Genomic DNA, 72089 nt, shown 5'->3' on the forward strand with positions numbered 1-72089 from the left:
TTTAGAGCTTTTGGTAGAAAATTAGAGCTTCTTTAATTGTGTGCTCAAATAGAGTGTTCCCAAATGTACAACTCTCTGACGTAATTTTAGAGAAATATATTTAAGAGTCCAAATTAAATTTCTATTTTGTGTGCAAAGTTATATTCAGCAAGAACATTTTTTCGATTCTTTAAGCTAAAACATGATGCATATCTTAAAATTGTATTATTTGTGCCCATTCTATCCCACAAAAATAGACTTTTACATACTTTTTCTATAGATATGTGTCTTTTCTCTTGTTTATTAATGGCTAACCTTAAGGTTACTGAAGACACAATGTAGCCTTTCTCCTCACAAAGAAGATTGAGAGCTAGTTGCTCTACTAATGTAGATTGAGGCACTTTGTAGTCTGAAAAGGTTTTCAAAAGTGAATCAGTGGTAGATATAATGCACTACATAATGAAAAATCTTTATCAAACATCACAACTTATCCATATCTTGTATAGAAAATTGACATATTATCATCCAAGTGATTCTACCTTTCTCATTACCATCCAAGCCTCTTTCTCTCCTAGATAAGGTTGGAGTATCCAATTTACCTATCATCATTTAAGTGGTTCTACCTTCCTCATTACAATCCAAGCCCCTTTCTCTTATAGATCAGGTTGGAGTAGCTACTGTTGAAGCGAAGGAGAGGCAACTAATGGAGTGCCAACAATGAACCATGTTAAGAGAACTATAGCCAATACCATGCACTCTGGCATGGTTGTAATGTTTTTACTTCATATTATAATTTTTGCATATCACAAATAATCTTGGGATGAATCATAAAAATGAAATAGACATTGAACATCTAGGAATAATACATACAAACATCCCACAAAATGATAAATGCCTTGACAAAAATCAAAACAAAGGTTCACTGCATCTCAATGTAATCTTGGGAATATCTTGTTGGGATAGGAAAGATTAAGTTCAAGATCTTGTAATTCAAAACATCTTTGTTTACTATATGTGAATGCTACATCCTAGCTTGCTTTAGATGTATATAAATATCATAGTAGATAATAATATCATTTACAAACATGATATGGTGAGTTAGTATTACTACACAATGCACAAAGACAAACTTTACTACCTTGAAATGTTCAACTTCAATAAGAACTCACAAGGAAAAACCAAGATTATTGAAACCCAAAAAGATAAACCATGCAAGAATAATGTCGTCAAAATACATTTAGCTTCCATCCATAAGGCTTGAGTCACTACATGCTTTGAGCACCATAACAAAAGTGACTATATTTGGGGAGATCGTTTGCTATATTTGGACCTCACAAAAATTGATCATAGATCTTTATTTGCTGACCCTTGCCAGTATATCCTTTTAAAATCTAGTCCCATACACTTCATCTAGAAAAAAACCCTTTCTTTTCACGTGCAAAAGAAACCCACAAGAATCGAAGATGCTAGCGAGGGCCTACTGTAGGCTGAGAGCAATTCTCTCCCTCTCCCTCTCTCAACTTAGAACTATAGCCAACAGAGCTACGGGTGCTACACCAGATTCCTCTCTCTCTCTCAGAAATGTTGCCAACAGGGGTACATGTGCTACACCAGATCCTCTCTCTCTCTCTCTCTCTCTCTCTCTCTCTCTCTCTCTCTCTCTCTCTCTCTCTCTCTCTCTCTCTCTCTCTCTCTCTCTCTCTCTCTCTCTTTTTCAGAAAACTTTTTCTATACTAACTACTCGATATCTATACATCTTTTTATTCCATCCCTTACAATGCATCAATATACTTCTGCATTTGACTTACACCGCAATATTCATCTTGCAAGTTAGTAAAGTTTGATTTCATGAAAGCTAAAACACCTACTTCTTTTGTTACATTTCATTTGTTGCGCTTTGACCGCAAAATAACCTGCAAAAGACACAATTGCAAGGGGAAACATCTATGGTTTGATCCTGCAAAAGAACACGTTAGCCATGTCAAATGGAGTTGCTTCATGTTCAGGGTTCCACTATTGTATCTTTGCTCTGCATTCAGTAATCCCTTCCTTGGTGGACTTGAAGGGCTATACCCTCTGCTTGAACCTCTTGAATGTGATCTTTGAACATCGGAATCTCCATATTCATAAGCATACCTTGAATGCCCATTACTTCCATATCATTCTCGTGTGTCGTAATCTCTCCAGGGATTATAATTTGATCTGAGGGTTGCAACTCCTACTTCCTACATGCCTTTCGTAGCTTCCAAACATCTTTCTTTTGAGCTCGATCCCTGCCAATTTTCATAACATGCATAAAGTTACAATATCCACCCCAATTACAATTTCCTCTAGCTGCCGACAAGTAGCCTCTCCAAAATTTATAAGTGGTGAACAATCTACAATAATATTTGGGCGGCCTACATAAAATCGTCTAGTCAATCCTTGCAAAGCAACAGCTTCTTGCTCTTCTTCTTGGAATTGTGCAAACACATTTCCAACCATGTGATCGACAAGATTATTGCAAATGTGTCAACTCTCCAGCTCGTCAAACTTCCCAAGATCTTCAAAGATGTCAAGGTAGAGCCTAGAGAAAAGAAGAGTGGGACTAATAGTGGGCTTGTTGTGTAGAGGCGAGCAGCGATCTCCATGCATGCATGCCCCGGTCCGATCTTGAAGTAGAAAGCATAATTCACTCTAGCCTTCAGTTGTGCCGAAAATGGATGCCAAGTTCTCCGTCGGTTGCAGGTGAAAGCTAGGATGAAATCACCACATAAAAGATGCCCACCAGGTAATGAATTTCCTCCATCATGCGTTCAACCTTGTCTTGTAGTGACTGTGGCCATGAAGCAAACGATCCACTATCTTCCTCTGCCTCACTCATGGCTTCCAATGGAGCCCTCAATGCTCCAATCATTACCACCCCTCCTTGCAAGAAATAAACATGCTCTCCTGCAATGCAGCGGATGATGACCATCCTCACCGCAACACCTAAGGACGAGCCTATTGCATCCAATATTGCCACCATCCCTCTCAAATTACCAACTGCTGCAGCAAAGAAGGATGCCATTTCTACTGCAATTACTACAAGTGCAACCATATTTGTTTTTGCGAACCTCGTTTCCATCAAAACTCATGGGATGCACATTGCTGCCGCCCTTGGTGTAATCCCTGCAGACGAAGTTTTTGACACACCACCTGCAGATGAAGTCAACCCTACTACAATTGAAGAAGCAGTTGCAGCCGGGAATCTTGCTGTCGAGAGCGACCCTGATGCAATGGCACTTGTAGAAGAACCTCGTGGAGACAAACCTACTGTAGCCAAGATTGCCACCTCCCCTGCAAAAGAGGATGAAGCACCATCTGACCCTCTCCACGCTGCCTCTTATGCATGGAATGCTCCTGCAATGCCCAACCTTGCTATGCACACCACGTTGCCTTGCAATTGATATGGACACAATGCAGACAACCAGTCAACTTCCTTTGCTTTACTCACAACTGCCAGCCCAGTCATCGTTGGAGTCCTTCGGAGTGGAATGGTGATGGAAGGTATGGATGTGACGAGCCAGAGGAGTCCTCCTCTCATTCAAGAGCATGCTACTCATCCGCACGCGCGCAGACGATCAATGAGCTCAAGTTTTTTAAAACATTTTATAAAGTATCTTGTCACAAGTTGGCCTTGATTCACACGTGGTGAGAGCTTTGAGCCGTTTGGAAATTTAAGAAGGCCACTTGAGAGGGAGCAAAAAGAAAGCCACGTTGGCGGATGAGCACGCAGTCCGTCCGCGTGCTCATCTGCCAACGTGGCTTTTTTTCATCAAGTAAATGCACTCCAATTTTGGAAAAATAAACTATTTTTCTAGCAATTTGTACTATTTTCCTGCAAAATTCAAACACATAGTTGGTCCATTGTCCTAGTCCTTTCTTTTAATGATTACCTTAGCTACAATAGGAAAGTCAAAACGGCACAAAATATTGGATGTAAGAGAGACAACTTGATGATTAGAGTTGGGAATACCGAGAATCTTGCAAATAATAATGCAATTGAAAAAAAAAAAGTGAAAGTAATTGCTCCAAAAACACTCAAACACACCAATGTGTGTGAGAGAGACACACAAACACACTTTGTGACACAAAAACACAAACACGAACATCAGTTTTGCTAGGTTCCAATGTGTGTGTGTGTGTGTGTGTGTGTGTGTGTGTGTGTGTGTGTGTGTGTGTGTGTGTGTGTGTGTGTGTGTGTGTGTGTGTGTGTGTGTGTGTGTGTGTGTGTGTGTGTGAGAGAGAGAGAGAGAGAGACCAGGCGAACCAAACAAGATTACTTGCACGTGATAAACACAAATTGGAGAAATTTTTCATGCAAGATGATTAAGAAAATTTCCTTTGAGACCAATAGAAAGGTAGGTTTATAGCCCTTTCATTACTAAGAGGATCAAATGATTTCACATATACAAGAATAAAGATTAGCTTGTTTGATAACATTAATCTCTAACAAGTTGAGGTAATGTAATGTACTATTGGTCGCAATGTAGTAGGAGTGCTGCAAAATGGTTCGCTTGCCTTGTTACATTTTACAATTGGCTCACATCCACTTGTGTCTTTGCTTGAGGAAAATGTAGTAGGAGTGCTGCAAAATGGTTCGCTTGCCTTGCTACATTTTACAATTGGCTCACATCTACTTGTGTCTTTGCTTGAGGAAAATGGTACAGAAGGGGAGATTCAAGGACAATTCTGAGTTTGATTGATGACAATCCTCTATTGTTCATAAAATCAAACTCTCAAATGCTAAGAAGAACTCTTAAGAATGTCCAAATGTTTGAAACTACATCAGCCCCTAAGTGCGGCATCGAAAAATCAAGATTGATTTCAACTAGTGGGAAACAACTCGATTAACCTTGCCAAAAGATTATCTCAAAAGTCAAAGTGTTTAAAAACCTCAATGCACCACTAGGGGTGGACATCTCACACAAACAAGGATTTCACTAAGTTCTAAACAAAACTAACAATAACATGAGAAGATGAGAGAATACATGCCTTCCCTTCTACAACAAAGTGGCTATAATTAACTCCTTCATGATTTCTTACATATCCTTTGTTTCAATTGTTGTTTTGAACATGGCTATATGTAATTGAAAAGAAATTTTAAAACCCTTCAAAAGGTTCATATGGAAGAATATTACAAGAGACACATCTCAATGGTAGTGGGGGGAATGAGATTGGGTGATAAGATCAAGGGACCTAGGTCGCATTGGGATCTTGAACCCAACACTACATGCAAAAGCCATGTGTGCAAAGCTAGTAGTTTCCTTAACAAATCGAGCTCAATGCTAATCGAGATTTTTCATTCAGGTAGAGCTTATTGGGAAATGCACCTTCATTTGGCCTTGTGGGCATATCAAGTTTCATTCAAAACATCCTTGAACACGACTCCTTTTAACAAGGTCTATGCATTAGACGCAATACTACTAATAGAAATCTTATTACCCACTCTGAGAGTTGCACACGAGTTAGAATGGAAAGGGCATGAGTTGTCAGAGTGACTCGAGGACTTAGAATGACTAGACAAATAGATATTGGCGGTCATTGCCCGCATGTATGCACAGAAATCAAAATAAAAAGAGGTTTCAAACAAGGGGACTTGGCTCTAGTTCATTACTTGAAACAACATATACTCAAATGCAAGAAAAAGGGACACGATCCTTTTGTCATTGAGGATGTTTCACTGAGTGGTGATGTCAAACTAGCTACATTGGATGGAGAAATTATGGAAAATTGGATTAGTGGATGTCGACTTTGCAAATACCATCTACCCTTGACAAATGACCTTTTGCAAAGAATGCATGCAGCAAAGGAATGAAAGTTTAAAACACAGCACGTGATTGAAGAAGTCCAAGAGGAAGCGTGCATTCGAGTTCTGAAGCAAAGAGCAGCATGTCAAATGACCCCTCGGGTTCTACCCCTCAATACCCTTTAGATTTAACCCCTAGCAAATGATGAGGTAGGAATAAATAATGAGTGGCAAGATGGATTGGACATGCACATAACAGTGATCATGAAGGATGGGTTCAAAGTCAAAGCACTAGCTGATATAGGTGCATGGCTCAATGCGATCAACTACACAATGTACAAAAAAGCAACAACCCAACCGTTGGAACATTGTCGAGCACAAGTCAAAGGCTGCCATAAAGAGCTAACACCAACATTGGGTATGATCGATCTTAAAATTTTTGTCCACAAATTTGTATGCCCACATACTTTTATCTGTATCCCAAACGAGCATATGAATGAGGATATTGTGCTAAAAGTTCCTTGGATACACACCTACAAAGTTTTTCAAGACTAGGATGACAAGGTTCTAGAATTAACCCTCAAGGGTGGCAAACTAAAAGTACCATTTACTTATAGTCGAGAAGAGTGGAAAGCCACTCTCATGCCACTAAATAACCAGGAAAACTTCAGACGAGTGCCCACAATGTTCTGCAAGACATAGGGGTATTTGGGCCACTTTTGCCAAAATCAAGGATTGATATTGGTCAAAATTCATATACAAAAATGTGTAATTTGTTGAAAAAAAAATTATATGCAAAAATATATTCAAATGTAAAGCATTGAGATGGATTTCATCCAGCATACCCATTATCCAATGGATTTCAATTGGGTTGTTGACTTGATTACTATACCTACATGTTTGTGGGGTTGATGAGATACAGTGTGCTTGCCAGAGGGGACTTAATAAATCACATTGAAGGGAGATCTTTGAGGACTAAAACTACCAAGTGTGGTATGCATGTTTTTTCTTGTTGATGTGATATGCAGGTACAAATGTTGGCAAATTTATTGTAGATAGAGGCGAATTAATTGCCAAATGAAGCGAGAGAATTTTCAAAATATCCCTTACTACTACATACAATTCGAAAGAAAATGGTAAGAGTGAAAGGGGACATCCTTCCATCATCAAATCCTTGGCTATGTCATGCAAAGGTTGAGATGGAGTTAAGCCTCAATTGTTGCATATTCTGGGAGTTTTCCTTAATTTAAAACATGTGTCAATTCACGTGTTGGTTGGATTTCTGGTCAGAGCTGCCATGTGGCATAAGAAATGCAATTTATCATGGGGTATATAACCTAAAAGGTTGCCTTGCCATTGAAATAACAAGGGAATATGCCCTTTTGGAGACCTTCCTCTCGTAAGCCATGGTGGCACCTATCGTTTTTCTCATGCAAGCTATATGGGGGTGCTATTTTCACATCACATTGTGGTGCTAATTTGGCAGAGCCACCATGCGGCCACGCAATCGTGGTTGGCTAACAATGCCCTGCTTGGGAAATATTCACACATAGTCAAAATGGCACGACCCTTTATAGTAGAGAGAAGCCCACACCCCCCCCCCCCCCTCGAACTGGCAAGCTTGCTAGTGCTTTGGGGGGTTTTTATACAAGGAAGAAGAGGCGGCCCATGCAGTAGCGGTCAAGGGGTGGCTCATGTGGTAACAAGTGGTGTAAAATCCTAAATAGTACATAAAAAGCAACACTTTTTACTAATTTGGGGGTTGCACAAGAAATGAGAGGTAAGAGGAGTTATTGCAAAAATTTTACAAACAGTTTTTAGTAAGACGAGGAAGGAGGCCTTCAACGAGTAGAACATTGAGGGAACGGCATGTGAGGGGAGGATTTGCATGATCTTCTCTCGCTCTCACTCTATGGCTTGGGGTTTTCTACATCAAAGAAGGTATTTGCTCTTGTTTGAGGCATTCTTCTTCATCACTTTTTTGGGATTTTGCCAGCCAGGGGTGTTGCATCATTTTGGATATGTGCTTGTCAAGTAGATTGTTTCCGAAGGAGTTGAGCCTACCAATTGGATTGGGGTTCACGATTTCTAGTATGGGGATTCAATTTGAGGTGTACACCGAAAATGGCATGTGCAATTGAATTGTAACTTTCAGTTATCAATGGTCATCAATGGGAAGCTTCTAGTATTTTTCCAAGTTTAATTTTTGTGTCAATTTTCCATTTATTAATGCTACTATCCTAATACCATATTGTAAATCTCTATTATTTCTTTCAAGTCAGTCTCTAATCATCATCATGCTCTGATATTAGGACTTGATCATCACTATTGGCACCTTAAAATCTTGATTTCTAGTCCTAAGTTATTCTCCATCCACAACTAGAGGCCCGGTGCCTACCTGGTCTTCTTTGGAGAGCCACGTACCTTGACAACATCTCAGTAAATATAAATTAAGAAAATTTAATTTTTCTTAACCTCTGATTTAGATAAATTGAGATCGTTTGATAATATGAAAAAGTGATAGAAAGCTATGTTGATAATTCCAAAAGGGTATTATCTCAAAGCCCATTTATATGAGTTGTCCAATCATGTTTCTATCATATGTCGATATGCTCCCAAATGACCTTTCAAAAATTCACTTCATTGTGTTAAGAGCATGTGGATTAATCAACCTAGTTAGTTCTCTCTCTCTCTCTCTCTCTCTCTCTCTCTCTCTCTCTCTCTCACACACACACACACACACACACACACACACACACATACGGGCGTGCTCGTGCGTACACCGTCTGAATGCTACTCTAACTAAGCTCACCCTAATCTATTTGAAAGAAAATCCATTTTTTAGAAATCAAATCTATAAAACAATCTAGGAGATTTTTGATATGTTCAAAAGCATACAAATCACAATTTTTGCGTACATTAATTTTGACTCAAATGAAGACTAAGAGACTAGTAGATCACAAATTGCAAGCCACTTAAAAGTACCACATGGCACTTAAGTCATCCAATAGACTACAGTAAAGACGATTAGAATTTCATCTAAATTAACAAAACATGTTATATCTAGAAAGTGACATTAGAGTACAAAATTGATGTGATGCATACCATATTCATTCAGCCTACGTAGGAACTAGACTCCATCATTGTCTATGGTCATACCAAAGCTCAATGGATATTAGATGTGTGGAAAATGTAACATGCACAATGTTTTACTCAAGAGCTATTTTGTTTTGACATATGCAAAACTTTGCTATGCGCATTTCGGTCAATCAGATTTAATAGTTTCCTCTACTTGTAGAAACACAAATCGATTGCTTTGTCACATTTTTAAGGCACCATCGAGACATGTATATGAAGGGTTAATTTTGAAAAAATGTAGTTTCTTATGTTTCCAAAGAATAATTCTATGCAAGTTACTCTTCTCATAAATTGAGCTTATAAACAATCACGTTTGTGGTTTGATACATGGTCCATCTTTGAGAACCATTGGTGCCATATGACTTTCATTGATGATTATGGAAGACGGTTATATTTGCTTTAAACAAAGCTTGAAATGTTTATGTGCTTTAAGAAATTTTTGGTTATAGATGGAATTTTATTTGGTTGCATTGCAAACAACCTCCATTCCATTTAAAAAACATATTGAATGAAAAAGATGTGAAATGTGAGTGGTTACATTTTAGAAGCATGTAATATCAGCAATAGTCGGATTGACTGAAGGGTAGATTTTATGGAAGATTCTATGAAGCCATTTATGTCATGTGTCAACCAGATACATGATGGGCAATCACATATAGAGCATTATTTAGCCATTTATGTCGTGTATCAAAGAGATAAAGATTTTCTCTTGGGATATGTACGATACATTGTTACCTCTTTCTACTATTGGTGGGCAATCACATATAGAGCATTATCAAGGAGTCAATCAGCCTATGCAAGTTCAAATGATGTCACACATCATCACATTTCTGATGCAGAGCTATGTGAAGTGCTTGATGGGTTGAAAATGATCATCCTTGAAGCATGCCATAATGGTAAGTGCAGACTTTGCCTATGAAATTTTTCTTGTATGGAAAAACAAGCTCATTGTGCTTGGTTTGAGAAGTACATGATTATTTGGCCACACATGGTTTTCAAAATTGCCCAACTAAGACAACTTTGGATGTCAATCATGAAGATTGTGTAGCCTTGATAATCGTTCTTTATATGTAGTTAGCATGTTACTCGCTAGATTGATTGAGAAGTTTCTTGCTTCTTTTGAGATATCGAACTTGAAAACGTTTGTAGTTAACATGTTACACGCTAGATTGATTGAGAAGCATATTGCTTATTTTGAGATATCAAACTTGAAAACGCTTGCATCATTATTTGGGCATAAAATTAAGTAGAGGGATAAAGGTATCACTTTGTGTCAGCCAAAGTATATTGACACACATTGTTGCGTAGCTTCACCCTTTGAGATTGCAAGCCTATTTCCAATCCCATGGAGACAGGCTTGAATCTTAGTCTTCATGATGCTAGACTGCATTGATTTCACTATCTATTTGCATGATGTTAGTTAATCTTTTTTGTATGGATTATCAGGCTAGAAATTACCTATACAGTTCATTAGTTGAGAAAATTTATGCATAGAACAACTGAATCTTTTGCCACTTTATACACCTTGGATCATATTATCCCTGAGGGAGATCAATTATTTCCTATTAACGTGCTTTTTCAAACTCATAAAGCCAATTGTTATTAGGCTCATGTTTTCACAAGTGGTTTTTTCTTCATGCTTAGCAGCTCATGCATTGATAGGTGGCACGGGGGAATCACCTTTCCTCAGAGGTTAATCATGTCAATACTACTCCTGCACATGTGCATTTAATCAAAAGGTTTCTACAAACTGCTCTATCCATTCAAATCCCAAATCTTAGGGTGTATGGACCTCTAGTATGTTGACAAGTTTATGCAACCCTCCAAGTTGGGTGCCACTTATAGGTCATAAGTTGGACTTAGCCCCAAAAACCACTCCCTTAAGAAAAACTTGGGACTTTCTTCATCTTTTTATTGTTCTCTTGACATCATCCATCATATAGGACTTTTTTTGGGATCCACTCTAAACCATGAGTTTTTGGTCTACTTCTCAATCGTGGATTTTAGGTTTACTCAACAACCTAGGGTTATGGGTTTTCTCGTAACCTTGTGCTACTTAGAGAGCCTTCACTCAAAACTAGGGTAAACCAGTCACCAATTTCATGAGGTTTTGGTTTATGCTCAAACCTTGGGTTTATAAGCCTTACCCATCAACCCCTTTGGCTCTAATACCAATTAACAATGGCATGGGCATAGCACCTTTTTGGGAGGTCACCCGTTCCCTTATTGTTCATGTTCACCCAAGGTTTTATGCTCAAACCTTGGGTTTATAAGCCTTACCCATCAACCCCTTTGGCTCTAATACCAGTTAACAATGGCATGGGCATAACACCTTTTTGGGAGGTCACCCATTCCATTATTGTTCATGTTCATGCATGCTTAACTGCAAGGTTGGCACAAAAGTCTCTAGCCATCCAAACCCTGAAAAGTTTAAGGTGTTAGCCAATTTTTGGCCTTCAAGCTAGCCAATTTTTGTGAGCCTCAAAGTTGGGCACCACTTATTGATCACATGTTGGGCTTATCTCAGCATGTATTGCGTGGTTGAACAAGAAAAGACTTGTAGTCGTGAAGTTGAGTACATAATAACTTTTACAAGCAGTGATGTGTATGAACCTACTTAAAACTCTTATGGGATTTTTTCCTTAGTAGGACTTTCTTTTCTCCCGACTTGTATATACACCCATAGTCCTAGGGCATCACTTATCTTTGTCTTTGCACAGTAACTAATAGTACTTTCCACACAAAGTGTGGCCTTGAGCTTCCTCTTTTTCTGCAAGCTTTGAGCATGCATATTCATAAACCTAAATCAACAAATTTATTCTATTTTGGGTCAAGCAACCAAGATTGTGGCAATTACATCACATAAGCAAACCATTTAGGCATTATGTTACATTGGTTGACACAATCTACAAATGCTTTGCGTATTTTTTGATGATGTTAGTCAATTTGCGATGCATGGTTGCCAATGAAGCTTGGTCAAGAAAGAAAGTGGCATGCACTACCAAAGCCCTTAATGTAGGTTGACATAATTTGGGGCAAACCAAGAAGCTAGAGTTATTGTGAGCATTTGCACACCAATCTTGAAATAATTCTTGTCAAAAGAGAGGATGACACCAAGGGTCTTACGACATCATTTTGGGGCAAACCTTTGGCAAGAAGCCAAAGTTATTTTGAGCATTTGCACACTAACCTTGAAATACTCTTGTCGATAGAAAGGATGACATCATGGGTCTTATGTATGAGATGACAACCGCATAAATGAGATAGAGAAAGTAGGAGTGAGTCAAATAAGACAAAGAAAACTTGGTGTGGGAAGATGAAACATGATGCATTCACCTTTACATGTCATAGCTCATGAATTATATCCTATTGTAAGAGCTAAAATCCTAGTGCTGGTGTAGACAATGAAAGCGTGAAGGTTAAATGGCTATGTTATAATTATTCACAAAGTATGATGTGGAAATGCAACTTGTTCTATATGTGAAAATAATACAGATAAGTCTTTTAATAGGTACATTTTGTCATCCAAACACAAGAGGAGAGATGAATGCATAGAAGGGTCAAGTGGTCTAGCATATGAACTTTGGAAAAATCAGTCATAAAGGTGCTCTCTTAAGGAGTTATGTCTCACCACTTGAGAAAAACTAGAGCACATTTTCTTTTATACAAACTTCTTTGTAAGAAAACAGAGCATCCTGTGTGCATCCATCTCATTAATAAAAAGGACTAGAACATTGATCAAGAAACAATAGCAATAGATTAATTGCATCGAAGAGACAAGAGATAAGGAAGAGGGTGTTGTGGTGGATGTGAGAAAAACAAGGGATGTTGTCAATGGGTGACATTCATGATGATTAAAATGTTGATCTTGATGTCGAGATCAAGGAGGAGCAAGGGGGGGAATGATCCTCATTCCAAAGCATAATAACACGAATAGTAGTATTTGGGCTCTTGTCTATACTCAAAGTCACTAGAATTTGCTAACTGTATTCAGGTTTCATGATCAATGTGAGTACTTTTCTCAACTTCATTTTATTTGGTAATTTTTGTGCATTATGCTCAAAGTTCCATTATTCAAGTCTTTATCTAGTAGTCTCTCTCATGAAATTTGTTACTTGATGGTATTTTCTCTTGCTTAGATGACAAATGCATGTTCTTAGTAGAGTGTACTCTTGCAACGATCATTGATTCACGGCTCATCTTAATGCTAACAATTATGATGCTATGAAAATACTTCATGCTTGCAAATGCTCTGTTTTAATACTCAAATGGATTATCTTGGATTAAAGTGCTACAAAAGGCTCGTAAATGCTTAAATGTTGGGGGTTCAAATCAAGCCCAACTTCGTATGTATTTGACATTTGAATGGCATTAAGAAACTCGTGGCCTTCAAAGATATGATATTCCAGCATAAGTTATACTTGAAAGAGTCCAATAAGCCCCCCTTGAGATTCAAATGCATTTGATAGATTACCCCATAATCTGCCTCAAAATTGACAAAGAAGAACCTCGTTTGTTCTGGCTCTGCTTTGACCACAAAACTGTACAAATTGAACTGGATTACACAACCACCATAGATCAATGTTGTGTGATCATGCTACAACCGTGTGAGATGTCTCTTTGACATTTCACGCACTAAGAAACAGCTCGCTACAAAATTACCCCATCCAACAACAGCGCCACCGTCTGGGTGGCTTTTTTACATCTTTCCAGTTTTGAATTCCTTTTCCACCCAAAAGAAACTCATCACCTACATCTTCCTCTGATGTCAATTTGACATTGTCTGGTCACACAAATACAAACCACAAATCAATAAGTTTTTGCTCGAAGATCTATAGATTAGTTTCCCACTTTTCATAAGCAAGGAAGCTTGTGTTTTAAAACATCGAGACATAAAACTCCCATGGTCAAGCAGCTAAGAGGGCTCCTCCATAGGCCCTCTAGAGATGCTTTGACCCTCTCACAAGTACCACTTCATTTAATGTAGCGCATTTCCCAAAGCACCGTAGGGTAGGGGATCCTTCAACCGTCCCCTAAATGCACAAAGGCCCTCTTTATCCACAAATGACTGGACATTGCAGGTCACTTTCCTAGAGCTTGAAGGGCTCTTCAAAAAAATAGGGCCTGCGGGGGAGCAGGTGTAATACCATCAAACACCAACGGCCTACTTAGCATCGATTCAAACTTTTGAAAAGTCTAGAAATAGGTATAATAACACTAAAAGTTGGAGAAATCTTACTTTCCTTCTTCTGCTCATTAACCTTCTTCCACTCATCCATTTGTCTCACCAAAGCTCTCTCAAATAGAACACATGCAACTCTGTCGAACAGAGCTTTTACATTTAGTCCTGGACACACCAATGCTGCATCCATTAACCTACAGACATCATATAGACAAACAAGTCTGTTTATTAATATATAAAAAACGTACCAGATTTTGCACTCACTTCAAAATACTCGGCTTTTAACTCTGCCGCAACATTTTGAGCTTGGGTGTCCGAAACCGTGTGATACATATCTTCCTGCAGACCCCAACAGTCGATTTATGATCATATAAAACATGTGAGCTCCATAATGAAAAAATAACCTGACCAAGCTACAAACCTTGCAGCCAACCAGAAAAATACAGAATTCGTTTATGTGTGTTTTCTCGTTCTCTTTTCTTACTTTTGCCACCCACTGCACACATTCTAATAAAAACGTGATTAAGCCTACATGGCTAAACAATGGTATCTTCATGCCCAAGGAGCAAATTTTCATCTGCTCAGAGCAAGAGTAAAAGAAGCTACCTGCTTGACATGTGCAAGGGTCATTGGCATGCCGAGGTCAAATGCACCAATGCAGGCAAGTGCACCTCTGTAAACATTAGTACAAGCCGATTGATGACGCTCTTGTCCAGCTGTATCCCAGCTGCCAGGATACATCAAGCATCTCAGGCTGCGATTCGTAGCTATATTTTAACAAAACTGTTTTTGCAAAAGCTAGATCAAACTTCTACTGAAAATGCAAGAAAAGAGCTCACATGCTTAATGTGAAACTCAATCCTGCATATGTGTATAATTGCTTGACAAAATCCAAGCCAATTGTTGGCAGCTGCAAAAAGACATTCCATCAGAATCAGAAAAATAAATTTAAAACTCAAAACACGACACAGAATGATTTGTGCAATAATTATGCACATTGGCTTATCAACATTTGCAACAGCTCAATCAACCGAAAGGGATTTCAAGCTGAACTGCCTGTTAATTTACCGCTGAATTATCTGTGAAGGAGTTCTTAGTGAAACGTTGAAGAAGGCAGCTTTTCCCAACTTGTGTATCTCCAACTATTACAACCTTCTCTTCCAGTTGAAGATATCTTCTGCTCATCCCACAGTTAAAAGAAAACAAACAAGAAGATTAATGTACGGCCTTGGTTTGCCACAAACTACATACATGCTACAATGTCCATGGACCCGAGCAAAGTTGCATTGAAACTGTAGTCAATACGTATTCAATATGACTAAATATACTGATCTCATTGTTTTCCTCAGGAATAAAACAGTAAACAGCCTGCGTATGTATTCATTCAAGCTTGCTTCAAAGTTCAAACAATGGATTATGAAGTTTAGGCACCAAACATTAGCATTGCTTTGTACTGGAATTGAGGACCAGAAAGAACAAAAGAAACGTCTTTTTACATCTATTAGAGGCCGAAGTCGAGGCTATGAGACAAATCAATTATACATGTGTGCGTCCTCCATCTACCGAGGAAGAACAAAAGTTCAAAGTAACAAAATGTGGTCCTGTGGTAAAGGGCGGAGGGATGCAAGATCCATGGTATATGAGGGGCGGTGGAGCCCTATCTCTAGACCCTGGGGGGTATGGGTGCTCAAAGAAGTACAGGCATGAAGTGCATCAAGTGACTAGCTCCATCCTCTGTCAAATTGGGGGTGTAATATCTGGTACATGGGTGGATGTGGTGTAAGGGCTGCGCATATGTTCAGGTCCGCCAACATCTGACCAAATCTCTCCCGGTTGCCTGGTGATGGCAAGTTTGGATCTCTTATCTGCAAGTTTGGATCCCTTGGATCTGTGTGTGATGGAGTCTCGGAGCTGAAAGGTTCGTGGGTTTTATCCTAAAATCACCATGGAGCATGTCCCTAGTCTATTGGGCATCCTAAGTGGCATATGACATGTGTGGCATTGCCAAAAGAGGCCTTGTTCATAGGCTATCCCATGTGGGGCATTTCTAGAGCACAAAATCACATATAGGATTCATGTAGGCATGAATAAAACCCCCTACTTATGCAAATTTGAGTTTGGCTCTTCGAGTAGGTTATTCCAAGTTGTCATGCATGAGGTCAGCAGATGCAAGCTCCCTTGTGCTATGTGCTATTTAAGCACCTCTTTTGTAGTCATTTTGAACCAAGTAATCAAGTGCATTTTGTGTCTATGCTCTAGCCAATTTTCCATTGTGTGATTAGCATGCAATTAGTATGAATGCTTCTCTATCCCATCCACCCTAAACCTAACAGGAGCTCTGTATCCTAGAGCTCAAGGGCATCTCAGCATGCGTAGGGTGACCCCTCTGTATCTGTGTGACAGGTGGCAATAGGGTTGTGGTCCTCTGAAAGAAGACTGTAAGCTGACTGTCTTCCACCCTCTGGTGCACTACAAGTGCCAACATTGTCTCTCTATGTCTATGTATCTCCGCTAGAAAACAGCCAAATTGGCGTTGATCTTTAGACCGACCGACAATAATACAAGCACAAACCCAAAAAGCTTCGAACATCATGGACATACTTTAAAGCGAGCCAATTCCAAATGGCCTCTATCTTGGTCGGGTCCATCTTAACACCCTCAATTGATGCGATGTGTCCCAAGGATTGAATCTTTGGCAGGCAGAATTGACTCTTCTTCCCGTTGATCACCAATTTGTGTTTCTACAATGCCTCAAAAACTTGTAGGAGATGTATTGGGTGGTTTGCTTCATTCTTGGAGGGGAAAGCATTGATATGGATTTTATCTTTTGATTTACCCACTACATTAGGTTGCAATGAAATTTGGATTTGCATGAAGATGATGTGATTGTTCACAAGGATGATGTGTTAGTTGATACTTTCTCTAGTGAAGCTAACCTCATTGCAGATTCGATCAATCACGAAGAACCAATCTTGGCTTTCGAGTCGAGGTCCACAGAACCCCCACGGGAACATTAGATCAAACATGAAGAACAGATCTTGGCTCTCGAGCCTAGGTCCAGAGAACCCCCACAGGAAGTACTATGTGTTCAAATGATTAGTCAGCATGCATTGTTCGAGTGTTTCACTCGTGATCGTTTCCTGTATTTTAGTCAGCGTTTTTATGTGATTCCTTTTCCTAGGCATGACATATTGTACATTGAGCACGTTTCACTCATGAATGAGCACGATTGTATGCGGATTTCTCATGAAAAGCTGAAAAGTATGCATTCAAAGAGGTCACATTCCATGTCTCTTCCTTTGCATGACACAGTTTTCGAAAGAGCACAAGAAAGATTGAGCATCAAGCATGGGCATGTCCATTGTGATTTGCCATAGTTGATTGCTTTAGATTAGAAAGAAAAGATTCGATCTCATTGTTTGCATGTGTTTGATGAACGGTTTGGCACTCCGTCTGTATGTTCATCTACATTGCATGCACAGTTTTTTCGAAGGAATAGTATTCTTCCAGTCACTTTACATGGAATGGGTATGTGGCAGCAGAAACCCTAATTTCTGCCAAAAAACCCTAATTTTCAGCAAACCCTAATCCCTGGAAACCCTAACCCTAGGGCAGCAGGAGAAAAATTCCGGGAAATGCGCTGGCCTGCTGACGTGGCAGTACGGCAGTCCCGAAAATTGCGCTGACTGCTTTTTGCGGCAGAATTTTCAGCAGATGCTTTTTTCTCTACGCTAATGGTCAAGGGGAGAGAGAAAAGACTATTTGCTTTTATTTTTGTTGGCTCTCTTGAGAGAGAGAGAGAGAGAGAGAGAGAGAGAGAGAGAGAGAGAGAGAGAGAATCTGCTTTTGCTTTCAAGCTTATGGGGCTCTGCTTTTGGGCATCCCTTGTAACCTTTAGATTGGTGGTGAGGGCCTCACTTCTCAGAGCATCTGGACGCAAAGTCTGAGAGTGAATCCCGAACCACTCTCTTGTACTTTGAACTGATTAATACAAAAAGAAATACCGAAAGGGGTGCCAGTCTTTGGGGCCAATATCTCTAGGCACAGAACTCCGCCGGGCCAATGCAAATCTATTGTGATCTATGAACTGTTTTGAAGTGGTTATTTTGGTGCTGTCGCGATTGATTCTTGACTTGGAGTGTCCAAGTTTGTTACAATGGTATCAGAACACGGCCGATTTCTCTTCTACGGGAAATCCGATCCCCAATTTTTTTTCCACGGCACCTATGGCTTTAGACAAGAATCAGTCGACTCCTTCTGCATCCAGAGATGCGAGAAGAGACCACAACGAAAATGCACGAGAAGTGTATGGCCCGCCTCGGCCTACTCAGGCGGAACATCGAGAGATGGAGCGTCGACCGTTGATCAACGATGCAACAAAGATGATGCTCAATTTTGCCAAGGACCCGAAGATGGCAAAATATATGAGCCAGACCTCTTTGGAGGAAGTGCTTACGGAGTGACAGAGAACCACAACACCACTCCCGAAACCCGTTCTCAAGAAACCTCCTGTTCCCAAGAAAAATACGGAGAAGGAATAGGAAGACGTGGTTGATGCACAGATTCCTCAGCTTTTTGACGCGCAGAACAAAGACAAAAAGCACAGCAAAAAGCAGAAGAAAGGCACCGACTTCCCGGGATATTTGGGTCGTCAGTCGACATTCGACAAGGCAAAGAAATAGAAGAAGCGTGTCCGATTTGAAGGAGTACCCAGTTCTTCTTCTTCTTCTTCTTCTTCTTCTGACAGTTCTTCTAGCTCTTCAAACTCGAGCGAAGAAGACAGAAAAAGCAAAAAGCGAAGCAAGAAACAACGCTTCAGAAAGGGCAAGAAAAAGGCAAAGAAGTCTAAATCTCGCCCAGTGAGTGACAGTTCTACAGAGGACTCGTCTACAGAAAGTTCAGACTCCGATAACGGCAACTTTTATTCGAACAAGAAGAATTTTTACAAAGCCAACCTGTATGCCTTTCTCGAAGATAAAAGCAAGAAAGTCCAAGAGTTTAAGGAAGGTGGCCACGCGCTCAAGTTTGATACTTTTTCGGGATACTCAGATGAAGGCTTTGTCTTTTATACAACAGTTTGACATCGCTTTCGCGGGAGGACACTATTCAGAGCACTCCAAGATTCAGAGACTTGCCTCTTACTTAAGGGGAATGCTCGCACTTGCTGGTCCACGCTTCTATTAAGCAAGATTGTGCCAGTTACATGGCTGAAACTCAAGAGGCTTTTTATTTCTTCTTCGTTGACGCAAGAGTTTGAACGAGATATACGAGCTGCTTGGAACCATCTTCGGATGACCAAGAGCAATACAATGAATACTTACTGTGAAATATTCTCGAGCTCTTTTCTACCCGCCTCTTCATCAAGAAGATCTCGTTCAGAGAACAGATTGAGCGGTTCACCTTGGGTCTACCTACAGAGATCCGAGATCACTGCTTGGAACAGAAGTCAGCTTCTATTCAAGAGTTGATGAGTCATGCGAAGCGGGGCTTTGCCTTTCACTCTGGCAGTCTGACCTACCCCACAGATGAGGTCATGACACAACGAGCCGAACAAACTTCTGGGAATGAAAGTAGAAAGAGAAAGAGCAACCCAGAGAAAAAGGATGCACGACCCAAGCTTACTCCTCAGGAGAGAGCTCGCTTCATTAGGAGGGGAAGTGCTTTGGATGCGGGGAACTTGGATATATCTCCGCGAAGTGCCCTAAGAAGGCACAGAAAAAACGAAATGACAAGGACGACGAAAGGCCTGAGAGTTCAAGAGCAGCTGAGGAACGTGTAAGAAAAGGCAAGATGAAAACAGGACTGGTTCCAGATTGTGTGGATACCGATCCCGACACCATGGGCGAAAGTACAAAACTTTGCCGAGCTTGGGGCAAAGTGAAAGATCAAGAGGCCCTGATCTTCTTTGATGGAGGAGCCAAGGCCAACTTCATTTCACCAGAATTGGCGGCGCGGCTCGAGATCACTCTCGATCGAATGGGACCACTTACAGAGGCAGTTCTAGCGGCACCAAGCAGAGACGTGGCCATTACACCTGTCATTGGCAAACTTTGGTTGCATTGTCAGGGGTATTTGGGGCATGAGGACTTCTTCATAATGCCTTTGGAGGGTTGTGATGTTCTCTTAGGGATTCCCTTGTACCACAAGAACAACGCCGTGGTCGATTATCGGGCGAGGAAAGCGACATTGACTACAGAGAAGGGCAGAACCATTGTACTAGATATTAAGTTGAAGGGCGAGTGTCCCTATTGTATCGGCTTCGGCCATTTCTAAATTAATGAAATCCAGTCTGTTTGTTTACTCGATCTTTATGAAAGAGTTGAGTGATGATGATAGGACAAATATGTCTAAACTTGATAAAGAACGCCAAGATTTTCTACACTCATGCCGATTGCTTCTCAGAGGGCCTGCCAGGCAAGTTACCACCTGCTCGTCTTGAAGATCATACCATTGATATGATACCTGGAAGTACACCACCGAACCGGCCACCTTACCGTGTGAGCCGAGCACAGAATGAAGAGATTATGAACCAAGTGAAAGACCTCTTGGAAAAGGGTCTTGTCCAGCCTAGTACTTCACCGTATTGCTCTCCAATGTTGTTGGTTTTAAAGAAAGACGGATCTTGGAGAATGTGCACGATTATAGAGCTCTCAACAAAATCACCATCAAGAACAGATTTCCGATTCCTAGGATCGATGATATACTCGACAGGTTACAGGGATCCTCGTGCTTTAGAAGGATTGACTTGAAGAGTGGATATCATCAGATTAGGATAGCGCCGGGAGACGTCTACAAGACAGCTTTTCGGACAACTTTTGGGTTATTTGAGTTTTTGGTGATGCCTTTTGGCTTAACCAATGCTCCTGCGACATTTAACCGGATGATGGACAGGATTTTTTGAGAGTACAAGCCATTTGTTGACACTTTCTTTGACGATATCATTGTTTTCTCCAAGAATGAGGCAGAACACAGAAATCATCTGCTTCAGGTCTTTCAGGCATTACGAGATCACAAGTTAGTGATTAATGCAAAGAAAAGTGAATTTTTCCTACCAGAGATATACTTTTTGGGACACATTGTTTCAGCAGGAGTGCAAATGGATCCGGCCAAGATAGAGACTATTCGTGATTGGCCCGATTTGAAGAATGTCCATGAAGTTAGAAGCTTCTTGGGACTGTGTTCGTACTACAGGCGGTTCATACGAAAGTTTGCAGAGGTTGCTTTCCCTTTGCATATCTTGACACAGAAAGGAGTCCCTTTCTCGTGGGGACCCACAGAGGTGACTGCCTTTCAGACATTGAAAGAGAAATTGACTACACGATCTGTTTTGACTTTGCCGGACTTGCAAAAGTCATTTGAAGTGTATTGTGATGCTTGTGGTCGTAGTTTGGGTGCGGTCTTGATGCAAGAAGGCCATGTCATAGCTTACGAGAGCCGATTGTTCTCTCGGCCGGAGATGATAGCACAGATATATGAGAAAGAGCTTTTGGCGATTATCCATGCTCTTACTCAGTGGCGGCATTACCTACTCGGAGCGGATTTTACTGTCTTTACAGACCATCAGAGTTTGCGCTACTTCTTGTCACAGAAGCAGCTTTCGGAAAAGCAGATGCGGTGGGCGAACATCTTGTCACAGTTTCACTTCCAGATTGTCCACATGCAGGGACAGAAGAATGTGGTGGCAGATACTTTGTCTCGAAAGCCGTTGGTTCTGGCTATTTCCGCGATACATCACAGAAGCTTCGAGGATATGGTCGATCAATATGCCACGAATACATATTTTGCAGATATTTTCACACGGATACGGGATGGGGAGACAGTAGCTGGATACTCCCTTCGGGAAGGCTACTTGATGAAAAAGACTATGTTGTGCGTTACACAGTCGTTGAGGGAAAAGGTTATGACTGAATGCCACTGTCCACCTTTTACCGGTCACCGCGGCATTGCTACCACCATGAAAGGGGTAGAGAGATACTTCTTTTGGCCAAGACTCAAAAAGGATGTGGAAGAGTTTGTGCGCAGTTGCTTGGTATGCCAGAAGGTCAAGTTTGACAGGCATAAGACACAGGGATTGTTACAGCCTTTACCCATACCCACCCGCCCCTGGGAAAGTATTGCAATGGATTTCATTTTTGATCTCCCGAGAACACATAGTGGTCACGATGCTATCTAGACTGTTATTGACAGATTTAGCAAACAGACTCATTTCATTCCAGTGAAGAAAACAGTCAAACAGTCAAGCCTGAGACGATTGTCTCCGACAGAGACCCCAGATTTACGAGTTTGTTTTGGAAGGCAATTTGGGAGAACATTGGCACGCGGTTGCAGTTCTCGTCATCGTTCCACCCCCAGACTGACGGGCAATCCAAGATTGCAAATTCAATGTTTCTAGATTTATTGAAGTCTTATATCTCATATCAAAAGACTCAATGGGAAAGATACTTACCTTTGGTGGAATTTGCCTACAATAACACGATACACTCTTCGACGAGGAAGGCGCCATTTGAGATTGTTGAAGGTGCTGCGAAGGTTCCACCCTTCCTGAGCACGAAAGATAAGATCTTTGAAGCGGATGAATATACGCGAGATCTGGATACGGCTTTTGCCAAGGTTCGCGAGACTTTGCAGAAGTCTCAAGAACGATAGAAAAAGGCAGCGGATCGCCATCGTCACGACTTGAAATTGGAGGAGGATGATTGGGTGCTCTTACGTTTTAAGAAGCCACACCTAAGAAAGAAAAAGGGAAAGGAGAGGCTTTTTCCAAAGCTTAGTATGCAATACTACGGCCCTTTCCAGATCACCGAAAAGATAAATGAGGTCTCCTTCCGATTGAAACTGCCAAATACTTGGAGAATTCACAATGCATTTCATGTGAGTCTCTTGAAACCTTTTAAAGGTGATGTGCCTGATGATGGGGAGCCTGATGAGCGACCCGAAGTGGAAGAAAACGAGGAGATCCTTGTTCTTGAACAGATTTTGACACATAAAGATACGAAGACTAAATGTAAAGTCTGAAGGCGGTTCTTGGTTAAGTTCAAGAACTATCCTGCACTAGATGCGAAGTGGATGGAGGAGGAAGACCTAGCAGATACTCCTCAGATTGTGAAACTTTACCTCGATGCTTTTGGTTTAGCATAGTCTACTCCAAATGGAACCCAGAATTCAGCTTGGCCGGAGGTCTGGTGTACTGGGATGCACAAGAGGGGAGCTACTCCGCTCCTTTGTCAACAAATGCCTTGATTTAGATACTAAGTGCAGGAACTGATAAACGAAATGATTGCGGCATTTTGGTCTGATTGATCTCGAATAGACATGGTTGCAATAGGGGCTAGTCAATCGGACATCGATGAGGTCCCGATTGGACCTACATGCGATTGCTAGCTACATTGCCGATAAATCATGGTCTAAGATCCGAATGAATGTTGAATGTCATGTGATGTCCTGTGATGTCTGGTGATGTCCTGTGATGTCGGGTGATGTGACTGTCGATTTGGTACATGTGCTAGATGTGTGTTCCTAGTACGTAGGTACTAACAGTCAGTGTCTGCTAAGATGGTTTATGGCTTTTGTCGGTTTTGCAAGCGTAATCGCGGTCGATTAATGCTTTCAAGAGGGGGGTATGTCACAAAGTGATGACGTGGCTACCTGCAGCAAAAACCCTAATTTATGCCAGAAAACCCTAATTTCTGCAAACCCTAAAATCTGCCAAAAACCCTAATTTTCAGCAAACCCTAATCCCTGAAAACCCTAACCCTAGGGCAGCAGGAGAAAAATTCCGGAAAATGCGTTGGCCTGCTGTGACGTGGCAGTACGGCAGTCTCGAAAATTGCGTTGGCTTCTTTTTGCGGCAGAATTTTCAGCAAATGCTTTTTCTCTACGCTAATGGTCAAGGGGGGAGAGAAAAGACTATTTGCTTTTATTTTTGTTGGCTCTCTTGAGATAGAGAGAGAGAGAGAGAGAGAGAGAGAGAGAGAGAGAGAGAGAGAGAGAGAGAATCTGCTTTTGCTTTCAAGCTTTTGGGGCTCTGCTTTTGGGCATCCCTTGTAACCTTTAAATTGGTGGTGAGGGCCTCACTTCTCAGAGCATCTGGACGCAAAGTCTAAGAGTGAATCCCGAACCACTCTCTTGTACTTTGAATTGATTAATACAAAAAGAAATACCGAAAGGGGTGCCAGTCTTTGGGGCCAATATCTCTAGGTATGGAACTCCGTCGGGCAAGTGCAAATCTATTGTGATCTGTGAACTGTTTTGAAGTGGTTATTTTGGTGCTGTCGCGATTGATTCTTGACTTGGAGTGTCCAAGTCTGTTACAATCTGGTACAAGATGTTGATGCAAATCTAATGGCTATGTCGATGCCGACGGGGTGGACGACGAAGACAAGACTACGACTGAAAACTGCATGCTTCGAATCTGCAACTGCTTGCTCCAAGTCGACTTTCTTGTGCTCTTTCTACAACTGTGTCGTGCCAAGGAAGAGACATGGAATGTGACTTCCTTGAATGCATACTTTTCAGCTTTTCATGAATAATCCGCATACATCTGTGCTCATTCATGAGTGAAACGTGCTCAACGTACAATATGTCATGCCTAGGAAAAGGGATCACATAAAGACACTGACTAAAATACAGGAAACGATCACGAATGAAACACTCGAAGAATGCGTGCTGACTAGTCATGCGAACACATAGTACTTCTTGTGAGGGTTCTTTGGACCTAGGCTCGAGAGCCAAGATCGGTTCGTCGTGTTTGATCGAATCTGCCTATGGGGGTGCTGTGGACCTCGACTCGAAAGCCAAGATCGGTTCTTCGTGATTGATCGAATCTGCAATGAGATTAGCTTCACTAGAAAAAGCATCAACTAACTCATCATTCTTGTGAACAATCACATCTTTATGCAAATCATTATGCTTGTGAGAAATCACATTGTGATCATCATGCAAATCATCATGCTTGTCATTGTCATCCAAATTACCATGCTCATCATTATCATTCAAATCATCCTGCTTATCACCATACAAATCTTGAGTGTCATGCTTGAGGCAGCCATTGAGGCTTTCACAGCTCTCAAAGTTGCGGCGACAGAAGCACCGTGTCTTATCCTGGCCTCTTGGGATGATCCCTTTGAGGTATGGACGGATGCGAGCAATGTCGCCATAGACGATGTGCTTCAGCAGCATGGTCATCCTGTAGCTTTCCTTAGCCGGAAGCTCAACAGTGCGGAAAAGAATTACTCAGTTTATGATAAAGAACTCTTGTCTGTCGTTCACTCTCTTAAGCATTGGAAGCATTTTCTTTATGATAGAGAGTTTACAGTTCGCACAGATCATCAAGCCCTCAAGTGGCTCCAGTCTATGCCTAGTGCACACTGGGGTGATCGCCAAGCACGGTGGTCACAATTTTTTGAGCAATTTGGAGGTTTGATTGAGTATGTGCCTGGGAAAGCTAACCCTGTTGCAGATCCATTGAGTCGCAAAGGACAGATTTTGGCTCTTGAGTCAAGATCCACATTTTCTATTCAGGGTGAGTCTTTCGACAGCATGAAGAATCAGTATGTAGATTCCGAGTTTGGTAAGCATTGGTTGCAAGCTCTTGCTTCCCAAGGGCCAAGCAACTATCTCATTCGTGATGGCTTGTTGTATTTTCGTCAACGTTTATGTGTGTTGCCCTCTCTCAGGCCAACCATATTGCATGATGCACATGATTCTCTCACGGGTGGGCACAGGGAAATAAACACTTTGGAAAAAATTGAAAGATTCTTTTATTGGCCTAAGATGCGAAAGGATGTGTTTCGTTATGTCACACAGTGCACTATATGTCAAAAAGTGAAAGCTCCTCGGGGTAAGCAGCAAGGCCTCTTGCTTCCGCTACCTATTCCCGATGGACCTTTTCAAGATATTTCTATGGATTTTGTGACTAACCTTCCACCAAGTTTGCATTCAAGGAACACTCAATGTTTGACAATCGTTGATTGTTTCAGCAAGTTTTGCATGTTGATTCCTTGTAAAGCCACAGTCACGGCATAAGATGTAGCACGGTTGTTCATTAAGCATTGGTACCCCCTCTGTGGTTTGCCAAAATCAATTGTTTCAAATAGGGATGTTAAGTTCACGTCCAATTTTTGGCGCGCACTCTTTGAATATTTTGGCACTAAGTTGAATTTTTCATCGGCTTTTCATCCAAAGTCAGATGGTCAAACAGAGATTTACAATCAATTGGCTTTTGATGTTTTAAAGTCATATGTGCATGATCAACAGTCTCAGTGGGAGCTCTATCTCCCATTGGTTCAGGCTATTTTGAATGACTCTTTTTCTTCTGCCATTGGTCGAACTCCCTATGAGGCAGCTTTTGGCCATCCGTTCCAGTCACCTTTGACTCACTCGGTCAGTCAAATGCCTGATGCCAATGCTGAAAGTCGGTCATTGGATGAGATTTCTGAGAGTGTGAAGCTTCGGCTAAGCAAGGCTCAGGAATCTTATTCACAGCAGGCTAACAAGCACCGTCAAGAGGTTTCGATCAAAGAAGAAGATTGGATATATCTAAGAATCATGAAGCAACATCTTAAGCAAGTTAGAAAGAAGTGTCCCAAGTTGTCTTTTCACATGTATGGTCCATTTCCAATCATTAAAAAGATAAATGAGTTTTCAATGAAATTGCAGTTGCCTAACTCATGGTCAATGCACAACGTTTTCCATGTTTCTTGGTTGAAAGTGTTTCAGGGAACACCTCCAACGGACATTTCGGAAGAAAAAGAACCGGAGATCATCAATGAAGCGAAAGTCATGGAGCCGGAGCAAGTGTTGTTACATCGGTTTCGACATGGTTCGAAGAAGCAAGTAAGACAATACTTTTTGAAGTTCAAGGATCGAGGGACCCATGAAGCGGTGTGGGTCGACGAAGAGTTTTTCAAAGACTATCCAAAGTTGTTGGCAAACTACAAGGAAGCCATGTAGCTCGGTACCAGTACCTCACTTTAAAAGGAGGGGATGTCACGTGACACACCCAACCCTATGTGTCCGTGGACAAGCTACAGCATAACAAGGGTTCCGTCAGTCCAGTCAGTCTAGATTAGAAGTGTTCTAGCACTTTTGTGAGTTTATTCGCAGACCGTGCATGCCCAGACACTTAGTGTAGATGCATATCCTCTGGTTGCACACAGCATGATCATAAGCATTCCCATTAGAATCCTTCAAGGAAATTTTCCAGTGCATTTAGCCTATTTTTGACATTTTTCACTTATTATTTTTAAGTGACTTTTGTTGGAAAGTAGGTAGGGCAAATTGGGTAAGATAATATATAAGCAAACCAAGGTTAGCACTAGTTGGTAGATGAGCAAGGAGAACACAGGCCTTCGGCGACATGTTTCCCTCTCTCTCAGCAAGACTCCCAACACTTCGGCGATTTCCCTCCAACAACTCCCTAGCGTTTTCCATCAGCATCGCCCTGCAGTCCCTCTGCTTGGCATTTTCATCAGGTCATCACCGTCGGGCAATCACAAGCCTTAGCGTTTTCAGCAGAACCTCTATCGCCCAGTACCAGCAGGCCTAGCGTTTTCATCCAAGGATTGGGTGCCACAAATCTCAACCCTTGGGTGATTTTCAGCAGGTTATTTTCAGCCTCTTTCCATAGCCATTTCAGCCCCAACACAGTAGCAAATTTTCAGCCATAAAGACCAGCAAAGGCAGCGTTTTCTCTTGCGTTTTCACCCGCAGCAGAATTCAGCCTATCAGCGTTTTTGGACAGCAGATAGGAAGCGTCAGATTTAGCCATTTGAGTCTTTGGACAGCAGTACAAAGGCTTCAGTTTTCAGCCCTTAGATCGGTCTCGCCATCCCCGTCGTCGTCATCGATCTAGCCTAGACTTGCATCAGTCACATGCATCCAATTTGTACCAGTTTGTGCAAGCAATCGTAGACCATTCTCGCCAACGAGAGTGGGGCCTTCGGAGGAGGGTTTTACAACGTCTTGGTGTCGTATTTCTCTTCTCTATCTCTCTCTCAGTCTCATACACTTGCACGCAAAGTGTCCATTCACTTTGTTTGTGATCTTAGCACTCTCTCATTAAGAATGGCAGGCTCTCCCTTTTATAAGAACAAAAAGGAACCTTGAGCACGTTATGGAGCACTCATCTTGAGAAAGTGGAGCACTCATCTTGAGAAAGAACAAAATTCATTCCGATGCACCTTATATCGGAGCACTCATCTTGAGCAAAGCTCAACATTCACTTCTGTTGCACCTTACAGCTGTCGTCAAAACCTTGCTATTTGTAAGGTGCAACGGAAGTGATGTTTGAACTTTGCTCAAGATGAGTGCTCCGAACTGTGCTCAAGGTTCCTTTTGTTCTAACTTCTTGTGGAAGGGAGAGCCTTCTGTTCTTAATGATAGAGTGCAATGAACACAAACAAAGTGAATGCACACTGTGCATGATAGAGCATGAGACAGAGATAGAGAGAGAAGAGAATACGACACCAGAGATGTTGTCAAACCCTCCTCCGAAGGCCCCACTCTCTATGGCGAGAGCGGTCTACTTAGGATTGCACAAATCTCTACAATGGCTTGGACTTGCCGACGATGTCGACGACAATGAGGACGATGACGAAACGGGCTGAAATCTAAAACGCTAATGGCTGAAATTTGCAAATCTTCTATCTGCTGAATTCTGACTCTATGTCGATGACGACGGTACGACGACGCTGCGCTGAAAATGGAGATGCTGAAATCTGCGTTTTCGGGCTGAAATTGTAAACCTTGCGGAAATTGACCGTGCGGTGAGGATCTGCTGCGGGAAGGTGAGATTTGCGAGGTTCGGGACTTCTTCTGCGATGTCTAAAGGCTGAAAACTGAAAACACTGATGCTTCTTGGTGTTCCGTCGCGGTGAATCTGCAAAACGCCGGGGCTGATCTGCAAACCAAAAACACTAGGGCTGAAAACTGTTCTGCTGTCATCGGATGTCCTGCAAATGCAAAATGCTAGGCTGATCTGTTGTGTCGTGATGATGCCGGGCTGATCTGCTGTGCACAAATCGCCAGGGCTGGTCTTGTAGATGAAAAACACTAGGGTTGTCCTGCTGATGCAGAAAACGCTAGGCCTCTTGGGTTCTGCTGAGAAGTTGTCTGTTGAGCGGTGCTCTTGCTGCCTCTTCTGCCAGAAAGTGCTAGCGCTAGGTTTCTATTTATACAAACTTAGCAAAATTGCCCTACCTACTTTCCAACAAAAGTCACTTAAAAATAATACGTGAAAAATGTCAAAAATAGGGAAAATAGGTCTATGCATTGTAAAAATGCTACTGATGGAATCTGATCGGAATATGATGGTCATGTTGTGTGCAACCAGAGGATATGCATCTAATCTAAGTGTCTGGACATGCACAGTCTGCGAACAGACTCACAAAGGTGGCAAATCACTTCCTATTCTAGACTGATTTGACTAAACTGAACCCTGATCATGCTGTAGCTTATCCACGGACACATAGAGTTGGATGTGTCACGTGAAATCTAACTGAAATCTGATAGTCATGCTGTGTGCAACCAGAGGATATGCATCTAATCTAAGTGTCTGGACATGCACGGTCAAACAGACTCACAAAGGTGTCAGATCACTTCCTATTCTAGACTGATTTGACTGAACTGAACCCTAATCATGCTGTAGCTTGTCCACGGACACATAAGGTTGGATGTGTTACGTGACATCCCCTCCTTTTCAAAGTGAGGTACTGGTACCGAACTGTATGGCGTCGAGAGAGATCGCCAACAATATCCGGAATCCTCGGAAGGACTCTTCGCTGGTACTGAACTGTATGGCGTCGAGGGAGATCGCCAACAACATCCGGAATCCTCGAAAGGACTCTTCACTGGCCCACTCTGATGTGTGGGCCGTGCGATACTTGAACTTCATAAAGGTCTGCAAAACTTGCTTCTTTGGGCCGCGCAGAAACGACACAAAGTCTCTTGTGGCTCCTTCGATGCTTCAACTTCGTCTAGAGACATACTTCTTCCTTCTTCAAGAATCTCCATGGCTGAAAATTCCTGAAACCACTTCCAACACAAAACCATGAACATACCTATTCCATATAAAGTGACTGGAAAAAATCTTGTCTTCCTCAAAGACTGTGCATGCAATGCAGATGAACAAATAGACGAAGTGTCAAACCGTTCACCACACACACGCAAACAATGAGATCGAATCTTGTTTTTCTGATCTAAATCAATCAACTGTGGCAAATCACAACGGAAATGCCCATGCTTGGTGCTCATACTTTCATGTGCTCTTCTACGACTGTGTCATGCCAAGGAATAGACATGGAATGTGACTTCCGTAAATGCATATTTTTCATGAACAATCCGCATACATTCGTGCTCATTCATGAGTGAAACGTGCTCAACGTACAATATGTCATGCCTAGGAAAAGGGATCACATAAAGACGCTGACTAAAATACAGGAAACGATCACGAATGAAACACTCGAACAATGCGTGCTGACGAATCATTCGAACACATAGTACTTCCTGTAAGGGATCTTTGAATCCAAGCTCGAGAGCCAAGATCGGTTCTTCCTGAGGGTGTTCTTTCGACCTAGGATCGAGAGCCAAGATCGTTCCTTCGTGATTGATCGAATCTGCAACGAGGTTAGCTTCGCTAGAAAAAGCATCAACTAACTCATCATCCTTGTGAACAATCACGTCATCTTCATGCAAATCATCATGCTTATCATTGGCATCAAAATCATCATGCGTATCATTATCATTCAATTCATCATGCTTATCATCATGCAAATCCTGTGTATCATGCTTTGAAGAAGAAGAGACTGAGAGAGTCTCCTTCTCCTGAATCCGTTCAATCTTCGCCTACACATTAGCAATGAGAGATGGAGAATGAACAACTTGTTCTCCACGAACGACAATAGGAGAGTCACTTTCTACCTGGGTCAAACAATATGACAAAACGTTGCCCTGTCGTATGACCATAACATTTAATGAGAGACTCATCAATGGGAGGGTCATGAGAAACTTGGGGCACACTCGTGTTGTCATTTATTGCATTGACAGAGAAAGTGGGTTCTGTGGATTCTTTAGATTCATTAGAGTCAAGCTTAGGACATGTTCTTTTTATGTGACCCTTAATGTGACAATGAAACGACCTTCCTTAGAATAAGTGCTTTGTTCTTCCGACGTTATGTATCCTCTTAGAATTCCTTGTGCTACCTTTTCATATGGAGTGAGCTTAGGTTTAGCAATTCTGTTAGCCTTACCCTTAGGTTCACTTTGAGAGTTCTTTTCTGAGAGACTATTGGAAGATTGGTTAGAAGAGTTACTGTTCTTACCGTTCTGAGGGTTCTGAGAAGTCTGAGATATACTTGTGGAAGTCTTGTTTTCCTTGGGCTTTCCCTTGTTGTGCTTCATCTCATGTGCAAGAGCAATCGCTACCGCCTTGTTGGGATCGATTGGATCAAGTACCTCGACATCATACTTGATATACTCGTCCAATCCGTAAAGGAACGCCTCTTTGCGCTCATCATCTGACTTGCGTAGTTGGGTACCTAGCTGCAAAACACGATTAGAGAAAGACATAACCGGCATACCATTTTTCTTGAGAGCGCGCCAATCGTCCTTCAATCGTACGGGGTACTGAGGTGGCATAAACCGAATTCATCGGCTTCCTCTAGCTGCACAGCTAAATGTGCCTCTTGCCATGCGTGGTACCAATTGATGGCATCACCGGCAAGGTACATAGCTGCCGTCAAAACTTTGCAATTTCCTGTTTTCTTAGTTGTCGCAAAATAAGCATTAAATTGATGCAACCAAAAATGAATAACCGTAGCATCCATCTTACCATAATACTTACTAAAAGTCAACTTCTCTGTGACTGGGTTATTGGAGTCCGAATCTCGGCTTGCGCCACTTGATGAACTCCCAACATCTTTGGCTGGTTCGGACTTCAAGGCAAGTACTTGTCGAAACAATTCTTGAGTGCATAGGTCTCTTTGAACCTCACGATCGGCCTCCAAGGCAACTCGTCTGGCTTCGGCTTCCTCCTTTCTTTGTGCTTTTCTTTCTTTTCGTTCATCGCATTCGCGTTCCAAGGTAATGCGAGGCTTCTTGTTGTATTGCTTTTCTTTCTTTTCGTTCATCGCGGTCGCGTTTTGTCCATGTGAGCCGCTTCTTGTCGTGCCATCATGTCCAACATCAACTTGACCATCGCCTCCATAGAATTTGGTACAATTCGTGGCGTAGATGGGGAAGGGGAAGGGGAAGGGTCGGAAAAACCTCCTTGTGGGAAAAATTCTTCGTCGCCTCTCTCGTGCTCATCACCTGTATGCGAAGTATCCATTCCACTTCGGGTGATGACCATGCACTATGATCTTTGGTTCTTAAGTTCACGAGGAACTTGGGTTCTTGCGGATCTTGGGTTCTTGGGTTCTTGAGGGTCTTGAGTTCTTGAGGTTCTTGAGGGTCTTCTTTTGTTTGCAATCTATGTTAGAGAAGGATCTTCTCTTCACCTGCGTTCTGCTCTTTTCCGCGGGCGCACTCCTTGACAGCCTTGCGCTCACACCAAGGTTGCTTTTTCCCACCTCACGTCGATTGGCCGGACACTAAGTGCACGGTCCGCTCTCAATGAGTGAAAAGAGGCACAAGGGGAGACTGGACAAGCCCTTCTTTCCTGGGATTCCTGTCACTCTTCAAAAAAACGATTAGGAATCAACACGCCCAAGGGAACTTAGGTTCGCGCCACCTTAACAAGCAAAAAAATTTCTTGTGATTCTTGTGGTTCTTTCCTTGAGTGATACAGAACACTGCCAAAGCTCTAATACCAATGTAAGGTGCAGCGGAAGTGATGTTTGAACTTTGATCAAGATGAGTGCTCCGAATTGTGCTCAAGGTTCCTTTTGTTCTTATGGAAAGGAGAGCCTTCTGTTCTTAATGATAGAGTGCAATGAACACAAACAAAGTCAATGGACACTATGAGTGAAAGTGCATGAGACTGAGAGATAGAGAGAGAAGAGAATACGACACCATAGATGTTCTCAAACCCTCCTCCGAAGGCCCCACTCTCTATGGCGAGAGCGGTCTACTTAGGATTGCACAAATCTCTACAATGGCTTGGACTTGCCGACGATGTCGACGACAATGAGGACGATGACGAAACGGGCTGAAATCTGAAACGCTAATGGCTGAAATCTGCAAATCTTCTTTCTGCTGAATTCTGACTCTATGCCGGTGACGATGTCAATGACGACGGTACGACGACGCTGCGCTGAAAATGGAGATGCTGAAATCTGCGTTTTCAGGCTGAAATTGTAAACCTTGCGGAAATTGACCGTGCGGTGAGGAACTGCTGCGGGAAGGTGAGATTTGCGAGGTTCGGGACTTCTTTTGCGATGTCTAAAGGCTGAAAACTGAAAACACTGATGCTTCTTGGTGTTCCGTCGCGGTGAATCTGCAAAACGCCGGGACTGATCTGCAAACCAAAAACACTAGGGCTGAAAACTGTTCTGCTGTCATCGGATGTCCTGCAAATGCAAAATGCTAGGCTGATCTGCTGTGTCGTGATGATGCCGGGCTGATCAGCTGTGCACAAATCGCCAAGGCTGGTCTTGTAGATGAAAAACACTAGGGTTGTCCTGTTGATGCAGAAAACGCTAGGCCTCTTGGGTTCTGCTGAGAAGTTGTCTGTTGAGCGGTGCTCTTGCTGCCTCTTCTGCCAGAAAGTGCTAGCGCTAGGTTTCTATTTATACAAACTTAGCAAAATTGCCCTACCTACTTTCCAACAAAAGTCACTTAAAAATAATACGTGAAAAATGTCAAAAATAGGGAAAATAGGTCTATGCATTGTAAAAATGCTACTGATGGAATCTGATCGGAATATGATGGTCATGTTGTGTGCAACTAGAGGATATGCATCTAATCATATGCATCTAATCTAAGTGTCTGGACATGCACGGTCTGCGAACAGACTCACAAAGGTGGCAAATCACTTCCTATTCTAGACTGATTTGACTGAATTGAACCCTGATCACGCTGTAGCTTGTCCACGGACACAAAGGGTTGGATGTGTCACGTGACACTATTTCCTGTCTTCTTAGTTGTCACAAAATAAGCATTAAATTGATGCAACCAAGAATGAATAACCGTAGCATCCATCTTACCATCATACTTACTGAAGGTCAACTTCTCTGTGTGTAAGGTGCAGCGGAATGAGTGTTTGAACTATGCTCAAGATGAGTGCTCCGAACTATGCTCAAGGATTCCTTTTACTTACGGAAGGGAGAGCCTTCCGTTCCTTCAATGAGAGAGTGCAATGGACACAAACAAAGTGAATGGACACTGTGCGTGAAAGTGTATGAGACAGAGATAAAGAAGAGAATACGACACCAGAGACGACGTAAAAACCTCCTCCGAAGGCCCCACCCTCTATGGCGAGAGCAGTCTACTTATGATTACACAAATCTCTACAATGCTTGGACTTGCCAACGATGTCGACGACGATGAGGACGACAACGAGACGGGCTGAAATCTAAAATCGCTAAGGGCTGAAATCTGCAAATCTTTATCTGTTGAATTTTGACTCTATGTCGGTGACGATGTCGATGACGACGGTACGACGACGACGTGCTGAAAGCGCAGATGCTGAAATCTGCGTTTTCCGGGCTGAAACTGTAGACCTTGCGGAAACTGATCGTGCGGCGAGGAACTGCTGCGGGAAGGTGAGATTGGCAAGGTTCGGGAGTTCTTCTGCGATGTCTAAAGGCTGAAAACTGAAAACCCTGATGCTTCTTGGTGTTCCGTCGCGGTGAATCTGCAAAACGCCGGGGCTGATCTGCATCCATCTTACCATCATACTTACTGAAGGTCAACTTCTATGTGTGTAAGGTGCAGCGGAATGAGTGTTTAAACTTTGCTCAAGATGAGTGCTCCGAACTATGCTCAAGGATTCCTTTTACTTACGGAAGGGAGAGCCTTCCGTTCCTTTAGTGAGAGAGTGCAATGGACACAAACAAAGTGAATGGACACTGTGCGTGAAAGTGTATGAGACAGAGATAGAGAAGAGAATACGACACCAGAGACGTTGTAAAAACCTCCTCCGAAGGCCCCACTCTCTATGGCGAGAGCGGTCTACTTATGATTGCACAAATCTCTACAATGCTTGGACTTGCCAACGATGTCGACGACGATGAGGACGACGACGAGACGGGCTGAAATCTGCAAATCTTTATCTGTTGAATTCTGACTCTATGTCGGTGACGACGTCGATGACGACGGTACGACGACGACGTGCTGAAAGCGCAGATGCTGAAATCTGCGTTTTCCGGGCTGAAACTGTAGACCTTGCGGAAACTGACCGTGCGGCGAGGAACTGCTGCATGGAAGGTGAGATTGGCAAGGTTCTGGAGTTCTTCTGCGATGTCTAAAGGCTGAAAACTGAAAACGCTGATGCTTCTTGGTGTTCCATCGCAGTGAATCTGCAAAACGCCGAGGCTGAGCTGCAAACCAAAAACGCTAGGGCTGAAAGCTGTTATGTTGTCGCCTGATGTCGTGCAAATGCAAAACGCTAGGCTGATCTGTGGTGCTGCTATCACCGGGAATCTGCAAATGCAAAAACGTTGGCTGATCTGGGTTCTTGATGCAAAACGCTAGCCTCGCTGCTGTGTAGGAAAAACGCTAGGCCTTGCTGGGGGTTCCTGCTGAGAAGGTGCCTATTGAGCGGTGCTCCTGCTGCCTCTTCTGCCAGAAAGTGCTAGCGCTAGGTTTCTATTTATACAAACTTAGCAAAAATGTCCTACCTACTTTCCAACAAAAGTCACTTAAAAATAATAGGTGAAAAATGTCAAAAATAGGGAAAATAGGCTAAATGCACTGGAAAATTCCCTTGAAGGATTCTGATGGATTCTGATGGGAATGCTTATGATCATGCTGTGTGCAACCAGAGGATATGCATCTACACTAAGTGTCTGGACATGCACGGTCTGCGAACAGACTCACAAAAGTGCCAGAACACTTCTAATCTAGACTGACTGGACTGACTGAACCCTTGTCGTGCTGTAGCTTGTCTACGGAGGGTTGGATGTGTCACATGACATCCCCTCCTTTTCAAAGTGAGGTATTGGTACCGAACTGTATGGCGTCGAGGGAGATCGCCAACATCCGGAATCCTGAAAAGGACTCTTCGCCGGCCCACTTTGATGTGTGGGTCATGCGATACTTGAACTTCATAAAGGTCTGCAAAGTCTTCTTCTTTGGGCGGCGTCGAAAGCGACACAAAGTCTTCTGTGGCTCCTTCGATGCTTCAACTTCATCTAGAGTCATGCTTCTTTCTTCTTCAAGAATCTCCATGGCTGAAAATTCTTGAAACCACTCCAACACAAAAACATAAACATACCCATTCCATGTAACGTGACTAGAAAAAATCTTGTCTTAATCAAAGACTGTGCATGCAATGTAGATGAACAAATAGACGGAGTGCCAAACGGTTCACCACACACACACAAACAATGAGATCGAATCATTCTCTTCTTATCTAAATTAATTAACTGTGGCAATTCACAACGAAAATGTCCATGCTTGGTGCTCATACTTTCTTGTGCTCTTTCTACAAATGTGTCATGCCAAGAAAGAGACATGGAATGTGACTTCCTTGAATGCAAACATTTCACCTTTTCATTAGAAATCCACATAAATCCGTGCTCATTCATGAGTGAAAACATGCTCGATGTACAATATGTCATGCCTAGGAAAAGGGATCACATAAAGACATTGACTAAAATACAGGAAACAATCACAAATGAAACACTCGTACAATGTGTGCTGACTAATCATGCAAACACATAATACTTCTTGTGAGGGTTATTTGAACCTAGGCTCGAGAGCCAAGATTGGTTCTTCCTGAAGGGGTTCTTTGGACCTTGACTCGAGAGCCAAGATCGGTGCTTCGTGACTAATCGTCTCTACAATGAGGTTAGCTTCACTAGAGAAAGTATCAACTAACACATCATCCTTGTGAACAATCACATCATCTTCATGCAAATCATCATGCTTGTGAGAAATCACATCTTGATCATGCAAATCATCATGCTTGTCATTGGAATCCAAATCATCATGCTCATCATTATCATTCAAATCATCATGCTTATCATCATGCAAATCCTGTGTGTCATGCTTGGGAGAAGAAGAGACTCCTTTTCCTGATTCTGTGCAAATTGCGCCTGCACAATAGAAAAAAGTCGCCACAACTCTTTCATGTGTTGGTCGCCCTTCTCTTGTCTTGCTTTGTTCTTGCGATCAAATTCTGCTTGTCTTACTTTGGCTTCCAAGGGTGCTTGCTCGCGCTCACGCGCTGTGGCTGCCATTCTGTCTTGGTACTGACGATCAATTTCTGCCATTCTTTCTATTGTTCTTGCTTCGCGTTCTAACTTCCTTTCCATAAACATATGGTCTAAAGCCTCCATAGGAGTTAGTGCAATCCTTGACGTAGATGGGGAAGGGGAAGGGTCGGAAAAACTTCCTGGTGGGGAAAATTCTTCTTCGCCTCTCTCATGCTCATCACCTCCAAGAGAGGTATCCATTCCGCTTCGAGTGATGACCATCCACTGAAGTCGTGGGTTCTTGTGGCTTCTTGTGGTCTTGGGTTCTTAAGTTCACGAGGAACTTGGGTTCTTGGGGGTCTTGGGTTCTTAAGTTCACGAGAAACTTGGGTTCTTGGGGGTCTTGGTTCTTGGGGTTCTTCAGTTCTTGAGGTTCTTGCGGTTCTTCTTTCGCTTGCAATCTGTGTTCGAGAAGGATCTTCTCTTCACCCAAGTTCTACTCTTTTTCGCGGGCGGCCCCTTGGCAGCCTTGCGCTCACACCAAGGTTGCTTTTTCCCACCTCACGTCGATTGGTCGGCCACTAAGTGCACGGTCCGCTCTCAATGAGTGAAAAGAGGCACAAGGGAAGGCTGGACAAGCCCTTCTTTCTTGGGTTTCCTGTCACTCTTCAAAAACATGATTAGGAATCGACACGCCCAAGCGAACTTGGGTTCGTGCGACCTCAACAAGCAAAAAAAACTTATGTGGTTCTTTCCTTGAGTGATACAGAACACTGCCAAAGCTCTGATACCAATGTAAGGTACAGCGGAATGAGTGTTTGAACTTTGCTCAAGATGAGTGCTCCGAACTGTGCTCAAGGATTCCTTTTACTTACGGAAGGGAGAGCCTTCCGTACCTTTAGTGAGAGAGTGCAATGGACACAAACAAAGTGAATGGACACTGTGCGTGAAAGTATATGAGATAGAGATAGAGAAGAGAATACGACACCAGAGACGTTGTAAACCCTCCTCCGAAGGCCCCACTTTCTATGGCGACAACGGTCTACTTATGATTGCACAAATCTCTACAATGCTTGGACTCGACGACGATGAGGACGACGACGAGACGGGCTGAAATCTAAAATCGCTAAGGGCTGAAATCTGCAAATCTTTATCTGCTGATTTCTGACTCTATGTCGATGACGACGGTACGACAACGACGCGCTGAAAACGCAGATGCTGAAATCTGCGTTTTCCGGGCTGAAACTGTAGACCTTGCGGACACTGACCGTGCGGCGAGGAACTGCTGCGGGAAGGTGAGATCTGCGAGGTTCGGAAGTTCTTTTGGATGTCTAAAGGCTGAAAACTGAAAACGCTGATGCTTCTTGGTGTTCCGTCGCGGTGAATCTACAAAACACCGTGGCTGATCTGCAAACCAAAAACGCTAGGGCTGAAAGCAATTATGTTGTCGCCGCATGTCGTGCAAATGCAAAACGCTAGGCTGATCTGTGGTGTTGCTGCTGTCGCTGGGAATCTGCAAATGCAAAAACGCTGGCTGATCTGGGTTCATGATGCAAAACGCTAGCCTCGCTGGGGGTTCCTGCTGAGAAGGTGCCTGTTGAGCGGTACTCCTGCTGCCTCTTCTGCCAAAAAGTGCTAGCGCTAGGTTTCTATTTATACAAATTTAGCAAAAATACCCTACCTACTTTCCAACAAAAGTCACTTAAAAATAATAAGTGAAAAATGTCAAAAATAGGGAAAATAGGCTAAATGCACTGGAAATTTCCCCTGAAGGATTCTAATGGGAATGCTTATGATCATGCTGTGTGCAACCAGAGGATATGCATCTACACTAAGTGTCTGGACATGCACGGTCTGCGAACAGACTCACAAAAGTGCCAGAGCACTTCTAATCTAGATTCTAGACTGACTGGACTGACTGAACCCTTGTCGTGCTGTAGCTTGTCCACGGACACACAGGGTTGGATGTGTCACGTGACACTTCGACTGGGTTGTTGGAGTCCGAATCTCAGCTTGCGCCACTTGAGAAACTACCAACATGAACATCTTTGGCTGGTTCGGATTTCTAGGCGAAAACCTGTCGAACCAATCCTTGAGTGCGGAGATCCCTTTGAACCTCTCAATCGACCTCGAAGGCCGCTCGTCTTGCTTCGGCTTCCAAGCGCGTTTGCTCACGCTCACGCTTAATAGCCGCTTTTCTGTCTGCTTTTCTTTCTTTCCGTTCATCACGCTGCGTTCCCTATCAATGCGAGTCGCTTCTTGTCGTGCCATCATGTCCATCATTGATTTTACCAAGGCCTCCATAGGATTTGGTGCAATCCCTGGCGTAGATGGCGAAGGGGGAGGGTCAGGAAAACCTCCATGGTGAGGAAATTCTTCTTCACTACTTTCATGCCTATCACCTCCATGCAAAGTATCCATTCCGCTCCGAGTGATGACCATACACTGTGTTCTTTGGTTCTTAACTTCACGAGGAACTTGGGTTCTTGGGAGTCATGAGGATCTTGAGTTCTTGGGGTTCCTAAGGGTCTTAAGGTTCTTGAGGTTCTTCTTTTGCTTGCAATCTGTGTTAGAGAAGGATCTTCTCTTCACCCGAGTTCTGCTCTTTTCTGCGGGCGCACCCCTTGGCGGCCTTGCGCTCACACCAAGGTTGCTTTTTTCCACCTCACGTCGATTGGCCGGTCACTAAGTGCACAGTCCGCTCTCAATGAGTGAAAAGAGGCACAAGGGGAGGCTAGACAAGCCCTTCTTTCTTGGGTTTCCTGTCACTCTTCAAAAACACGATTAAGAATCGACATGCCCAAGAGGACTTGGTTACGTGCGACCGCAACAAGCAAAAAAAAATTCTTGTGGTTCTTGTGGTTCTTTCCTTGAGTGATACAGAACACTGCCAAAGCTCTGATACCAATGTAAGGTGCAGCGGAATGAAAGTTGAACTTTCTTAGGGAAGGGAGAGCCTTCCGTGCTTTAATGAGAGAGTGCAATGGACACAAACAAAGTGAATGGACAGTGTGTGAGGGTGTGAGGATTCTAGGTACTAATTCTTTTTTAAGTACTTAAACTCATGATTAAGACTTAAGAAACTTGAACTGTACTCGAGACAAGACTTAGACGACTCTGTGTTTGATTGATTGAATGTGTGATACAAGGGCTCCTTATATAGGAGACGAACATACACAAATGAAAAGACACGTCTCATGGTGAAGAGACACGACTTTAGACGTAAAGACACATCCTTTCAGCGAAGAGCTGCAACCATTGGGCGAAGAGTCGCAACCGTAGAGCGAAGGGGTGTGACTAGTCGTCGAAGGAGTGTGGCTTTTGGCGAAGAGACACGTCCTTTGGGTGAAGGGGTGTGACCATCCAAGCGCAGGGGTCCTCCTTGGCATGGCACTTCGCGTATCTACAACTAGGAGTAGATGTATTGCTGTTAACATAGTCACAAACGTGACATTCCCTCCCATTTAAAATGAGAGCCCGTGTCAAAGAAATGACTTCTGATGTTGATAGAACTCTGGAAAAGCATTGAATCTTTGAAAATCTTCAATCTTTGAGTTATCGAAGGGGTGTGACCATCCAAGCGCAGGGGTCCTCCTTGGCATGGCACTTCGCGTATCTACAACTAGGAGTAGATGTATTGCTGTTAACATAGTCACAAACGTGACATTCCCTCCCATTTAAAATGAGAGCCCGTGTCAAAGAAATGACTTCTGATGTTGATAGAACTCTGGAAAAGCATTGAATCTTTGAAAATCTTCAATCTTTGAGTTATCGAAGGGGTGTGACCATCCAAGCGCAGGGGTCCTCCTTGGCATGGCACTTCGCGTATCTACAACTAGGAGTAGATGTATTGCTGTTAACATAGTCACAAACGTGACATTCCCTCCCATTTAAAATGAGAGCCCGTGTCAAAGAAATGACTTCTGATGTTGATAGAACTCTGGAAAAGCATTGAATCTTTGAAAATCTTCAATCTTTGAGTTATCGGAAACCTTTGTCTTGAACCTTTGCTTCTTGCGAAACCTTTTTTCTTTGACTGCTAAGTCCCATATCATTGCATTGTTTAAAGACTTTTTAGAGGAATCTGGTTTAATCAGGTTGACTGCAACAAGAGGTTGATCTTCAAAATCTTTCGTGTGATGTAAGCCTTCTGGTTCAAAATCTTCCAATAACTATGAAATATTTGGGGAAGAGGAAATCTTCTCGAGGTACTCTTCAAATGGGGTAACTTCAACTTTATGAATTACTGGAGAGGATTTTGGCTTGAGACTGTAATCATCTTCCAATAACGAATCCCAAAATTCTTCAGAATCATCTTCTGAAACTGTAACTTCATGACTTGTAATTGGCATATCGTCATCCAGTAAAGAATCAAAGAAAGCATAGTCGTCTTCAAACTCGGAATCTGCAACTATATCTTTATCTTTGTCTTCATCGATTGATTCAGGAGAAGTTAATGAATTCAAAAATTCATCAACAATAATATCTGCATTTGCATCGGAAATTATTTTCTCTTCATAATCCATTGTATCATGTCGCTTGACTAGTACACGTGAGGCTTGAATCACTCTTTTCGCATGAGAAAGCCCGTGTAAAATCAATTCACGTCCATCTTTAAACAAATTGATAGTATGTCCTCGAAAGCTAATTGTTGGATCATATTGAAATAACCAATGTTCACCAAGAATCATGTCGTAATAAGATAAAGGCATGACTTTAAAATCCAATTGATCTGCATAAGTTTGAATCTCGAACTGCAACTGTCGAACTGTCTGATCACAAGTCAAAATTGATCCATCTGCTAATTCCACATCATATAAGTGAGATGTCTTCTGAGTTGGTAGGCCAAGCTGTTGAACTATCTCAGTGCTGACGAAATTATTCAAGCATCCGCTGCCCACCAAAATATTGATGGAGCGACCATTGAGTATTCCAATAAGGCTCAAAACTTGCTTTGAGAGAGGCCCCAAAACTGAAGAATTGCACTGAGCATGCTTCATAAGAATACTCGTATCCTCGGAGACTCGAATCATATTGACCACACATTTTCCTTTATCCTTAGCAGAATCTGGTTGTTCAAAATTCGATGATGTTTCCGCGTTGGAATTTCTTTTCGAATTAGACGGATTTGGTCTCTTTGGACATTGATACCATCTATGGTCACCACTGCAAATTGTACATAATCCTTCCTTCTTTGAAGTCGAAGATTCATTTGACGAAGAGCCTTGTTGAATATTGGAATGCCAATCTTGAAAAAAATCACGTCCTTTACCACGATCAAGTGGAGGAACATGTGAAGAAGATCTACTTTCAGATTGTCGATCTTGAGAATAGAACCTTGAAGTTGAATAAGGTTGCGTTGCTTGCTGTCTGAACTGAGAATGAGGTTGCTGACTTTGGCTATAGTTGTCTCTGCGATGCGCTGTGAAAAGCGAGCGCTATTTGAAGATCTGTTACCAGGGAGAAAATTCCGTGTAGGGCGCTGATTATCGCCAAGATGCTCCACATAGGCAATTGTGGCATCCAAAGTGGTAGGGTTGTATTTGTGCACATCATCCTTCAGGTTGGGTTCGAGTCCGTCGATAAAGCTATGAAGTTTATCAGAGGGACTAAGGGTCGCTCTCAAAGCATCGCTCGCTACTGCTGCTCGCCCCCCTCCCCCTCTGCGCCATCGCTCTTCCCCCCCCCCCCCCCCCCTGCCTGCCCCTCGCATTGCCGCCCTGCCTGCCCACCCGCTCGCGCGCGCCAGCCACTCCAGCCCGCCCCTCCTGCCCCCGCTTGCAGCCTCGCCTCCCGCTGCCTCCCCGCCTGCCCGCAGCGTCCCCCCTTCTCACGCCGCCATACACCCCCCCCCCCGCTGCCCCCTTTTTCCTAGCTTTGCTGCCTTTTTTTTTTTCGAGATGGCCTCCAAGGTCATAGCTATGAGTCCACTGGCCATCCGAGCATCACGCGCCCACTTTCAACAGTGGCGACATGGTTTTGACCCGACTTCGGATATGCTAGTAGAGGAGGCAAACATCCCTATCTCAGTCTGCTTTCCGGGTTTACGGAGGGAGTACCTTCCACTTCTCTCCAGGATTGGCTCTGCCATCAGGACTGTCCTGGAGACACCTCGTACGGTAGCATCAGTAGCTGCCAAGGCGGTTGGCATCCCTTCAGTTCGAGTTTTGGTCAGAGATACCCACACGCTCCCGAAGGTCATCCTTCTGCCTCGGGTGAGTGGGGGTTGGTTTAGACAGAGTGTGGAGTACTCGGGTCTCCCGAACCAGTGCTTCATTTGCAGAGAGATGGGCCATCTAGCGAAGGCCTGTCCACGGAGGAGGCCACGACCACGGAGGAGGCCACGACCTGCACCTCAGCCTCAGCCCCAGCCTGCCAAGGCTGGGCCGTAGCCACAGCCAGCGGCACAGCGCACAGATTCTGAGCCACCCTCCGAACCTGGGGCTCTAGCGGATGAGGGAAGGCAGCAGGCCCGTGGCCGTCGACGCCAGGGGCCACAACGGCAGCTTGGCACTCAGAGTGGCCCTCAGGTGCCTACTCAACAGCAGTGGGTTCCCACGGGGAACCGCTTTGGTCCTCTTGAGCAGGAGGAGCCCCCTACGCCAGCCTCCACTTCCGCTTCACCCTCGCCAGCCACCCCACCTTTCAGATCTCCCCTCTTCCTCCTCATCCCCTCCCCCGCCCTTTGCTCCCGCCCACTCCCCACCTCGCCCCTCATCTTTGTCGCCCCACCCCGCTTCGCTTCTCCTCCGCCTCCCCCAGCTCCTTCTCCCCCTCCTCCTGCTTCAGTGCCACAGTCGACTCAGGAGACTAGTCCCTCGCCGGCGGCTAGGAGATCTCTTGGCAGCGCCTTTGCCACGAGTCGCCTAGCGAGAGAGGGTCGGCCCTTCTTGCGGCTCCCTCTGCAGATTCAGACATCTTCCCTTGCAGCTATCCCTCGCGGTCTAACGAGCATTGACCTCCGACGCCGCTGGGATTTCTTCGATTACGGATTCACTCGCTTTCTCGGCGATTCCGCAGCAGACCACGAGGCAGCCTGCTTCAGGGTCCACGCTCTGTTCCTCGCCGCTAGGGGGACAGAGGCCTTGGACTCAGCAATTGGTTTCTCTTTTCCCCTCTGTGGTCGGACCGAGACAGAGTGGTCCCTAGACTCAGTGGTGGGATGGTTGCATACACAGGTTCTCGAGTTCTCTCACCACATGGGAGAGCTTGGAGTTACAGATTTGTTGCAGACTTTGTGGCCACTGGCCAAGTTTGCGGTGACACCCCCAGACTCTGCAGGATGTAGGCACATTGTGGTGTACTTTTTTGTTGATACGCAGTGTTTGCCTTGCTATGTATACATTCATGAGGACTCCTGGACAGAGGAGGTTGCTTTACGCACGGCTCGCTCTGCATGGGCTTGGACCAGGCACTCACTACAGGCTCGCCTATCTAGAGGACACTCGGATGCGGATTACTCCCCATCTAAGCCTGCCTCGAAGATAGCCCGTCTTGCTGCTGCGGCAGCATCTGTTCTCTCTCGCTCCCCATGAGGATCGTCTCGTGGAACGTGCAGGGATTAGGTGGGCCCCAGTTTCAGCGACAGCGGGGCCGATTGCGTCAGGAGCTTCAGCGTTGCCTTGTGGGAGGAGAGATTGATCTCCTTATGCTTCAGGAGCACCATTTGTCTGAGAGCCGCATTCGGCGATGTGGTCAGATTTTGCGGGGACGTTATGATACTTATTGGTCAGCTGCTTTTGGACCTGGAGGCATCCAGGGTGGGGTATGTATGACTTGCGGATTCTTTGCAGCAGGCCATTGTGGGCAGAGGGATTATTGTGCCAGGTAGGGCTCAGTGGATTACTTTGCAGGTTCAGGGTGGCCTTGTGGGCTTCCTGAACATCTATGCGCCCAATGTGGCGAGTGCTCGTGCAGAATTTTGGTCACAGATTGTTGAGTCTTTGCCGCAGGTTGACCATTGGTGTGTAGGAGGGGACTTCAACATGTTGGAGGACCCCTCTGACAGGATCGGAGGCAGCCATGCTACTATACATGGAGTCGAGTTAGCAGCTTGGGAGAGGTTGTGTATGACTTTGAGGGTCTCGGATACATGGCAGCATTCTGGCTTTGTGAGGCCTCCAGAGAGTCTTGTCTTCTCTAGATCTGACCGCAGAGTGGGAGGAGTGAATCTATCGCGGATAGATCGCTTCTACACTAGTGACCACTTCAGTGACTTAGGGGGATCAGTGGGCATCCTGGCAGGGACATCCTTCTCGGACCATGCACCAGTGATCCTCACAGTGGCAGACAGGCAGAGGAGTGGGAGCACGATGCTTCGCATCCCAGAGCGGGTCTTGTTGGACTCAACACTCAGAGAGAGGGTAGAGGCTCTCGACAGAGGGCATGGACAGCCAGGCTCTACCTGCAGACAGAGTGGCCTTAGGCCTAGCTCAGCTTAGCCACTTTTTTCTCCAGGAGTCTTTGGCTCGACGGGCTGCAACGAGAGAGGAGGAGCAGCGTCTCAGACGAGGCATTGCTTCACTACAGAGGATGCAGGAGCAACACCCAGACAATCCATGGTTGGAGGAGCAGTTACAACAGGCTCGACAGGAGCTTGCTTGCACAGAGGAGAGGCGCCATGAGTTTGCCTTTCACCGACAGGCATCTCAGTGGACTCAGGTGGGTGACAGAGTGACAGGTGCTTTTTTTGAGACAGTGGGACCTCGGCACTCGCATGCCAAGGTCAATCAGCTGAGGAGACCCGATGGGTCAGTTGTTTGTGAGCCCGAGGATATGCGTGCAGTTGCTACTGACTTTTACCGTGAGCTACTGTCGGCTGAGCCCCAGTCAGAGAGACAGGATGCATGCAAGGAGCAGGTTTGGGCGCAGATGCCTTGCCTTGTGACTGAGGAGATGCGCCAGAGGCTAGAGCTACCTCTTCAACTTGAGGAGCTGCACACAGCTCTTAGGGCCCTTCCTCGTGGTAGCTATCCAAGTGAGGATGGGCTAACTCCCAGCTTCTTCTTGGAGTACTGGGACCTGATTGGCCCGGATCTTAGTAGTGCCTTTCAGTACATCCTGCACACAGGAGTGATGCCGGATAGCATGAGAGAGGGCCTGATTTACCTCATTCCGAAGGAGGGTGGCTCCTTGGATGATATTCGACAATGGCGCCCCATCACCATCCTCAACTCAGCCTACAAAATTCTTGCCAAGGCTCTGACTTTGAGGATTCAGCCACTTTTGGAGAGCCTTATACATGGGACTCAAACAGGTTTTGTCAAGGAACGCAGTATCCTTGACAACATTTTCACTTTCTGGGAGGCTTCTGCCCTGGCACGGCTCCGTGGGGAGGACCTTGTGATTCTTCTTCTTGATTTTGAGAAGGCATACAACAGAGTTGACTGGGACTTTCTAGAGGGCTCTCTACGCAGCATGGGCTTCTCAGATGCTTGGATCAGAGGGATGTCAGCTTTGTACAGACAGGCTCACAGTCAGGTGCTTTTGGCAGGAGGTAGAGGTGAGCGCTTCATGCTCGCACGATCGGTCAGACAGGGTTGTCCTCTTGCCCCCTTTCTCTTTCTATTCTATGCGGAGGCGATGAGCAGATTTTTGGTGTCTCAGCAGGTTGGTCTGAGGGGCCTTGCACTACCTATACGGGGAGATGAGCTGCTGGACGCTGAGTTTGCCGACGACTCAGCCTTGTACTTAGAGGGCCAGGAGGCCAATCTACACAGATGTGAGCAGGCTTTGGCGACCTTCTGCTGTGCATCGGGCGCACTGATCAACTGGAGAAAGACAGTAGCTTTCTCGATTGGCAGTGCTCCTGTGCCAGATTGGATGCCAGGAGAGGGTTTCAGGTGGTTTCCTCCAGGGACTGCAGTTCGGTACTTGGGTTGTCAGGTTGGTTTGGATTTGTCCCGCGAGCAGCAGATTGCTCCTCTTCTCCTGTCCATCAGGAGAAAGTTGTTACATTGGAGCTCAGCACGACTATCGCTGGCTGGTAGAGTAGTAGTTGCCAACCAGGTGTCGTTGGCGACTATGTGGTACATCACTTCTTGCTGGATCTTCTGAGGTTCTTGCATCAGCCATGTAGAGAGGCTGATCAGGAACTTCCTTTGGTCAGGTCGCGACACTCAGATTGCCCGAGCCAAGGTGGCTTGGTCGGTCATCACACTTCCTTGTTCTCAGGGAGGGCTTGGGATCATTGATCCAGCACAGCAGAGCAGAGCCCTTCTTGGGAAGTTCGTCGTCAGAGGACTTCTTCCAGGCGAGGAGCCCTGGAAGGAGTTCTTGCTGCAAAGGCTTCGTGCCAGGGTGCCTCAGTCAGGAGGCCCTTGGCAACCTTCGACCAGATGGATCTTTACAGAGTTGCGCCGAGTTGGTTTGAGCAAGAGACTGGAGGACCGATTCGCTGTGAGTTTGCTTCGTTCTTGGGAGCTATTACGGTGTGGCCTAGAGCAGAGACAGCCGACGTGCATGGAGGAGCGCCTACGGCAGCCCCTCGTCCCCATGGTCAGCACTCAGAGAGGCCACTTGGTTGGGAGTAGGCCTCATGTTTCTTGGGGTCCCATGGCAACAGGTCCAGCGCGCTATCTAGGTGACTGGCTAGAGTTCACAGGTTTGTCAGAGGAGGGGCAGGTTGTCCAGCTACAGGGCATGAGAGGGGTTCAGAGCATGTGTCAGGACATCTCAGAGTCAGTTTCAGCTGAGTGGCTCACGCCTCTCGAGCCAGTAGCACCCCGGTGGATGGGAGCCTTCACACGACTGGAGGTTCTCATTTCAGTCAGGGCTTGCTCAAAGACTGTCCCAGCCCTGTTCTTCGAGCTTCAGGGTGGGGGACGATTACAGCGAGTTGCAGTTGAGGCCCCGCAGGTAGCAGAGTGCTGTTTCCAGAGGATCCGAGTTGTGGGCATCTGTGGGAGGACTTGCGTCATAGACCCTGACCCAGCAGCTCTTGAGACTGGACACTGGAGGCTATGGGCTTGGGAGTGCTGTCCACTGGCACGAGTACAGTGGGATCCTGGTGAGTGGCTTTGGAGGGACCCCCTCTCTTCTGCAGACCGCCCAGGAGTCCCTTTCTTTCAGTAAACTGTTCGGCTTGGACGTCATATACTTGCAGCACAAAGAGAGGCCCGCCCCGCTGCAGCACGTCATTGGCAAGAGGAGGGCCTCACAGTTGAGTTCTTGGCAGCTTTTTGGCAGAGGCTGTGGGACTCCAGACAGCCGAGGCGCGTCACTTTGTTCCAGTGGTTGGTTGCACACAGAGCCACAGCAGTAGGGAGCTGGCTTGTGCATAGTGGTCTCTCGGCCGCATGTATAGCCTGTGACCAATTGGTGGAGAGTCAGCGACACTATCTTTGGGACTGTCCCTCGGCCCAGCAGGTGTGGCTACGAGTTCTTCGGCTGATGCCTGCCCTCTCCACGACTCGACAGTACACTTGGGGGACAGCGGCTTGGTCCACCCTCACGGGCCCGGCACTTCAGTTTGAGCTATCTTCCACCAGCAGGATGATAGTGGTACAGGGGGGGCGACCTACACTCCAGCCTGCTACAGACCTTACTCCACAGGAGTGGTGCAGTGAGAGAGATGAGTGTTGGGAGCTCATCAGCGGCCTAGCTCTCTGGTTCATCTGGCGGGCCCGTTGTTTCCGCATCTTTGAGGCTCTCCCTGTGCCACCAGCAAAGACTGTTCGTGACTTTTGGCTGGAGCTGATCCATACTCTCAGAGGACAGCTTGAGGGACTACAGGGCAGCTCCGACCGCATGCGGGAGCGCCGCGAGGCTTTCCTTCGACTCTCGCGCCCTGGGCCTTTCTACACCATGGTCCAGGGGGTGCTCAGATGGCACTACTATCCACCTGTGTGGATTTTCCCTCCTCCCATCTCTTGATTTAGCCCCATTGTATATATGTTGTTTTTTCATTGGGAGAGTCTTCCCATCATGCTTGTTGTAGCCCTCTCTTGCAGAGGTGGATGTAGCCCTATGGGCAGTCTTCATTAACTAATAGAAGGATCTTTTTCTCGGAAAAAAAAAAAGAGGGACTAAGGGTCTCTATCTCTAGAGTTAGTCTTTGGAACTCTGTGATATACGCAGCCAAGGAACCAGTCTGACTCAGGCGGCGAAGAGAGGACCGGGCATGAAAATCCGCATTGGCAGGTTCGAACACCTTGCGAATAGCACGCCGGAATTTATCCCAAGAAGGTGTGTGTTTACCATCAGCAACCCGTCGTTGCCACCAAAGAAATGTTGTGTCCTTGAGCAGAGAACTAGCAAGTGCAACTTTTTTACTTTCGACCAAGTCTGTGTTCGATAAGTAAACCTCCATTTTGAATAGCCATTGGTCCAACACGCGCTTGTCGCAGCAACCAGTGTATGGTTCCGGCAGTTTAACATCAAGCTTCTTCTTCTGTGCAGAATTAAAAACTTTATAAAGTAATTGAAGTTCGCGATTGTCTACCTCTCCAGTTGGATTTGGTTCGTTTGGTTCATCCACTGAAGCTTCAAATGAAGGTGTCGAATCAGCATATGTAGTTCGAGAAGCAACAGGTCAACTTCGAGAAGTGTTTTCCGTGTGCATCTCATCCAAGCGAGTGTGAAGTGATGCGAGGCTTATGGAAAGTGTGGTCATCTGCTTCTTGATAAGAGTAAGGGCATCGTCAGATTGACTACCTCCATCCTGAGAATTCGGCATGGTTACGCCTCAAAAGAAACTAACAGGTGAGGGAGCAAGTTCTAGGACGAGTACTCCGAGGAAAAAAAAAATTGGAGATGGAAAATCTGCAGGTAATTTCGGAATTCGTAATTCTGGTTCCACTTGGGAACAATTGTGTCATAAAATCTAATATCTAACTAACCCAAATGATTTTCTCATATTAAATTGATCACTTAATGTGGGAGAATAAACGGGAACAACTGTTAAGATATAGGTATGTGCTTATAGATCTATCTCAACACGGGGCCAATGGTAAAGGGGCCCAAAAGGGAGATGATCTATCAAAGAGCAAGGCTAACCAATGGAGCATAAGACCTTAGGGTTAGCTTCATTGAAGACCTCCAATAAATATGTGTAAAAGTCCTTTGACCTTAAGTAAGCTAGGGCTGAGCTTGAGGTGGGAACCCGGCCCAAGCTCGAGGTGCTTGTCTTGCTTGAGGTGCTTGTCATGCTTGAGGTGTTTTTCATGCTTGAGGTGCTTGATTAAGATGCTTGAGGTGCTTGACTGGCTCCATGCTTGAGGTGCTTGACTTGCTGCATGATTAAAGTACTTGAGGTGCCTTGAGAAGCTTGCCTGAGATGCTTGTGGGAACACCCCCTAGTTCAAGTGCTTTGTCATGCTTGGTGAGTAAGGTGCTTGATCACCTAAAAGTCAAAAGAATTCCTACAAGAGGGGGGGCGAGCCCTTTTCCTAGGGGCTAGAGAGAGAACACCCACTCACACACACAAGGGAAGCCCAACTTGAAGAGGCAGCAAGGACACATGTCAGGCCCCTACCCATGTTACCTTTATGTGTTGCTTGAAGCCTATTGGCTAGGCTTCAAAGGGGTCCAATGATAAATTACATGAATTATCTAATTGTTTTATCATTTATCAAGTCCTCTCTCTCAAAGGGGAAAGGGGGACACTTGTCCCAAGGCTACCAATGTTGCTTGTAATGGCTCCTGCTTGTGATTGGCTAGGCCTGGAGGGGTCCAATGAGCTTCAGGCATGAGCTACAAGGGGGGGTCGACCCAAGCAAGCTAGGGGGGTGCCTAGGGGGTATACTCACCCACACACACTCACAAGCACTCTCATTGTGTGATATGCAAAGTGCAAGAGCTCCCTCTCCAAGCAAGTAGAGGTTGAGAGCCTACACCAACACTCTTGGCTATGGAGTGCAAATCCAACCAAGAGCCATGCTTCAATGCTTAAGCTTGCCATATCCTTCTTCTTCATTACTATGCTATTATGTATGCTAGCAACAAGAGTATGATAAGTGAGGAACTAATTCTTTCTCCTACGAAATGTTTCTTCTTCCTCTTCCCTACCCTCATTCCCTGCTAGCTCTCTCCACCTTCGAAGGTGTTTGAGGTCTTGGGACTGAGGCTTGGGATAGTTAAAGCTTTCTTCAAGTTTATGTTATGTTTGTGGTGCATGAAGCCTTCCATCTTCATGGCATCACCTAGGTCACAAGGAACACAAAGACTGTATTGTAACGAGTCTCTCTTTATGGGAGAAATCATAATACAAATGCCTATTGGAGGGGGGACCGGCTCCACATAAATCCGGTCCTCAATTGTTGTCATGTTCTCTAAACTCTCTCTCTTGCAAAAGTATTGTCTATGCCAAGTTAACTAATTGCTATGATTATGTTGCTATCTTCAATTATGTCTACCCGCTATGCTCACAAAATCATTTCTTGAAAGTACTCTCATTAAATTCCGCTATTCTCAAATTGAATAGGCAAATTCCATTACAATTGGGAATTCGGGTTCTGGATCTGGGACAGCAGGCTCAAGTATTTTACGTACGTGTAAATTGGCCAAGAGATGCACTCAAGAGGTGTTTCACATTGGATTTTTTTTAATGTACCAAGTGAATGAATTCACATGGTATTTAAAATAAGGATTCTTTGGCCGGTCACTTAAAATGTATCAAAAGTGGGGTTTAATATGGAATTCAGAGCTGCTGGTGTCTTACGTAAAAACAGCCAGCAAGAGGTGCCAGCGCAAAGAGGAAATTCAGCGCCAAGAATTTACATGGTATTTAAAATAAGGATTCTTTGACCGGTCACTTAAAATGTATCAAAAGTGGGGTTTAATATGGAATTCAGCGCTGCTGGTGTCTTACGTAAAAACAGCCAGCAAGAGGTGCCAGCGCAAAGAGGAAATTCAGCGCCAAAAAGGTCCAGCGAAACACAAAGCGAAGGGGCAAACCAACAGCCAGGGTGTAAAATTTCAGCCGAATTGTGTACGGACGGCACCGATTGGCAAGCGGCTGCACTGAATCATGAAGAGGCATGGCGAAAAGGCAAGCCTATGCAGGAAGGGGCAAGGCTGAGAGAGTGCGGTTGTTCGCGAAGGGACTCCCGCGTACAAAGAGTCATGGCGAAGGGTGTCACCAAAGAGGCAAGTCACCCACGATTTTGTTTGCTTGTTGTGTGTGCTGGACCGGCTGAGATTCACAGCAAAATTCGCAAAGGGGTGCACTTGGTGACTCTGAAGCCTTCACACCCTAGGAGGGACTCCAATACAACTTCACACACATAATTGGTACTTTATGTAGTTAGTATTAGGATAACAAATACCATGTTACCTGATACCATCGGGGAAGAGATTGAATTCCATCTTTCTTCTGCTTCCATACAACTCCCGGTAGGGGTAGAGTGTAGCGGAGAGGGTGAGAGGCTCACAACCTTCGGGTCCCAAAAAAAAATTTGCTTTGATACCACTGTGAGGATTCTAGGTACTAATCCTTTTTTTAGTACTTAAACTCATGATTAAGACTTAAGAAACTTGAACTGTACTCGAGACAAGACTTACAAGACTCTGTGTTTGATTGATTGGGTGTGTGATACAAGGGCTCCTTATATAGGAGACAAACAGACACAAATGAAAAGACACGTCTCATGGTGAAGAGACGCGACTTTAGACGTAAAGACACATCCTTTCAGCGAAGAGCTGCAACCATTGGGCGAAGAGTCGCAACCGTAGAGCGAAAGGGTGTGACCAGTCGTCGAAGGAGTGTGGCTTTTGGCGAAGAGACACGTCCTATGGATGAAGGGGTGTGACCATCCAAGCGCAGGGGTCCTTGGCATGGCACTTCGCATATCTGCAACTAGGAGTAGATTTATTGTTGTTAACATAGTCACAATCGTGACAGAAGGTGCATGAGACTGAGAGATAGAGAGAGAAGAGAATACGACACCAGAGACGTGAAACCCTCCTCCAAGGGCCCTACTCTCGATGGCAAGAGTGGTCTACTATTGATTGCACAATCTGGTACAAAATGCTGATGCAAATCTAATGGCTATGTCGATGCCGACGGGGTGGACGACGAAGACGAGACTATGGCTGAAAACTGCATGCTTCGAATCTGCAACTGCTTGCTCCAAGTCGGGGCTGATCTGCTACTGTGTATTGTATGCCACAAACGCAGTTTTTGCTGGTCCTTTAAACGGTGACAAACCCTTGCTGAAACACTGCCATGCTGGTGTAAAAACGCTGGAATGGCTGGCTGAAAACACTGTGTGCTGAGGGCTGAAAAACGCTGCACAGGCTGATCTGTTGGCGATGAAGCTACTGCTGAAAACGCTGGTCTACTGAAGCTGCAAACGCTACTGATGTGTTGGTGTTTTGGTTGAAGAAAACACTGGGAATCTATTGGGGGTTCTTGTTGAGGATCCACCTTGAGGGCCTGCGGCAAGATTGCCTTGTGCTCTGTTGGTTTCTTCTATCAGATAGTGGTAGTGCTAGGTTGCTTATCTTAGCAAAATTGCCCTACCTACTTTCCAACAAAAGTCACTTAAAAATAATAAGCGAAAAATGTCAAAAATAGGGAAAATAGATCTAATGCACTCGAAAATTCCCCTGATGGATTCTGATGGGAATGCTGATGATCATGCTAGGTGCAACCGGAGGATATGCATCTAATCTAAGTGACTGGTCATACACAGTTTACGAACAGACTCACGAAGTGCCAGATCACTTCCAATTCTAGACTGACTTGATTGACTGAACCCTAGTCATGTTGTAGCTTGTCCACGGACACATAAGGTTGGATGTGTCACGTGCATAGTTACATGGGACGGCGGGTCGGGGTCGGGAACGGGGTCGGAATGGCAAAAGTCAAGAAACGGGGACGGGGGTCGGAACGGCAAAAAAAAAGAGAGTTTTTTTGGCATTTTTTGACCTACACACATGCCACACACATAGAGCATCACTTTGACCATAAATTTACACTAAATAGACCAAAGAGCACGAGTCATATAGGCTGAAATGTGCTAATAAAACATCGATGATCGATGGATACAAAATGAGAAGTGCATGCCACAAGGGCTCAAGAGTCAAAAAGCCTAAAGGACTTAGGACAAGCCCGAGGCCTCAAGGATAACACTTTGTTTGAACCACCCGATCTCTTGTATGGACATAGCTTGCACGTCCATGGTCTTGCACCGCCACCTTTGCCACGCGAGCTAAAGTCGACTTCATCCCACCACGACCACGTTTGCACGGCGGGCCTCCTTCGAGAAGAAGCGGCTTGAGAAGTGGAGTTGGCTTGAGATGACATGATGGTGGAGAGACTCGAGAGAGTAGAGCTTAGAAGTTAGAAGGGTTAGAGGAGAGCTTGTGTGGAGAGAGAGTAAAGGAGAGCTTCAAAGTGGGTAGAAGAGGGAGAGGAGAGCTTCAAAGTTCAAACTTGAGCCTTGAGCTTGAGGGAAATGGAATGAGCTTGAGCCTTGAGCTTGAGGGAAATGGAATGAGCATTGAGCATTGAGACTATGAGTATTAAGAGGCCCAAGGGAGCCTTTTATAGCCTCCCAAGGGCCAAGGCTTAAAAAATATGGCAGTTGGGGCTGCACAGAGCCGTTGCAAACGGTCAAAAACGGCCATTTTTTTGAATCTGTTCCGGTCCAACCCCGACCGACCCCTGCCGTCCCCGTCCTGTCCGTCCGGCCCCGGCCGTCCCCGGTCCGTCCCCCCTGCGACCTGCCCGTCCGGCCCGTTTTCCGTCCGTCCCTCGGCGTTCCCAGCCGTTCCCGGCCCGGTTATGGCCGTCCCTCGGCCCTAGGGCCCGTCCCCCCCGTCCCCTGTAACTATGGTCACGTAACATCTCTCTCTATCTCTCAGTCTCAACACCTTCATTCAGAGTGTTCATCACTTTGTTTGTGATCACTTGCACTCTCTCACTAAAGGAACGAAAGGCTCCCCGTTCCATAAGTAAAAAGAACCCTTGAGCGCAGTTCAGAGCACTCATCTTGAGCAAAGTTCAACATTCACTTCCGCTGCACCTTACAATATAGGGGCATTGATGTGTGTGTTGGGCGTGTTCCCCATTCCCCCTCTCCATCTTTGGTGCCCCCACTAAGGAGGTGCACTGATTGCTCCCTTGTTGACGAAACGAAGCAGTTTCTACCTTGGAAAGCATGGCGACACGAAGCTATAGTCCAATTTTTACAGGTGAAGAGAACCCACACGAATGACTTATAGACTTTAAACTATACATGCTAGACGAATGACTTACAGACTTTAAACTATACATGCTATCGCTGCGGATGGAGAACAAGAATAGCAAAACACAAACTTTTCCATTGGTAATGCGTGGTAAAGCCAAAGTGTGGTTTGAAGCATTGGAGGGTGAGCCGAGAAAGACATGGTCGACTCTACGGACGCGTTTTTTGCATGATTTCTGCAAAGAAGCGTCTCAAGTCAAGTCTCCAGTCGAGATGGATGCGTAGCTGAAGACTCTTAAACAGGATGTAAGTAAAGATTTTAATCTGTTTTAGGATCATTTAGAAGCATGTTGGGCAGAGATAGCAGCGGCCATGCAGTTGGCCAATGACGAATAATTTTAAGCTAGATAAGTTTATAGCGTGCCTACATCCTAAAGTGTTAGAAAGGTGGACTATGAAAGCGTGGAAAACTACAATGGTGTAGTGGCAATTGCACGGTCGAAGAGCAGAAAAATTGAACAAGGTGTGATGGGCTACGAGACGATGGTGCATGTTCAACCGCAGAGTCCTCAGGAAGCGGTCCAGGAAGGGAATCAAGGGAATAGGGCTATGACTGCTATCCCATAGCAGTGGATACGCACGGTCCAGGATTCGTCAGAGCAAATACAAGAGTTGTGGTTAAGCATGATGGATAGAGGACAGCCAAGGGGAGGAAGAGGTAGAGCAAGACCGTTGCCCGGCAAGTGCTACAACTGTGGTAAAGAGGGTCGTTACGCTCTGGATTGTCTCCATCCTCCTAGGGAAAGAGGGGGTATATATCCTTTGTTTGGCAAAGGTAGAGGACAAGGATAGTTTAATGGTCAAAGAGAACGGCAGGTTAAGAATCCAACTCCGCTAGACAATGGCGAAGTCCCTAGGGTCAATATCATCGGAAGTTGCAGAAGAGAAGGATTGTTCAGAAGGCCCGCAGGTTTACTTTGGTAGGAGAGGACCTAATGACATATGGGCGTGATGGAGTGTTGAGGAGGGTGCTTCACAAAGAAAAGATTGGGATGGTTTGGAGCAATGTCATGAAGAGAGCGGGCATCAAAGTAAGGACCAAAAGCTTTTCCAAATTCTTAGAGCAGGTTTCTGGTGACCTTCCATTGTATGAGATGTAATTAATGGAGGACCAAAAGCTTTTCCAAATTCTTAGAGCAGGTTTCTGGTGACCTTCCATTGTATGAGATGTAATTAATGGTGCAAGACCTGTCATGAATGTCAGACCATGGGGGAAAGGCGACTGGTAGCAGAATCAGAGGGAGCTATCATAGCCCAGAGTGCTTTTAAGAAGTGAGATTTGGATGCCATCGGTCCACTCCCTAAGTCGATTAAGTGGTAAAAAGTACATTTTGGTAGCCATTGACTACCTTACCCGGTGGGTCGAGGCCAAAGCAGTTAAAGAGGTAAATGCTTATACAATGGCCCAATTTGTCGTTGATAGTATCTGTTGCCGTTTTGGAGTACCTTGAGTGCTCATTTATGATAGAGGCCAAGGATTTGATAGCAAGCTGATGCGTGCGTTGATTAAGAAGTTGGATATGCAACATCGACTTTCATCACCTTATTATCCTCAATTCAATGGTCTAGTGGAAAGTGCTAACGGGTAGATCAACAAGATGCTAACGAAATATGTGTTGGGTTCTCAAGAAGTACCTTTTTAGTAACACTGGTTCTTCTTCATGAGTTGAAGTATGTAACGAGAGCATCTCAAAGTCTACTTGGAAAAGTTTAAGGATGTCTGAAAGCCTTTTTTTACAAACTTTCTCCAAGTTAAACACAAACATCATATAAGCTCCTACTTCTCGAGTCGGGGATCTCTTCCAATTCAAATTATGGGCATGGAAAGGGTTGTGGAGTACATGATAAAGATACGTCAAAACCCCTCACATTAACTTGCTACAACTGCATGAAAAGCAAGCAAAAAAACTCAAAAAACAAATAAAAGTAAGATCTTGAGAACGGGATGGATACAAGACATAAAGAAGTGTTTTGGGAGATGGAATACATTACACTTACTACATGATATCATGTTCTTCGCCAAAAGAGGAAACCGTACTCACCCTTATATGCTCGAGCTTATCCCCTTGTCAGCGATATGCACTATCACAGTCATTCGGCTAAGCTCCCACTCCCTTCGATGCAAGACATGGCGCTAGGACAATGGAGAAGAGTCAAATCGACTATGCACATTATGCTCACTACAAGTTCAAGAGTCTCTACAAGTTCAAGAGTCTGAGTATCACACACTACTAGAGTGCTCAGTTTTTGAGAACTTGCTTCTCTCACATTTTCAGCCATGACTTGAACCTACACACTTTTCTCTCACAGCCACAATGAGGGCTCTCCATTGTGATTCTCATCACCACAATCTTGGAGCATCGAGAATCAAATGTATCTTTGGTCCCATAGGTCATATTTGATCTCCGACAATAATAAAAATATAAATCTCTCTCTCTCTCTCTCTCTCTCTCTCTCTCTCTCTCTCTCTCTCTCTCTCTCTCTCTAAAATTTTTATAAAAAAAAGATAAATACCTGTCATATGATGAGAGAGAAGCTGTGAAATCTTCTACAGCTTTTCTAAATCCCTCCTCACCGGTCTTATGTAGACTAAGATCCCTGTGCAGATGCAACTAGCAGAAATGCAATTCTGGAGATAGAACATGCACGACAAGAAAGAGGTATAGAAGCAGAAACGAGGTAAGTTACCTTCCTGTTCCAGGAGTAACATAGTTGAGAGGTATGGCCATGTCTGTAGCAGAGGCGAGGAGGGAGCAGCAGATGACAGCCCCCAAGCACTGCTGCCATTTCTTTTTCAAAACACCCGCAACGACGTTTCATTCTCGTATGGAAGTTCAAATGGCACCAGAAGAGTTCGGGACCGGCCGGCCCGCTTCACACGCGCGACGGGATTTACAGTTGGTACCACATGCGTTAAACAACTTAGGAAACTATTGATCTCCGAGCTTACATTATGATCCAAACTTTTTCGTTTTTGGCTTTCTAAAAGAAGCTTAAAGGATTAAGGATTAGACCATGGTTTAGTTACGCATACTTTCAATGTTTTCAATAGTGATGATTGAAACTTACCTTAAATGTTATTTTGATTTTAAAATATTAAATAGATCTTTTCATTTTACATCCTCACATGGCTTAACTTCTCTTGCATTTTATTCTTTTAGAATGCTAAAGTGCACCTTCACCTTGCATGATTCTAATAAACTCTGTACAAACACATAAACATATAGATTAATAAGTTCTTTATGTGTGTGTGTGTGTGTGTACGTGCGTGTGTGTGTGTGTGTGTGAGAGAACAAACTATGGTAAAGAAAAGAAAACCCGATAAAATATGTAAGAACTTAATTCAAAAGTCCACAAATTTTAATATTTCTGCTAGTATCTCTGGTTCGCTTCTTTGCAAGAAGGAAACTCGATCGCTTCATGAAAGAGACATTCTTAAACAATGCTTTATCTTATATAATTCTAGTTAAATTCAATGTAATGATTTCATCACTTTTTTATTGTTTTAGAAAGCCACCGTGACCCTTTCACTTGTTCTTTTCCCAAAGTGAGATATCTTGTGGGATATTGATTAATGAAAACATTTGGCACACTAAAATCGACATTTTTGCTTTTCTATTATATGGAATCTGCATAGATTCCCTCATTCCCTACTCCAGTGGAAGCAAAACTAGCGTGCAATAGAAGCTGGAATCGATCTTAGCTGCTTTTATTTGTAATGAAGTCATGAGATCTAGCCATGCATCTCAATGAGTTGTTCACCGCCTGCACAACACCTTTAATATTTTTTTAAAAAGGCCTTGCAACCCTAGTGCCCTCGTCCACTCACGTGTTGCAGATGTCCTCACCAGTACTCGCATGGACTCTGCAGTTCCTTGTTGCAACGGCTCCCATAAGAGACACATAGAGAGTAAGAGGGAGGAAGTTTTTCCTCACATAACCTTGGCCTCCTTGCTTGCTCCACACGCCCACCTTGTAGCTTGCAATGCTTTTGCTCGTGTAAGAGACATAGAAGGCTGCTCTCGAGTCCGAACTGCAAGCCATCCTTTTTCTTTTCTTAATTTTCGCTTTCCAATGGGCATCGTCCTTGATACTACCCTTCCACAATTTTTTTTGAAAACCATGGGCACATATTGGCCCAAGATTAAAGAAATTCAATGACTTGGAATATTCCTCCCCCCTTGCACCACCTCAGCCTGCTGCCTCCGCTCTTCTCTCCCATGTTCCCCCTCGTCCCGTGCCTCCGTCCCTTCCCCATTCCTCCAGGCCCCACCACCTCCTCTTCCCTCTCCCATTCCTATTGTCATGCATTTCCTTCCCACTTCTCTTGCCCTAGCTTTTGCAAGGCTCTGTGGCACAAACTCCCTGCCTATGTAGGAAGAGACTACCATGCAATGTGCACACGAGAGAGAGAGAGAGAGAGAGACACACACACACACACCCACACACACACACAGGGAGAGAGAGACACCCATGAGCTTCGACAAAGGTCCCCTTCCCCTTTTGCATGCATAAAACTGGTGGATCTCCCAAAATAGAGAGAGAGAGAGAGAGAGAGAGAGAGAGAGAGAGAGAGAGAGAGAGAATCCAACAATGCTTCCCTATGGTTCTACACACCTGCTCCACCTCCATTTGTTGTAGTTGCTACTGCAATTCTGCTCAAAATGGTGTGCAAGAGAGAGAGACAGAGAGAGAGAGAGACTGTCATGCAAAAATACTATCCCTTTCTAATTATGGCAAGCAAGTAGTCTCCTTTTCTAATTCTGATGAGCAAGCAATGAGACTTCTTCTTCTTCTTCTATTTTCAAAAGGAATCGTTTTTTATTCTACTTAAAAAGAATTTCTAAAAAATGGTGGTGCATACTCTCTCATATGAAAATAAATCCCCATCAATATCCCCCCCCCCCCCCCCCAAAAAAAAAAAAAAAAAAACTTATGGCCTTAGGCTCTGGTCCATCGGAGCTGGCATCATCTCATTGTCAGTAGAGGCATGTAGACCCTACACTCAAAGGCATAGTAGCGTCATCTCATCGCGAGTAGAGCCTCGCAGCTTGGTCTGCAGATGTCGTGAGAGAGGGGGGGGGGGGGGGCTCCTGTGGGCCGGTGGCCCTCCTCTTTCTTGGGCCCCACCTCGCGGTGTCCACAGAGAGAGAGAGAGAGAGAGAGAGAGAGAGAGAGAGAGAGAGAGAGAGAGAGAGAGAGAGAGCAATCACAGGATCAACTGCTTTCAGATAAGAGGGAGAAAGAGAGAGTGTCCACTTCCAAAAGATGTTGAGATGTCAAGCTCAACATGTACGACTCCTGGATGACTACCACCAATAGTCATCATCGTTGGCGTGCCTTGGTGGATACGCATATCTTCACCAGTGATACTACATATGTACTACATCTAGCTGGTCTACCTAACAAAGTGATGTCACATTTATCCACTCACCTCACTCACTACTGGTTTACAATTAGACCATTGTACTAGTTCCCCTTTTTATGTTGTATTTTCCCTTATGTTTTGTAAACCTCTTATCTTGAGTTAGTGAAGAAGGAGAAGTACAGTCCTTTGCCTCCATCTTTGTGTGTGTGTATGTGTGTGTGTGTGTGCGCGCGCGCTTGCAAGTGCTCAAGCTCTCCTTCTCTATCTCTTGACATGGTTTCAGAGCCTGGTTGTGTCTGAGGAGCTTGCAGTAGCAAGCAGGAGCAGCCTAGGAAGCGGCTTCGGTATTCTTGGAAGCCATCATCAATGATCTTCGATTGAGGTGATTTCATTTGGAGAGTGTGCATCTCAAGGTTCTATGCAATCCTTTGGATTGCGTTTATACAGGTGGGTTCCCATTTCAGGCGGGTTTTGATCCCCGTTTTGGAGTTAGAGTGCATTTGTATGCAAAAATGCTCAGGGTCGAGATTCTACAGATCTGCATATTGGTGGTGCAAAAAGCTTCGGTTCACTATTGCAGTGTGCATAGATATTGTTTAGCATAGTGAAACAAGTGTATGCATGCAGATTGTGGTTACGGGTGGTAACTAACTATTTTTAGGAGACTACTCAGAGACTTGGTGAAGGGTTGGAAACATATCGTCCAACAATGATGGGCTTAACCATCTTATCAACAGTGAGAAACTCGACAAGAACAACTTCCATTCTTGGAATTTAAGAATGACCAATTTCCTTATGGGAAAAGGTTATTGGGACTACATTAATGGAGAGCATGAGACAACACCACCATTGCCAGAGGAAGGTGCAAGTGCTGCGCAAATTAAGACATTCAAAGATTGAAAACAGAGAGCTCAGAAGGTCATGTATTGGCTTTCTGTCAGTGTACATGACACTGTGATTGGGCATATACAAGATGCTCATACCTCTAAGGAAGCTTGGGACATTGGATGTGACCAACACAAAGGCAAGGAAGTTGCACTTGAAGATTAAGCTCAATTGTGCATAAGAAAAACTTGTCCATCAATGACTATTCGTTGAAGATAAAGAACATATGTGAGTCACTTGCATCGATTGGTGTTACAGTCGATGATGATGATAAAGTAGAAGTCTGTCTGCAAGTTTTGGGTCCTGGGTACAAACAGTTTAAAATTGACATCCATCTTTGAGAGAACATTCTCTCGCTTATAGATTTGGTGTCCTTATTGATTGTGGAAGATAAAGAACTTGAGGAAGACTCTTCTATGTAGGGTTGAAAAAATTCTAAACATGTCCTTTTCAACAGTAGAGGAAGAGAAAGAGGACGTGGTACTGGTAGTGGACGCGGCCAAGGAAGAGGCAACCACCAAGCACAACAACAGAATAACAATCAGGGTTAGAACACGGATGGTCAAGGAAAATTTTGAGGCCGGGGGAGTCTAAGAGGTTATGGAAATGCGCAGCGAATAATGCAGGTCAAGACAAAAATGTACACTACAAGAGGTTCTTCATATTAGCGACGCTCACACAGCGACGCTCAAAAAAAAATTTCCCGGCGTCGCTATGAGCGTCGCAAATTTACAAATAAATTTGCGACGCTCATAGCGACGCTTATAGCGACGCTCATAGCGACGCCGGCTGGGGTAAAAAAATAACCGAGCGCGCCCAAAAACTCAGATCTCAGATCTGAGTTTTTCGGCGCCCTCAAGCAAGGAGCAGGTAACGCTCTCCCTCACTCTCTCTCTCTCTCTCTCTCTCTCTCTCTCTCTTTTTCTTCTCCACACACACACACACACACACACACACACACACACACACGAGGAGAGGAAGGAGAGCCAGGTATGCTCCTTCCCTCTCCTCATTCTCATGTTCCCTTCCCCTCTTTCTCTCTCCCTCTCTCTCTCTCTCACACACACACATACACACACACACACATAGTGTTTTTGAGAGAGAGAGAGAGAGAGAGAGAGAGAGAGAGAGAGAGTACAAACAAAAACAAAAACGCACACACACATACATAAACAAAGAATGCACACACACATTGAGAGAGAAAAAGAGAGAGAGAGCATGCATAAACAAAAAACGCACGCATTGAGAGAGGAAAAGAGAGAGAGAACATGCATAAACAAAAAACGCACACATTGAGAGAGGAAAAGAGAGAGAAAACATGCATACGATCCAAAAAAACGCACACACATTGAGAGAGAAAGAGAGAGAAACTAATTTAACGTCGTAGGAAACTAATTAAAATTAAAAGACCTAAAGATCTAGCCGACGAGGAGTTGAACTCAAGACCTATTATTCAAGAGGGAAATGGCATAATCAATCTATCATACTTGGCATGGGTGATAGAAAGGTTATACCATTTATCTCTTTTTATTGGCACACACATCCACACACGCGCACACACACAAGAAGAAGAGAGTTATAACGTTGTAGGAAACTATCTTAAAAGACGTTAAAGATTAGGTTATATGTAGACTTACATTAAATTAGATTTAGGTTTATTTTTAACTAAATTTACGTTTATTTAAGCTAGATTTAGATTTACGTTATATTAGATTAGATTTAGGTCTCCATAGACTGCGATGCCTGCATGAAGCGGGTGAAGAAAGCCCTCAATGGAATATAGGGTATTGCTGCCTTCACTCATGGTGGGCTCCGTCGATCCAAAAGTACTGGTGAAATGTCTTCAGAAGATAGGGAAGAAGGTGGATCTTCAGGGCGGCAAGAGTCACTACATCCCCGACACAATGACCATCTAGACAACCTCTAGTCATTAGACTTACATTTAATTAGATTTAGCTTTATTTTTAGTTAGATTTACGTTTATTTAGATTTACGCTTATTTACGTTAGATCGAGTCCACGCAAGAATTACTTACGGTTTAGGGTTTAGAGTTAGACGAACAGTGAAAAGATCTACTGTGAAAAGATGTTAAGATGAAGTGAAGTGCTACAGCTAGAGAAGAGGCAAAGGGATTTTGTCCACTACATGCAGTATCATGTAGACGTGGGTGTGTAGATTTCTTGTACCCACAAATATAGGTATTGACCAATAAAGACGAGATTATAACCCGGTGGTTCTGATCTCCGTGCACCTCTAGACCGAGGTGTGCGGGGATTGGACATGACTAGAGAATGTGAGGTAAAGAGAGAGAGAGAGAGAGAGAGAGAGAGAGAGAGAGAGAGAGAGAGAGAGAGAGAGATAAGACGAAGAATGCCAATAGAATATTAAATTTGTTGTCCAGGTTATAAGTTTTTTATCCTCATTATGAGTAGCGACGAGGATGTGGGACCGTCCAACCAAAACACCTATCTCTCAACGAGGGTCTTATGTCCTTGTAATCAATGCAAGCATGCTGTGCGACGGACAAGACGTGTTTCTTTGCAGCACGTTCGCGAATTTGGCGAGTTCGATCCATCTATTATAGATCGAGTTGTTGCCAATTATAACTCGTCGGACTCTGACGCTGGCCAACAAGCAGCAATCTTGCAACCCAATAGACGTGTTCGCAGGCGCTTTGGTCAAGCAGCATATGTGAGGCCACAAGATGTAGCCTCTGACAGCTCGGGGGATGATCATGCAGAGCACATTCCCAACGAGGCAATGTTTGAGCCCGAGATTGATGAAATGATCGAGACGATCATGGATTCAGAAAGGCTTATCTATGATGATATGAAAAGTGAAGCCGATACGTCATTGTATAATGGAGCACGTATGTCTAGATTGAAAGCACTCCTGGTTCTTCTCAACATGCAGGCAAAGTTTGGATGGAGTGACACTAGCGTCACAGCGCTTTTCAGGTGATCTATTACAATTAGTTTACTTTAATAGAACTCTAAATGTATAATGATCTGATAGATTTTTACACGATTGTATCATATTTTTATGTTGTGTAGATTGCTGAAAGAGCACATACTACCAGCTGACAATGTGATGCCAGATTCCCGAGATGAAGCAAGAAAGATTTTGCGAAACTTGGGGATGGATTACAATTCTATCCACGCTTGTCCTAATGACTGCATTCTTTTCAGAGGGGAATACACAGACATGGAGAAGTGTCCGAAATGTGATTCCGAAAGATATCGAGTAGATCTCCACGGGACAAAAATTCCACAAAAGGTTTTGCGACATTTTCCTTTGCTTCCTCGCATCAAGCATTTCTTCGAATGTAAGTCCATGGCCGCCCTAGCATCATGGCATGAGGAGAATAAATCTTCAGATGGTGTGCTACGAATTCCTGCAGATTGCGCAGCCTGGAAACATATAGATGGAACATGCTCGGATTTTTCCAGGGAAGCTCGAAATTTGCGCTTAGGCGTGGCTATGGATGGCGTAAATCCATTTGGTCAAAGATCAACATCTTACAGTGTATGGCCCGTTGTCATCGTCAACTACAACATTCCCCCGTGGTTGACTACGAAGAAGGGGCACCTATGGCTAAGCTTGATTGTGCCAGGGCGATATAAAGTGGGGAATATGGATGTGTATCTTCGTCCACTATTGGAAGAGCTACAACAATTGTGGATTGGCATAGAGGTGGTGGATATGAGCCGACACACAGGACGACGGAATGCTTTGATCAGAGGCATTCTAATGTGGACCATGCATGACTATCCCGGGCTAACAGAATGCTCAGGTGATTTATTGACACTCCTCACTCAGACACTGTAAATATTGTTTTTTCCCATAGTTGATCTATTATCATGTGTATACATGCAGGGCTTCAAACAAGCGGATATAGAGCATGTGTCACATGTGGACCTAGACTGAATGCACGTAGGGCACCCTCACTGAAGAAGCAAATCTACGAAGGTCATCAAGCGTATCTTCCAGAGAATCATGTGTTACGCGACGGCTTTTTGGGAAGAGAGCCACCAAGGATGTCTGCACAAGCATGATTAGAGCAGAAGGAGATGTGCGATGACGGATTGCCTCCAAGGATGAAGAGACTATCTCTATGGTACGAGTTACCATACTGGCCCCGACTCATGATCAATCACTTGCTCGATCCAATGCACATATTCAAGAATGTGGGTAATCTACTATGGGACCATTTGACCGGCAAGAAAGATACTTTGGGAGCCAGAGTTGACCTTAGAAATGTGGATCGTATGGAGCAATATTGGCCGCAAACAGCGTCTGATGGATCGATAAAACTCCCTAAAGCACCATGGATTTTCACAGGAGCCCAAGAACGCAAAGTAAAAGAGGCCATTCGATCTTTGCGGACCCCCACTGGCGTAATGCACTCGCTCCGAACGTGTTTTACTAAAGAAGGAAAGCTTACCGGTTTGAAGTCACACGATTGGCATAAAATGTGTCAGGTACGTTCATAGTGGACTTTAATATCATTGCATAAAATGTGGACTTTAATATCATTGCTGCACATACTTTACAATTTATTTTACCGGTTGCCATTGAGGGATGTTTGTCTCTCGACATCCGTAACACAATCTACAAACTTGCAAAGCTGGTGCAATGGATCTCACAAAAGGAGATCAGCGTAGACTCCATACCATTCGCCAAACTAAATGCTGCGGAGCTTGTGTGCATGTTTGAGAAACATTTTCCTACTACAATGCTAACCATTCAGGTGCATCTTCTTGTTCACATAGTTGATGAGGTGGAAATAGCTGGCACAGTTCATTCCAGATGGATGTTCTTCTTAGAGCGTTTCATGAAAACGCTTAAGGGATATGTGCGTCAAAAGGCATGTCCGGAGGGTAGCATGGCAGAAGGTTGGTTGGTATCAGAGTCCCTAGTGTACATTGGAGAGTGGCTAGACGGATTTGATAAATCCCGGGACACGCTATGGCGAACCATAGATGATGAGCGCATATCTGGGATTGTCATGTGCAATCTCGGTGTTGAGAAGAAGATGACGGAAGATCTAGAGGCTAAAATCAACCGATTTTGCATGCTTCACAATCCAGTGATGCAAAAGTGGATTTCACAATATGAGGATGCAAAGCAAGAGCGACAAAGGGCACGAATCGAGTGGAGACGGGGAAGACGACCACCGATGCACTATCCAGCGGTTCTGGAGAGCCTACCAACCTTCATGAGCTTAAGATGGTTGCACAACCAATTGAAAAGCGCACAACAATGCGGTGACGAAGTGACTGAAGAAGAGTGGGAGTACTCTCGGGGTTGCGCGACCAAGGTAAGTTTGCAATGTACGACTAGCAAGTGACTTTATTTATAAACGTTTGAACGGCCACACATCAATCTTTGTTCGTTGTAGTATAAGTCATACACAGCAGCATGGTGTAAAGGTCGACATTTTAGGGTGGAACGAATCGACAAAAAGCGTTTTACTCAAGATTGTGGAATCATGGCAAAATTTGAACAGTCTAGTCGACGACGTTCCTCTCATGCAGATCCTGTGGTGGCGGAACTCACTTACTTCGGCACGCTGCAAGAGATTTTGAGGATCGATTACAGAGGATTTTTTGTCGACTTGTTCGACGTGCAATGGTTCAAGATAATCATGGAGGGTCGCAACGCTACTGTGCGTAGAGGAGAGTCTGGTTTTCTTGAGGTGGATTCTACTAAGAAATGGACTGACCTAAGAGACACTTTCGTACTACCCGAGCATTGTGAACAAGTAAGTATATAAATAGTTAACATCCCCCTTTTACAAGTTATGTGCTTGAAAGCTCTCATGTAAGTTATGTGGCTCTGGCAGGTAGTATTTCATCCTACAAAGTCTACATCAAACTGGTGGTACGTCATAGAGGTAGCCCCTCGTAGTGCAAGGACGTATGAAGGCTACCATGTGCCAATCACAACGACATCAATGGAGGAGATCAGAGAAGATGCTCAATCAGAAGCCGCTGCGGTGGTGCCAGACGAGCATCAAGATGCTACTACTCTATATGGGGTGCATGCAGAGGAGCTACAAAATGAAACAGAGGATATGTGTTTAAACGGAGAGCTCTATATAGATATAGGAAGTTATGCTGAGTTATGCGAGGATGAGAGAGAGATCTCTTAAAGCCACAAATATTGTATTTGAACAATTTTGCTCCGTGTTGTAAAAGCTCTGGCTCTCTAAGTACCTTCCATGGTGTATAACGCTCTTTTCTACTCGCGCTCACATCTTTTGATTGAAAATTCTGAGTTTTCGACTTGCCTCTTCTATCACTCGATTCATTGCGTCATTGTATTTATATGCGTCATTACGTCATTGTATTTAATGGTCTTTGCGTCATTGTCTACTCTATTCATTCAATATTAAGTTTAAATATTCGTGTGTTTAATGCAGGTATGGATGATGAGGAGTTTCTTTCTTCTTTGTCACCGCAGCAGAGACAGTGGTACGTGGAGCGTCATCGCTCTGGCGCATCATCGCGCGTTCCTACACCATCCGCATCTCCCTCTCTTTCGGAGCATTCGGCGCGCTCCGAAGCTTCGGCGTCGACGAGACGAGCTTCACACTCGTCTAGACACCGGCGCTCTAGTGGTGGCGGTGGCGGTTGTTGTGGGGATTCCGCCACCGATGCCTCCACACCGCCTCGTGTTCGACGAGGCTCTTTACCCTCCCCTTCTTTGCCCGCCCCCACACCAGCCACAACATCGCCATCTACGCCAGGTTTTGCACGGTTGACTGTTCCTAGAAGCTACACACCTCTACCTACTCCGCCAGGAGCCACCCCACTCGACACTCCTCGCTTCGGGGCCCAGACGCCGGTGGAGACACCTGACGTCCGTACCCCCATCGACACGCCGCTAGAGACCCCTGCCGGGACACTCAGGTTCACGTGTCACCGGCCAGAGGGCTTGCCTTACTCCGTCGACATCAGCGGCGGCATCATCATGGATGATGACGGCAAGAAGGTGATCTCGCGCATGCGTGGTCTTTGCTCTCAGCTGTTTAGACACTCTATACTAAACAAATGGAGTGAAGTACCAAGTGATTTAAAAAACAGAGTCATCAGCATACTTCATGATGAGTTTCCCGTTCCAACACGGGATCAGCGCTTCAATGAAGACCTGATGAAGATTCGAATGCGCGAATACTGCAAACACAAGCGTTCCGAAGTGCAAAAAGCAATCAAGAATGGGTGGAATAGGCCAGATTGGCTGGCCAAAGAAGATTGGAAGAATGCAAAGAAAGCAGCGCGCGAGAATCCCGACAAGTGGAAGCAACAAAAGGATGCAGCCAGAGCGCGAGTAGAGGCAGGGATCTCGCACCACTTGGGGAGCGGTGGATGGGCATCATTTGAGGCCGATTTTGTAAGTCTTTTCACATTGCTCTTTATGCATGTTCGATAGTTTAGGGTTTATGAGTTTTTTAGTTCTAACATAATGAAATCTTTGTATGTTTTGACAGTGGTCGATGACAGGACGTGATCCCACACCGTACGAGCGCGAGTACGCAGGCAGGAAGGGCTTAAACGCCCTGATGGACATTCTCAGTTCTCGCGGCGGCATGGTTAGTATTAGGGTTTACTCTTTTTTATTTTTTGTATTGTTTTATAAATGTCGTTATATGTTTATACTTACTGAAAGCTGTCTTATTGTCTTTTTTTGCAGAATCCGACAGATACGCCGCTTGGACGCGATGAGACGTCTGACTAGACGACGTCAGTTTAGCCGTAGCTAGATAGCATTAGTTTAGGGTTTCTCATAGCTTATGTATCATGAGACGGATTTTATACGTCTTTTTGAACCATGTATATTATTACATTTGTCACCACAGTTCCTTTTGCCAATCAATTCTTTATGTCTATGATGTTGTACAATTGTCATTATTACATTTGCCAATCAATTCATTTTGCCTATGATGTGTACAATTGTCAATTTTGCAAACAATGCGTCTTGTGGGTGACTATTTTGGGTCTATTATCTACCTTTGCACTTTTTTTAAAAAGTGAATCAAGTACAATATGGTTGATGGGTGGCAGGGCATTCAATGCCCTGCCACCAAAAAAATATTCTCTCGGGCGTCGCTATAAGCGTCGCTATTTATGGCTCTGTAGCGTCGCTATGAGCGTCGCTATAGGCGTCGCTATAGGCGTCGCTATATAGCGATGCATATAGCGACGCCTATAGCGACGCTCTCGTAGCGACGCTCGTAGCGACGCCGGGGGTTATAAAAACCCAATGTATTTCCGTCGCTAACATCGTCACAAGAGCACACAACCTCTTGTAGTGGTAGTATGTTGGCGTTGTGGAAGATATGGTCACTTTGAACGTGACTGTCGAGACAAGAGGTAGCAAAACAATTATGCAACCACTAGCAAGAATGAAGATGAGCCCAAGAGGCTATTTGTGGTGCAACACATGTTGAATACTATGTCTACAAATGTGGTAAAATCCAGAGAGGGGAATATTTTTTAGCAAAAATTTTCGTACGAGCGCATTTTTGAAATCCGATAAGCAGATTCCAAGAAAGATTATTTTCCTCTCTCCTCGGCTTTTTTCTCTCTCCTAATCTTACGTCGACCTTGTCCTCTCTCTCTCTCTCTCTCTCTCTCTCTCTCTCTCTCTCTCTCCTTCAACAAAAAACGCAGCCGTTTAATGACCTAGTAGATAGCAGTTCGCTCTTTTGATCATAAATTCTTCATCCGAAGTCCAATTTGGGTGTTCTATAGCCTCAATCAAAGAGCATGACGCCCTCTACACATTGATGTAAAGACAAAAAAAAAAAAAAAAGCTATGAAAAGTGTTTCTGTAGAAGCATTACTGAAGTGAACAAGTTCAAGAAAGTGGACTCTCATCTCTTATTTTACATACAATGTCTTCCGGCACTTGCAAGGGTTCTTCTTCTGAAACAAGGTCCACAACCATTGTGGAAAATGATCCAAAATCTCCTAAGTGTGGAGATAGCAACACAATCACCCAACCAATGACATCGGAAACCATGATCATGGCATACTTGGTATCATTGCAAGAGCGAAGACTTACGAGCACTTGCAATGGAGAATGGCACACTAAGGTACTTGTGGTTGAGAATGAGAATCTCAAGAGGACACTTGAGATGCAAACAACACATTTGATGGAACTTGAAGAGGAAGTCAAGGAATGTAAACTCTCTCTTGTGGACTTGAATGCTGTTGGAATTAGGGTTGCAGAGAAACACACACAGCTTGGAGAAGACGAAGGAAGCTCAAGGCACACAATAGAGAGTGTGTTACTTAGTGTGCACTGGAAAGATAGATAGACCTAGAGTGATGGGCGTATATACAATGCACGGGGGAAAAAACCTCCTAAAGAGGGAAAAAATGCCCCGGCGGTCCTAGTGTGTTCACACACATCACTACCACATGTATATGGTAACAAATCCCCCCTGGAGTGATGCGGTGAACGAGAGCTAGCACATGAGTAAAGGGAAGTGCCATGCCCTGAGGACAGGATCAGTCCACAAAGGGGAGTAAGCTCAAAGCTTTGCAGAAAGCTTCAAGCTTCTCACGAGACAATGCCTTTGTGAAAAGATCTGCAAGGTTGTCCTGTGTTGGCACATAAGCCAAGCTGATCTCTCCTGCTGAGAGCCTCTCCCTGACATAGTGGTAATGCACCTCAATGTGCTTTGTGCGAGCATGAAAAACTGGGTTCCTCGCAACTGCCAATGCGCTCTGACTGTCAGTGTAGATAGTGTTGGCAGTGTCCTGTCCAACACCCAAATCAGCCATAAGGCGTCTGAGCCATACACACTCAACCGTAGCTGTGAAGACTGCCCTGTACTCAGCCTCACAACTCGAAGTGGCCACAGTAGGTTGCTTCTTGCTCAACCATGATATACATGAACTGCCAAGCATGAAACAAAAACCACTTGTGGACACTCGCGTGTCAAAACAACCAGCCCAATCTGAGTCTGAAAAAGCATGTAAGTCTGGCGGCAATGATCCCCCCTTGGGATAAAACAAACCAAGATGTAAAGTGCCACTAAGGTAGCGGAAAATCCTCTTGAAAGCCTGCCAATGCTTAGACCCTGGGCTATGCATAAATCTGCTCACTTGTGAGACTGCAAACTGAATATATGGCCTCGTGTTGCATACATAAATGAGGCATCCAACAACAGTTTGGTAAAGAGTGACATCAGCAGGATCACCAGCATCATGTAGACTCAACTTCAAACCTGTTTCCATGGGAGTGGCAATAGTTTTGCAATCCTCAAGTC

General features: G+C 44.4%; 1 protein-coding gene and 1 pseudogene across 6 annotated transcripts; both read right to left on the reverse strand.

Annotated features, from left to right (window-relative positions):
- Nucleotides 1–2138: 2138 nt before the first annotated feature.
- LOC147440116 (splicing factor U2af small subunit A-like) lies at nt 2139–2875 on the reverse strand (annotated as a pseudogene).
- Nucleotides 2876–13380: 10505 nt separating this feature from the next.
- Nucleotides 13381–58516, reverse strand: LOC147440117 (uncharacterized). Of its 6 annotated transcripts, none has more exons than XM_086484483.1 (9): nt 58243–58511; nt 58069–58166; nt 15138–15246; nt 14909–14979; nt 14676–14823; nt 14491–14565; nt 14318–14408; nt 14127–14234; nt 13381–13670 (listed from the first exon to the last, which is right to left on the reverse strand). In XM_086484483.1, exons 1-9 carry the CDS (start codon nt 58372–58374, stop codon nt 13546–13548), a joined length of 957 nt encoding a protein of 318 aa, XP_086340609.1. In that variant the 5' UTR covers nt 58375–58511; the 3' UTR covers nt 13381–13545. The 6 variants fall into 6 exon arrangements, 5 of the variants coding, with proteins under 5 accessions (XP_086340609.1, XP_086340608.1, XP_086340610.1 ...); XM_086484482.1 differs by having other exon boundaries at nt 13381–14011; nt 58243–58505; XM_086484484.1 differs by having other exon boundaries at nt 13381–14011; nt 14676–14796; nt 58243–58500.
- Between the last annotated feature and the right edge of the window lie 13573 nt (nt 58517–72089).

This window comes from Adiantum capillus-veneris, chromosome 16 (genome assembly GCF_014529385.1).
Source record: "Adiantum capillus-veneris isolate H3 chromosome 16, ASM1452938v2, whole genome shotgun sequence".
NCBI classification, from domain to species: Eukaryota; Viridiplantae; Streptophyta; class Polypodiopsida; order Polypodiales; family Pteridaceae; genus Adiantum; species Adiantum capillus-veneris.

Coding starts and splice junctions, on each gene's coding strand:
- LOC147440117 (XM_086484482.1), bottom strand. CDS start 58,374: ATGAAACGTCGTTGCGGGTGTTTTGAAAAAGAAATGGCAGCAGTGCTT. Junction 15,247..58,068: donor TCTCTCTCATCATATGACAG/GTATTTATCTTT, acceptor TGGGATGAGCAG/AAGATATCTTCAACTGGAAG. Junction 14,235..14,317: donor TGAAGTGAGTGCAAAATCTG/GTACGTTTTTTA, acceptor TGGTGTGTCCAG/GACTAAATGTAAAAGCTCTG.